Source organism: Miniopterus schreibersii (assembly GCF_964146895.1).
Source record: "Miniopterus schreibersii genome assembly, chromosome: 10".
NCBI lineage: Eukaryota > Metazoa > Chordata > Mammalia > Chiroptera > Miniopteridae > Miniopterus > Miniopterus schreibersii.
In genome coordinates, this window is record NC_138110.1 from 10,423,978 (window position 1) to 10,495,565 (window position 71,588).

The 71,588-nt window shown below is 48.0% G+C and overlaps 2 protein-coding genes across 2 annotated transcripts in view; both read right to left on the reverse strand.

Moving 5' to 3' along the window:
* Window positions 1-6,014: 6,014 nt before the first annotated feature.
* ACSS1 (acyl-CoA synthetase short chain family member 1) lies at window positions 6,015-55,916 on the reverse strand. The gene is made up of 14 exons (XM_081148619.1): window positions 55,491-55,916; window positions 43,305-43,401; window positions 29,185-29,384; window positions 23,909-24,084; window positions 23,377-23,529; window positions 19,616-19,763; window positions 18,201-18,338; window positions 15,133-15,225; window positions 13,846-13,958; window positions 13,312-13,438; window positions 12,453-12,580; window positions 12,287-12,350; window positions 8,851-8,969; window positions 6,015-7,732 (listed from the first exon to the last, which is right to left on the reverse strand). The coding sequence occupies exons 1-14, from the start codon at window positions 55,813-55,815 to the stop codon at window positions 7,553-7,555; spliced, it is 2,061 nt and encodes a 686-aa protein (XP_081004745.1). The 5' UTR covers window positions 55,816-55,916; the 3' UTR covers window positions 6,015-7,552.
* Window positions 55,917-66,350: 10,434 nt separating this feature from the next.
* Window positions 66,351-71,588, reverse strand: part of VSX1 (visual system homeobox 1) — a gene marked incomplete at both ends in the record, with an annotated part of 6,038 nt that continues 800 nt past the window's right edge. The window contains 4 exons of the mRNA XM_081149263.1: window positions 66,351-66,640; window positions 67,852-68,032; window positions 68,956-69,079; window positions 69,538-69,616. Coding sequence (XP_081005389.1) covers window positions 66,351-66,640; window positions 67,852-68,032; window positions 68,956-69,079; window positions 69,538-69,616 — 674 coding nt within the window. The remainder of the gene's footprint in view (window positions 66,641-67,851; window positions 68,033-68,955; window positions 69,080-69,537; window positions 69,617-71,588) is intronic.

The window sequence follows — 71,588 nt, forward strand, 5'->3', positions numbered from 1 at the left end:
AGGAAGCACCCGCCACCCCTTCTACAGGTTCAGGGCACTATGCCCAACTTGGGGCTGAGTAAACCACCTCTGCAGAGTGCAGCTCCATGGGGGAAGGGAGAGCAGCTCAGAGCAGGGACACCCAAAGGCAAGACCCAAGGCAGACTCAGCCCTGGGGCTCCAGAGGCCCTGCCCACCAGACTGCTTGGGGTTCCCCCTGTGAAGCTTCAGACAGGTGCCTGAGACTGACGATGGAGGCGCTTTTAAAATCATCATTTTCCCAATTGGGTCAGTGTCTCATTTCCTTCATTTTAAGTACTTTCCACCCATCTTGGAAAAGCATGTGTGTCATGGGTTTCAAGTAAGTCTCCATATCAGAGGAACTGGGGCCACTTTGACCAGTAAAAACACAGGTTGCCCTATAACCTTCCCTAGGCGGAAGGACACAGCTTCTCATTTAAAAACACTCAGTGTTGAGTAGCTCTCCCTTTCATTCTCACAGAAGCTTAACGCTGAGGGAGGAGGCAGGGAGTTGGGGATGGTGAAGGAGAGAGAAAGTAGCCCAGCAGCTACAAGGGCCTTAGTAATGTCCCCTTTGGGGTAATTTCAGTTTCTGCTTGAGGTTGGCTTTTCCATGAAAGGCGCTCATAGAATTCCTGGATTATCCTTGTCTGAATTTCTATTCTCATTTTTCCTTAGGCCAGTAGGCAGTGGCAGTAGAGAAGTTAGAGAGCAAGAAAGAAGGGAGGGGAGGGCAAGTCCAAACAAGAAAGCTCAGAAAGCAAAGGATAGAGGGCAGGAGCTGCAGAAAGGGGAAGAATGGGTTGTTGGCATTTATTAGCTTCAGAAGCCTTCCTGAGTTCAGACACAGTCTCTAAAATTTCTTATTAACTTCTTGTGAAGAAGAGATTTTATCTTTGCTCCTCCTAAATTCTTCTAATTTCCAATCAAGATATGCTTCCAATTCATTCAGTTTCACTTTTCTAATTTTGCATGCAAAAAAAATTAATTTAGTCATCCACAGAGTTCCGTTTTGGCCATCTTAAGTTGATATCACTTCTAGTTAAATCTTCCCATTTCTGTAAGTACTTGCAAGTAAAGCCTTTCTATTTATTGTATATGTGTAGAAGTACTAATAGGGGCTGGGGCTGGAACTTTTCAGCCTTGGAGGCACAATTTCCCATGTTAATTTTAGTTTCCTTTGGATATTTGCAGAGTCTGAGCAAATTTCTAGGGATATCGTGTGATGGGTTGAAGTGTGCTGCTTATGGGTTGAACTGCAAGAGGCCGTCACCTCCCAAGTAGCACCAATCCCTCTTATGTGTCTCAGTTTCTCCCCCAGCTGTCTAACACAGCCTTGAGGACTCAGAGCACTAGGTAACCAACATTTATGTGCACATCCCCGGACAACTCAATTATTTAATTACAGTTGAGTTTTCCTATGGGGCTCCTGCATGTCATGAGGATGCCCTCTGACACCTCCACAGAGATTCTTAGTCACCTAAGAATACCCAAGATTAGAGCTGGAGGCAGGAAGTGCCCCTTAACTTCAGAGCCAAAAGAGTTCAGACTCTCATCTACCCAGCAAAAGCTTTTCTTCAGACTCACAATGATTTCAATCGAAAAGCCAAAATTAAAAGGAGCCTCCCATCTCAACTCCTATCCTGAGGTTTCAAGTCATCTTTAGCTTGGTCCTCTCAACCCTTAACCTTTACCTCCACCTTGAGGATTTTTTTAATAAACAGCTCAAATAAAGTCAGACCTCTTACTCTAAAACGGGGGTTCCAGAATTTTGAGAAAAACTCATCCAAGCTCACTTGATGCAAAGCAAGAAACCGGTGGGGCCCAGTGGGCCCCTGTTGATAACTAGCATGAGCCCAGGTCTTCAAGCTGGTCCCGCGTGGGCTTCTCTGGAATTCTTTGCCCTATACCAAGGAAGTGTCCATGTAGGAAATGTTTAAACCTGTAGAGAAGTTTTATGAGTTTATTTGAGCCAAACCGATGACAATTGCCAGGAAGCAAAATCTCAATGGATTGAGAGAATGCTCCTGAGAGTTGCAGTTTGGCACCTTATTTTATACATTACATTCAAAGGAGGGGGCAGAAGGGGTCACATGAAATCCACTGGCGCCAGTTTAGGGAGGCAGAAGAAGGCAAAGTGGGGACCTCTCTGGAGTTGGATAAAAAGTAAAAGAAACAGACACATATTCTTTTACACAGGTGGGTAGAGGAGTTTGCAGGGGACAATGAACATGACAACCACAGCAACGCGGGCTCTGTGGGCTCCTGCTCTGCTGGGAGGTTGTACCCTGAGGGTCTGGGGAAAGGAAATTACCCTGATGTTCCAAAGCTATGTTATTGTACATGGAAAAAGGACAGGCTCAGTTGAGGTGAAGACTGACCTTTCTCAGGAAAGATACCAGTCTAGGCCGTGACCACCAGCCATGACTCGCTTTCAGTTAGAAAGTGTAATTTCAGACCGTCCTATGTGGTTACTTTAGGTCTCTGAGTTTTTGTGTTTTTTTATTTTTTAAAAAAATATTATTGATTTTAGAGAGAGAGGAAGGGATAGAGAGTGGGAGAGAGAGAAACACTGATTTGTCCCACTGATTTGTGCATTCACTAGTTGATTCTCCTATGTGCCCTGACTGGGGATGGAACCTGCCTCTTTGTCGCATCTCGATGATGCTCTAACCTGCTGAGCTACCAGCCAGGCTCTGACTCTGAGTTTGTGAGGCCCCCCGTGCTGGCCTCCATTGAGCTTGTCAGCTTTAGTGTGTTGCCCCTTTTTCGTCCACCCTGCCTGTGAAGGTGTCAGAGGAACTGGGTGATGGCTTTGAGAACCTGCTCAAAGCCTCCTTGCACATGACAGTAATGAAAGGAAGTCAGGGCTCACTCCCAGTGTTGGGTGTCTTGAGGGTAGTGGTGCAAGTCAGCCCTGCGAGTCTAGCACAGCTTAGGGTGACTCCGTTGCTGCTGGAAACGGGCTCCTTTCATGAAGTCATGAGGAAACATTCACGGGAGGTGAGGTGTGGTTAAGTCTATTGAAGCTGGAACAAGCACAAAGGACTGTCCTGGGTTCTGCTCTGTCCCACTGTGGAGAAAGTCCAGCCTTTCCTTCATCTGGCCCAGAAATGGGGCCAGTGTCTAGAAATTCTGAGTCATGCCAAGACTTAGTCCAGTGTGGTCTCTGTCCCCATCTGGCTGGCTTAGTCTGTCCCCACTGTGCTCTGGGTAGCACAGGGCCCAGGCTCGGGCTTGGAGCCCACACTCGGAGGCGGTGTGGCTGTTGGACCCCAGGTGCTGCTGGGCCTGCTGACTGCTGCTGAGAGAGACGGCGTGGCCAACCCGGTGAAGGAGCGTTACCCGGTGCGGGAGGACAAGCGGGAGCGAGCTCTGTTGAGCTTGGATTGTACTGTCTCCCCTTGGACAGGACCAGGCGCTTTTTCAAACTAACCACTCACTTTCCCAATCCTTTCGCAGGATTGCACTGGGCCCTTCCCCAACCAATCCATTCCCTGGATCTCCTGGGGCTGTGTCCCCACCCTATCTGATCCTTTCCCCGGCCTAGGCCCCCCCCTTTATGGTCAGCACCTTAGTTCCTAGCGTCATGCCCTATAGAAGAACCACGTCCCCACACCATCGAGGCTTAGGGCATGCACCCGACAGAGAAATGTCCCCCTTAGTGTATATTCTTCCCCCTATAGTTTGGACACACCGACCGGTTGTGCCCTGGGGAGACTGGAAGGCTGACCCTTTCTCCGTACACAGGGAGGGAGGGGTGTTAATTCCCCAGGCGACACTGTGATCCCCAGGGGTGCCTATGAATGCTGCGGCTTCCTTGCAATACAGGCCAATATTTGATTGAGCTCCTACTTTATTATGCTCACGTCTGAGTCCCTCTGCTCTCCTCATTAATGTCCAGCTACCGACGCCAACAGTCCCACAGCCCAATCTGCACCCCTCAGTCACGCTGAGGAAATGGGAGAACTCACTCTATTTTCTTCACCAGAAATGCAGCTGTGGTGTGTGAACCAGGGATGGTGTGAGCCTGAATTACCTCATGATGTATTTTCTATATTTATTATTTTTTATAGTATATCTTTATTGGTTTCAGAGAGAGGAAGGGAGAGGGGGAGAGAGAGAGAGAATCATCTATGATGGCAGAGTCGCTGACGGGCTGCCTCCTGCCCTGGGGATCGAGCCCACCACCCGGGCAGGTGCCCTGACCAGGAATCGAACCGCCATCTCCTGGGTCATAGGTCGATGCTCCCCTGTTGAGCCACGATGGCTCTGCTTGTGATTTACTTTTAGATTAATGTTCTACACATCACAAATGTTAGCCATGATTTCTCTTTTCAATTTTTCTATTTCATACGAACATATTTCCCTTTGGGAATTAATCATGTTGAAAGCTGAATTTTCCCTTTGAGCATAACAAGCTTTGTGGATTCTTTTAGCCACTTTAAAAGACAATTTTTCTTAAAAGGCACTGCCCATTGCTTCTCTGAGTATGGACTCAGTTTGCCTTGGGGACTTAGGGGTTATTCTGAATGTCATCTCATGGTGTCCTGAGATGTACTTAACGTTCACATTAGCTGTCTCTGAATTCGGTCAATACGTTCCCTGCTTTTCTGGAGCTGCCTGCTCTTCTCTCTGCTCCTCAGCAGCACTGACTTGGGTCTTGGTCAGGGTGTTTCAGTTAAGACAGAAAAGCCAAAGCAGGAAGTGGAGTCTGGGCTCGGGTGGGCCTGGTACAGCTTGGCCAGGCCTCCGTGCATCTCCCCTGGGCTTCATGTCTTCTCTCCTGCCCTGTTCCCAGGCATGCCCTTCTCTGTTGTGACTAAAGGCTACATTCGCTCCTCTCTGTGTCCAGTCTCGTCTTGTGGGTACATGGGGAACAGCCCCTTTGCCAATGGTGTCCCTGTGTCTGCTTCCTAATGGGACTGATTACGTTGCACGTCCAGGCATGAACTTGTCACTTAGGCCAGGGATTGTGGTTTTGGGGATATCCACCCCAAACCCCCCAGCAGCCAGGGTGGGTACCTAAAAAAGTAGGGGACAGGATGGTCCCCCAAATAAATCAGGACGGCTTTACCAGGGTGGGGTGGTAAGGACAACCTAACCTGTTAACAGTCTATCTGTAAGCCTCTTGCAATGCCCCATCTGGCAGGGTGTGGATACAGACTTTTTCGGTAAAAATCATTCCTGCTGTGACTTCCCACAGCACCCAGAGGTGCACGAGTGTGTCCTTCCCAGTAGTTGCCTTTCTGTGCATTCAGACTACCTCAGGTGGGCACCTGGAGACCCCCCAGCTTCCCTTCCCAATCTTGAGGCACAAGAACTAACACCGTCCCTGGGAACAGCCATTCCCAGCTCCTGCTTTGGAGGCAGCAGTGGCTTCAGGCTTCGTGGGAGCAAAACCAGCCTCTCACATCTCACGGCACCAGTTCAAGGTGTCCTTCTGTCCCTGTCTAGTGAAGGACACGGCCAACCTCATCCAGCCACAGCCAGTGTAAAGGCCACCTGGGCATATGGGCGGCTCCCGGGCAAGTTGGTGCCCCGTTTGAGTCTGTGATGCCCAGTCAGCTGCCTAGAGATCTCTCGGTGTCCTCATTGTCATCCGTGCTCCAGGTCAGCCCCCCCAGACCCTGTGTGATGACTGCGATGTTCCCATCCACGTGTCCAATATGGTAGCTGCTGACCACGGGTGGCTCCTGAGCACTGAGCTGTGGCCCCTGCCCTGGAGGAACTGATCCTGTTCCGTTCTGTTCACTCCATTCTAGTCTGTTGTCTTCATTTACATTTAAATAGTCACATGTGACCAGTGTATGTGACCGCACAATAATCTAGAGACAGGTAACCTTAGCGACTAAGTCTAAGACGGGTGAGCTCTTCCCTGCATTTCCTCCCTGTCAGGCGACAGCTTCTTTGTGTGTGTTCTTTCTGAGTGATGAGGCCCCTTCCAGTTTTGTTCCTAGGCTTATATTCAGCAACGTGATTTGATCAAAAACATCACCACAAAGAGAAGAGAATGAACCAAAGAAAGCTTTACTTGAGCCGCCCTGCAGATCATTCTGAGGCCCTGGTCACTGTCCAAGTTTACATCTAAGCCATTTCACAAATACTGCCGTAACCGCAGTCTTCCGAGCCCCCCACAGATGTGACAGGTCCAGGTGCATGGTTCCCTGTGGCTAAGCACTGGAGCAACGCACCATCCCTCAGAATATCTGTATGCGACAGCCAATGGCCACCCCGTTGGGTGGCACAGATGTACTCGCCTAATCACCTGATAGCGTTGAGTGGCCAGGGGACACGATGCCAGCACAGCTGCAGGCCCCAGTAAGTATTCAGTCCGCCAGACACCCCCTGAATACCTGCACAGGTGCAAGGCACCGTAGGCTGTGAGGTAAGGACAAGGATGACCTTTCCGTGTCCTCAAGGATCTGACTCAGCAGGCTCCCTTCCCCTGTGCTCCCCACCATCACCCCTGGCACGCTTGGTAATAAGTAAACACTGCGTGACTCGATGGTTTATATCACCTTGCTAACCTCAGGGGACTTAAGGCACTTTGGGAGAAAGAAACTTGATTCAGAGCTCCAGCTCTCATCCCTGGCCCTCTGTGGTTCTTATGCCCAACGACAGAATGAAGGACAGGCAGTTTGCATGGACCTGCTTCTACGTTAGTGCTCTACGTTACCTGAGTTTTCACTGGCTTCCCTGAACCACCCCACAAATTTGGAGCATGCTGACCTCCTACCAAGTGGTATCCAAGGTCGGGAGGGGGAAATCTTTCCAGATCACAGCTTGGAGAAAAAGAACATGTGACTGGACGAGCTTTAGATCTAAAAGGTGAGCACATTCATGCCACCACTTTACAAGTTGGGTTTCAATTATACACAAACCAAGAGAAATAGAAATTTATACCAAAAAGGAAAAAGGATGCAGCAGTCTCGAGCATTCTCGAGAGAGCTCTGTTTAGACTGAGGTGCAAACACTTCCAATTCAGATTTCCAAATATGCCAAACAATAATTACAAGTGCACCCTCGACCCTCTCCACGTTTCACCACGAGCAAAGGCAGACAAGGAGATTTTTGTAACTAAATGTCACAAAGAGTACGTACAAGGAAATCCACACCTTCCATGTGTGTTTGCACGTTATTCCAAAATATAAAAGTACAAAAATAAAATATCTGCCTTTTATATCTAGAAACATCAGGAAAAAACATAACTGCTTCTATTTCTCAGTTATCTGAGCAGTCACAATTTACCAGGTTTTTCACCCTCCTGTGTAGTCTGGAGAGGGCACAGAAACAGACAACAGGGACTATTCATTCAAGGAAACCAAATTCAGGACAAGTGGAACAAACACTAACCACGTCTGATAGTATCCGTGCGTGGGTTCTCCCACACAAAGCAGGAAGGGAGTTTAGCATGGACTTCACATTAGGGACAGTGTGGGTTATGTGCTGGGAGGGGATTACTCTGGGACATCTGAAAACAAGCCGACTGAGAACTGTGTTCTAGAAGGCCAAGTTAAGGGCGTGGGCACTGGGTCTTGGTCACAGCCCATCACTGACCAGCAGCCCTCTTTTCTTTGTGCTTCTGGTAGGCGCTCAGGATTTCTGTGATGATGCTGGGGTCTTCCAGGGTGGTGGTGTCCCCCAGATCCTGAGTTCTGTCTGTGATTACCTTCCTCAGGAGCCTTCGCATGACTTTTCCAGACCGAGTCTTTGGAAGACGTTTCACTATCTGGCAAGGAAGGGGAACAATATTAGAATCTCAGGTGCTGCCCACATTCCCAGCCAGTGTCTGACTGCACTGACATAAGAGGGGTTCTTCCCAGGGGATCCTGAAGCCTATGGTCTCTGGTTTCATCCACCTATAACCTGGACCTGAAGTTGGATGAACCCAAAGGGCAGACTCAACTGCAAGTCACGCTGAAGCCTCCACCAGGCGAGGGTTCACCTGTACCTGGGTTCACCTCACTGCTGACACCTGTTTCTCCCATAAGCTACATTAGTGACGGCGCCCAGGTAGCAACAGAACCAAACACGTGCCACAGCACCTCGTCTCCACTCCCGGGACTGGGTCTGGGTTGGTTTTATCTTATATATGAGGTGAGAGCTACTTAAGAGAAAAAAATGTTGTCTGGCTAGTGTGTGAAAATTTAGCATTTCACATTTTCAAAAAGCCACAACCCATTCCAGGTCAATGGCAGTACACATTAGGAGCTGCATTTGGGCACTTGAATAATGACCTTTCTTTTGAAAGAGTTCAGTTCATCGAGGGAGACTTTAGGTCTCCCTGAAACTCTGGTCCCCAGGCCAACACTATGACCTTGTGCCACACCAAGTGAGGCTTCAGAGGACCACTTCCAGAGGAAGGAACACCATGGGGGAAATGTGAACAAAGGAAGAAATGAAAAGCTAAGGGGCTGACAGGGTGGCCCAATTCTTCCACGAAACTACTCCAACCCAGGCTCCCGCAGATAAGGTCTGGTGACATCTCTCTGCTGGCACTGAAAAGGTATTCAGAAACCACACAGGGGCTGAAGAACTCTGGTACTTTCCACATGTTTCTCCATTTAAATTCCCTAATTTTCTTCGGTTCCTGTAACCAGCCAAAGTAAGAGAGCATCCGATCTTGCCCAGCACTACCCCTCCACAGGAGAGCCGCTATTCAAATTCACGCTGCTATATCTCCCTGCCCCCCTCCCTCTCTCTCTGACAATACAGCCACCTGCCACCCTCATCTACCCCAGGAAACGAAACAGCTAGTGTCAGTTTCGCTGCGATGTTAGTTCTGGGAAGTGGAGAAGGAGGCGGAGGTGAGCAGTGCAGTCGAACCAGAGGCATAAGTCCGCTCACCAGAATCTGATCGGGCACAGCGTACTTGGCGATCTTGGTGGCCACTGTGGACCTGAGCTCGCTCAGCACCACATCCGAGTCACCTGCACCATCTTTCAACACGATGAAGGCAAATGCAACTGAAAGGAGAGCAAGATTTTGGGATGTGTTAGCCAGAATGTTGTACACAAATCACCATAAATTCAAAGGATTTCAAATCATGTCGATGACCTTGCCGCAGTTGGTCTCTTTAGCTGCATCCATGAAGATGCATATTGTCCGCACTGCAAGGGAAAGCGATTCTGTCAGTTCCTCTGAATGTCCCAGGTGGGTGGGCAAGTGTGGGTGAGAGCTTGGCGCCGTGGCTCTGGTGTTGCCTGGCTGTGTGTGTGACCTTGAACACAGGACCTAGCCTCATTAACTGTGCTAGCACCTGTGAAATAGCCTGTAACATGGGTCATAGGAAATTTGCTATCAGCTCCCATGACATGGTACAAGGGAACACTGCACGTGGCACTAACTTTGTGCGTATGTGTCCAACATTGTAAGCACTAGCCACAGTGCACAACTAAATTTAAATTAAGTTAAAAATGCAGTTCCTTGGTTACACGAGCCACAGGACGGACAGCTCTGTCATAGCAGAAAGTCTGTTGGGTGACAATGGCCATCCCATACTTTAGCACAGACACTTTGTCAATATCCTACCATGTTCCAGAAAAGATTTACAGTGGCTCCCACATATCTCTAAATGCATTTCTTTTCAATTTATCTGGGATAATCTTATATATGGTATGACATCAGGATCTAATTCAATTTTTTGTGCACATGAGCAGTCACCTGTCCCAGCACCGTCTGGGACAGTCTGTCCTTTCCCTCACTGACCTGCAATGTCCCCCTCTCTCATACACAAAGTTTTTATATACGTGCAGCCCTTATTGTTCACCTCTATGTTTATTGCTATACCATTTCCATCTCATCTTAATGAATTCTCCTTCCGGCACATATCATCTAACATACTCTGTAGTTTCCTCATTAATCATGTTTATTGTTTATGTCTCCCTCTCCTCTAACCCCTAACCTCCACAGCATGTCAGCTCTAGGGAGCAGGAACTTCTGTCTCTTTCACTCTCTGCTGTGTCTCAGTATCTACAACTGTGCCTAGAATATAGTAGGTGCTCAACAAATGTTTGTTAACTGCATCAATGAATGACTTTCCTGTATAAGCGACAATCTATAGAAACTGACAGCCTTTGCCTGGAAGCCTCCCCCCATTTCCACCTGGCAAACTCCTATTCATCCCTCAAAACCCAGTTCAGCTACCTTGCACTCTGTGAAGCCTTTCTGATTCTGTCCACGAATGCAGCTGTGGCACTTGTCATGTGGCAACAATTGTTGGTCCCTCCTCAGTAGGTTGTGAGATCTTTGAGGGGAAGGGCTGCATTTTTCTCTCCTCTCGGTATTTGAGATTTCAAAAGTCCAGGCCCAAACCACAGGGGCTCAGAGGAAAGGGACAAAGCTTAACACCTGAGCTGGCTGGGTAGGCCCACTGAGATGTTTATTATGGATTTAATGAAAAACTTAAAACCACCAAAGCAACACACACTGATTACCAAAATTAAAACACCGCAGAAGTATATAAAATATAACTGCACCTCCCGCCCTGTCTCTCTCCTTTCATTCCTCCCCTTAAAGGCCGTGAAGAATGATGGGTAGAAGAGGCTGCTCCTGCTCCATATCCTGGCTTTGCCACTTGCTAGCTGTGTGGCCTTGCTACCTGGGAGGAAGCCACTTAACCACTCTGTGCCAGTTTTCTACTTGTAACCTGGGGAGCTAACAGTACCCGTGTCATGGCTATGTGCCAGGATTAAATGGTGACAGCCCCTGTACAAAACCCATAAGGCGCAGGTTCTCAGGGGCTTCTGGCAGCTGTTCCCAGACCCAAATTTTAAAGTTAACTTCTGGGTATATACTGCCGTCTGTTAAACCCTAGAGGGATCACACTGGACAAGCTGCCCTGTGTGCTTCCCCGTCTCTAAATGGCGCCCTTCCCTGCAAGTCGCTTGTACCTGTAATGAGATGGCAATAAAACGAGCCTGGATTGAATTCTGAGCAGAAATGGGCTGAACTCGGGGACTGGGGAGGCAGGCCCATGGCAGAGGCACAGCACTTAGGTCAGAGCAAGTACAGAGAGAATGGGGACTATAAAGGCACAAAGCTTTGGCAGATGGCCGTAGAGTTTGCCAAGAATAGTTAAAGGGTTATACATTACAAATGGACAGATGCTCAGTTTTGTAAGAAATCAGAAATATTCGTATCCTCATGCTCATTATGTGCAGTTCTCCCCCACCAGCCTGGCAGACATTAAAGGGCCTGGCAACATCAGAGTCCCGTAGGACGCCAGGAAGCGGTGCTGAGAGCTGCTTATGGGAGCATGAAGTGTCCCAGGCCTCTGAGAGTCACACATGAAGACCGGTTCCCATCTCCACCCCCTTCTGATCCCTAATAGCCCCCCATATATCCCAATCCCCTGTTAACAAAGAGAAGGCAGCCTCATGGGAAAATCCTTCTCGTAACAACTGAGCATGGTTTTTTTTTAGAGTACTGAAGTAAATATTAATTTTTACAATGGCCTAATTTAGAGAAAGGGTTGAGTAAATAATGGAACAGTGGCAGGTGACCATTGGGACACATATGGCACAGAATGTCTCTGACAGCAGGAGGAAGAGTGCCAGATCCCAGACCACTTTGCAGGGCAGCAGAGGCCAGTCCACCCAGCAGTGCAGCACAGGATCAGTGAGTCTCCAGGTCACGCCAGGCTGGTGTGGCCACTGTGTACCTGGCATTATAACACTCAGGTCACCCTGCCCCTTCCCACACCCACCTGCTCAGGAACTGGCAGACTTTGGAACAAAGTGTGTCCTCGTTAAAGAAGACAATGCTGATCGCTTGTTCTGCAATCCCCTCCGTGTGTCACTGTGCAGTGGGAACCACAGGTCAAATTCCTCTAAAAAGAGCTCAAGAGCCGCAAAAGAGTACACTGCAGAGCACACGCTGATCTGCCAGCATAGCAGTAGAGCTGGCACTGGAAGCCGTGCACGGGCATGTGCAAGGAGACACTGTGAGCAGGGCAGGGCATTTCATAACTCCTCTGTAATGGTGCTGCCAGAGTCACCATGGACAGAGAAGCAAAGTCCCCAAGCTCAGCTGGAGCCAAAGAGCTCAGGGCTGCTTGTGGATGAGTGTCCTTCATGGACAGGAGAGCTAGGGCATCTCAGAAATCTCACCTTAGTCTCACAGGCATGCCATTCTGCCTCCTCACCCAAAATCTACACTTCAAAGAGACGAAAACCAATAGCTTCACCCACAAACACCCTGCCACCCATCCTCCAGAGTCTGTTCTTTTTAGAGAGGTGTTGTGATGGGAGCGAGACCAGAGGAGTTCCTCTGTGGCACTCACCTTCCCCTTTGATGTCGTGGGGACAGCCAATGACAGCAGTCTCGGGCACTGCGGGGTGGCTGGCCTGCACAGAACAGAATATAAAGGCAAAATATGTGGGAGGTGGGATACCTGACACCACCGCAATTACAGCTCCCAATCTGAGGCTAACACGGCCTGTGCTCACCAGCGCGTCCTCGATCTCTGCCGTCCCCAGCCTGTGGCCGCTGATGTTGATGACGTCATCCATCCGGCCCGTGATTAGGTAATAGCCTCCCTTGGTTCGGTAAGCTCCATCTCCAGTGAAGTAGTAGCCTGTTCCACAATGAGGGAATTCAGAGCCAGCACCGCCGAGCCAGACCCAGCAGGACTCTTGTCCTTCCGTAAGAGACCCATGTCCCAACCTTGTTCTACAGAAGAAAGCTCTGAAGCCCTGCACTCTGCTGCCATCCTGCCTGCTGGCCCTCCTTCAACCCCTCATGGACACACTGTCTACATGTGCCATCTGGCTGTGTGCTAGTGAAGGGGTAGATGGCTCTGAAAACAGAATGCAATCAAGACTGCAGATGTCTTGGGAGCAGAAGACATAGAATGAGTGCACTCAAGCTTCCCCAAAAGTGTGTCTTATTTACAGGCTTGAGACTTAAGATAATGGGTTCCAATAGTTATGCTGTATATGTAAACTTCCAACCCAATGACACAAAAGCCAACTGGGGGGAAAAGGAAGCCAGAGGAAAACTTCCAGCCATCACAACAGTTTTCCTAAGAGCCTAAAGAGGATGCACCGTGGGCCATGCTCAGGGCCCTGCATGCCCTCCCACTTAACCCCACGATGTTCCTTCAGTGAGTCTTTTCCCATTTGAGACATAAAGTCAGGGAGCTAAAGAGGAAGGGAGGGAGCAGGACTCAAACTCATGCCTCCAAAGTGCCTGCTCTGAACATGCACTACGTACACTCATGGTCACCATTACCTTAGAAAGGTTTTCTGAGAACAAGGTTCCAGTAGTGTGTGGGAAGGTACCACACACTCACGTTGGCCACCTCACCTGGATAAGCCTTGAAGTAGGCATCCATGAATCTCTGGTGGTCTCCGTAGATGGTCCTGGCCATTCCTGGCCAGGCCTGTGAGAGGCACAGAGCCCCAGACACATCGTTGCCCTCCACAACGTTTCCCTGCAGACCGGGGGAGACATGATTTTGAAAATATGGACAGGCTCTGGTTGAGAAGAAAACAACTGACAATATCGCTCTCCTCACTGCTTTGCTTGAGACAGAAAAATGACAAGCGTGCCCCAAAGGATCTGTCCAGAGCTTTCTCCTCTGCAAGGAACCCTCCTCAAGAGGGCTTCTGAGGAGAACCTGGGGTCACCCCACATGGGGACTGTACCCGCTGTGTCTCTAAGAGGAGACTCTGCAGTGCACGCTGCATGAGGACACAAGCCCTCTCACCTCCTGCCAGACCCCGGGCATGTGTGACATGGGTGAGTGGGCAAAGGGGGCCAGGAAGGCAGAAAGAAACACCAGGTGCTCAGTGGGGTGCACGTGGAGGAGAGAGTCACCTCTGTGAGGCCCTTACACACCTTCTCATCCAGGAGAGTTGGGACAATGCCAAAGAAGGGCCTCATCGCCATGGCGGGGAGGATTTCTGCGCCTTCCTCCGAGGGCCGTGGTGCAATGCAGATGCCACCTGTTTCTATGGGGATGACAGGGAAGAAATGCTGATGGGCCACGGGGCCAGTGACATGTTTATCCAAGCCAGGCCATCAAGAATCTGGGACAGACACTCCAGCTGGTGCTCTCCAAGAGTGGGAGGTGGGCAGAACTGCCAATTTGGGGAAAGGAAACGGCACCCACTGTCACAAGGACTTTTCTCTGAGGCAAAGCTGGACTTGGATTCTGGTCTCCTCCACTGTGGAATGGGAGTGGGGCCCCGGCAGAGGGCTCAGTCCCAGGTGACGTGGCTTCACAGCCCAGTGGGTGCTGCCTCTCCTCCTCCAAGGCCCTGTTTGTCCAGCCCTCACTTCAGTGGAAAGGTGGAGCCCATGTAGGTGCACAGGAAGATGAAGAATTGCTTCTGGACCAGTGCCCCAAACAACAACAACAGATGGCCACAAATTCTGTTTCCACATGATCTCCCTGGCGCTTCCCTCTGTCAGCCTGCATGGAAAACACCTCATGGGACTCAGCTGTAATCTCAGTCCTGTGCCCTCCTGAATGGATGAGACCTGAGCCACTCAGAACGTCCCATTTTTTGGCTTCTGGAAAGACAGGACCTCAGCTACATCAGTGGTGGTCTCCTGCTCCAAGCATCCTAATAAGTCAGATACTAAGAGAAGAGGAGGCAAATCCAAACAGAACGCCACAGAAAACTCCTACTAAAATTTCCCACTAAAATTTAGATTTAGACCTACCAACCCCCTTAAACAGCAGGCTCATCCTCACACTTGCACTCAGAAAGTGGCCCTTCGGAGGACAGTGAATCTTCGCTGAGCACTTACTACGCCGGGTCTGGGGCACCCCAAGTGGACAGTATCATCTCATCCATCCTCATACTGAGCCTGGAGGGGGCACCCCGCTTTACAGAGGGGAAAACTGAGTCTCAGAGCCACCACACACCCTAAGTGCACAGCTGCAAAGCCAGGCTCCACCGCTGAGGTTGGCAACAACCAGCTGTGTCGGGGCCAAGGCGTTAGTGGGGTCGGATCTGCATCCACACAGCCTCACGCCTGGCCCTTCACACTGGGCGCTGGGCCGCGTGTGCTCAGGGCACTAACAGGAGAGGACAGCGACTGAGGGAAAGGCCCCCCTGCGAGCCCCGTGCCTGGTTCCCAAGTGCGCCCCGACCCTCTTCTGGGAGACGCTCTCACCTGTCTGCCACCAGGTGTCCACCAGCGTACATCTGCTGTCCCCCACCACATTGTGGAGCCACTCCCAGGCCTCACGGTTGATTGGTTCCCCCACTGAAATCACACACAAAAGAAAAAACGATATTAATAGACCTGAATAAACCTGAAACCAAAAGGAATAGATTGTTATGGCAAAACAGCTCTATAATTTTCCTGAGAGACATAAAAGGAGGTTTGAGAAAGCAGTGAGAGCAGTCACATTATGGCCATCAAAGAAATACAAACTAAATGAGATATTTTCACCACTGGACGGTCAAGTATAAAAAATTTTTTAAAAATGACAAGAATGTAGGGGAAAGAATAGCACATGTACTGTAGGAGTGTAATTTGGTACAGCAATTTGGGGGAGCAATTTGACTACTTCTCTTAATATTTAAAAGCGTGTACATCCTATAGAACCACTTTGGTCCACTGTTTGGGGAAGATTACCCTAAGGATAATGTAGGTTTATCTTTGTCCGCAAAACTGTCACTCCTGACACACACTCCAGAAAAACGAGTGCCTGTGTTCACCCAAAATGGATTCAAACGAGAATGTCCACAGTGGCCAAAAACTAAAATACTACCCACTGAGAGCGGAACGGAGAAATACACTGTGGTGTATTTATGCAGTGAAATACCATAAGCGTGGAGGTGACTGAGCCGCCACGACCCCAACACCGACGGGGGGAGCCTCAGAGTCACGGCCCCAGCACTCGCGGCAGGCACCAGAGCAGCGCACGTGGCACAGGCCCGTGGGCAGAACAAGCGAGTCCTCCCCACGGACAGCAGCCAAGCAGTGGGCAGGTGAGGGCTCCCGACTGGGAAGGGCTTAAGGGGGCCTCTGGGGACTGCAAATTTCTTCTTCTTTTTTTAACCCTCACCGGAGGATACTTTTTCCACTGCTTTTCAGAGAGAGTGGAAGGGAAAGAGAGAGAGAGAGAGAGAGAGAGAGAAAGAGAGAGAGACATCCCTGTGAGAGAGACACACTGATTGACTGCCTCCCGCACGCACCCCGGCTGGGGCTGGGGATCGAGCCTGCAACCGAGGTACCTGCCCTTGGCCGGAATCGAACCTGGGACCCTTCAGTCCGCAGGCCGGCGATCTAACGACTGAGCCAAACCGGCCAGGGCGGGACTGGAAATTTCTATGGCCTGATCTGCATGTGGCAATATATTTATACATGTAAATAGTTCTCAGGCTGAACACCTGACATTTGTGCATTTCACTACATTTTCTACCTCAGTAGAAAAGGGGAAAGTGTTTATGCCCTAGGACTATTGTTTAACTCCTGCGTTCCGAATGTGTATGCCTCCCAGATTTATGTCCAAATCCTAGCACTAAGACACTACACTAATGAAACACCCACACCAGACTAGCATTCAGCCAGAACTTGCAGGTTATTACACACTATTGCTAAAATACTGAAATACTCTCACGCTGATTGCCTTTTGCTTGGGACCACCCATGATGTAGGAGCTAACCAAGGCCTGTCCTGACTGGGGTCCCCCATGCTGGTCACCCAGGTGGCTGACCTTTGTGTGTATTGCCTCTACACTCACCTATGCCCACAACGAGGCAGGAAGATGCCACTGCAGCACTGGTTGATACTGGGAAACTGCCAATGGCCACAATAGCCAACCACAGGGATGTGACTACAAGGACCATGTCAATCCCCACAGGAGGGTCTGAGCAAGTTCTCAGAGCCATATGGGAAGCTCTGGCTATTGCTGAGTTAAAATAAACATAACATTATACTAGTGCAGTGTAATTACATTCATGATAAAGAAATCATCTCCAAGCTGAGCTGTGTGTTTGCACAGGAATATAACTTTGAAGAATGTGCTAGGGAGGACTTCAGCTTTCACTGCAAAGTACCGAGTTTTGCTTTTTATAATAAGATTATACCTGTGTTACTTATAAAATTGAAAGTTAAAAAATTTTCTTAAGAAATATGTATCTTGGGGTAGAAGTCTTGAGTGAGCTAGATTCTGCTGACTGGTAAGAGTAAAAGAAGCCAACATACCCAAAGGCTGAAGTGCTGTGAGGGCTAATCCAGCCGCCTAGAATGGTCCTGAGCTATGACCACAGCAGGAGACCAGCACCAAGCTGGCCCTGCCCAGGTATGAAACACAGTTGGTCTGAGAGTTGACAGCCCAAGTTCCACAGCAGCCAAGGAAATCCCCAGGAGAAACAGCACAGAAAAGGCCTTGAAGGAGGGTCGGGGACTTGAGGCTGGAGGGGGCATCAGGGCACTACAGGTAAGGGGGGCAGAGTGAACCAGGGCCCTAAGTCCTGTGCCAGCACTGCTCACCCTCATCAGTGACAAGTATCGTGTGCACACCATCACCAAGCTACCTCTTCCATGGACAAAACTGGTAGAAAGACACATCCCAGGAAAAACCACCAAGCAGATCTGTGTATCCACCAAGGAGCATGGAGGGCCTCCCGCCTTGTTTTCCCTCCTGACCACACCTGGCAACACGTGTAGGGGCAGAAATGAAACGCGTCAGGGAAAAGCAGAGAGAACAGGCAGTTCCTCCCAGTTAGCCTCTGAATGAACCCCATATCCTTTCCCCAAAGCTTCCGTGTCCTTGGCAACCTCTGTTAAAACTAAAAATGGAGATAACCGTTGATCTTGCAACTACCTGCATGGGAATATCTATGGTGAGAGCAGTGCACAGGACACTGACATTTATGACAGCGCTTGGAAATAATCGGGGCCCAGCACAGGAGAATGCTCAGTGAACAGCAGTTGACTTTCACAGGAAATCCGACGCAGCCACGGAAGAAAGTGCTCAGGCCATAATAAGGATGAACCCGTAAGGATGGGCACAGAAAGTGTCTGGAGTGCTGTGCCCCACACTGTTAACTGCTGTGGGCTCTGAGGCGGGGCTGCCAGGCCTCTGCTTCCTACTCGATGTGGCCTGGCATTGTCTGAATTCACCACAGACATGGCCACACAGCTTTGATGATTACAACCATTTAGAAGCCTGCAGTGGCTCTGACAGACAAAACACACACCCCCTCCAGCTACAGAGCAGTGCTCACCTGACCCCAGAGTCCGCAGGGACGAGCGGTCATACTTCTTCACCCAGGTGTCGCCGTATTTTAGCAAGAGCCGGACAGCCGTCGGGGCACCATAGAACTGATTGATCTTCAACCTCTGCACTGTCTCCCAATACCGACCTACAAAAAGACTCCAATTCAGTCAGTCTGAGACCCACCAGACGGTATCTATTTCAACCTAATTTAGGGGTCAGTCAACAATACTGGGTCCTGGATATATGCAAATACCTCCACTGTTTACAAAAACAGGATTCATCTCCCAACACCCAGATGAGAAGGGAGACCTCCGCGAAAGGGTTCCCTGAGGCAGTCGTCCCCTGGCACACCCCCATCTATAGGGTGGCCCGTTTGTGAAAAGCCTCCACCTGGCTCTGGACAGCTGCACCCACACAGTGTACCCCATATGATATAGTGAGGAATCAGTTAAAAATATGTTACTGTGTACTTAAAAATCACCCATGTAGCATTAATATAGAACTTGCGTTCAGTTGCATTTAAATGGTCTCTAAAGTGGTGACTGGTGCTTCCCCTGGATTACTGCAAACAGGCCACGAATGCATGTGTCCCAGGGGCCAGGGCAACTGCCCTGCATGTACTCACTTCACTTCCCATTAACCACCTCCCCCAACTCACCACCATTACTCTGCACACGGGAAGCCACGCTTCAAACAGTTGAAGTGACTGCACCTATGACATGGCTCTTAATCCCCAGCTATGTCCCTACATAGTCTTAAAGAGCATGCAGCCCCACTGGGAGGGTGGAGAGGAGCAAGGGGAGGTGACAAAGACATCCCACAAACATAATTGTCAGCTCTGTGGGATGCTTGGGAAGAGCCTTCTGGCAGGGCCACCGCCCCTGGATTACATTAAAACAAATACTTGGTGACACTGTGCTGAGTGGGAGGAAGATGCCAAGGTGAGACATGGCCACGTCCTCCAAGTGGAATCAGTTCATGGAGGTGGCTCAAGGCCACACATGACACACTCTGATGGAACAGCCTTAAAGGCACAAGGAGCAGGCAGTAGAAAGCCCTCTTCATCTGGGGGTCCTGAGGAGGCTGGCAGTTGGTCTGGGCTTCGAGCAAGGGCTGGATCTGGTCAGGAGGCCATAGAGGTAAGAAGAGCAGTGCTAAGGGGAAGGCCCGAGGCAGGCAGTTTAGGTTGAAGAACGCTGGAGTGGGTGGTCTTGAGACAGCTTCCAGTACCAAATTAGCTCCCTTCTATTGCTCATCTGATCTTATTATGGACAAGGCCCCAGCTCAGTTTGGCAGCTATGCCAGGGGACCATGAACCACACAGCCAGGCCAGAGTACAGGCCTCTTCTCCACCCTCCTGTGAACCTCTCCTCCTTCCTCAAGCTCCCTCCCAGGAAACCTATTTGGGTTCCCAGTCCTCACCAGGATCAGGGTAAACCGGAGTGCTCTCAAAAAGGACACTGGTCGCTCCATTGCAGAGGGGCCCATACACCACATAGCTGTGTCCAGTGATCCAGCCAATGTCAGCCACACAGCCGAAGACGTCTCCTGGCTGGTAGTCAAACACAAGCTGCAGAAACAGGAAAGGCTGTCAGAAGCCTATGACCCCACGTTCCCACATGTCAAGAGTGTTCTATAACTACAAAATGTAGCAGCTCCACTGGCCACCGAGAGGAGAGGAGAAGTTGAAAAGGCAGTTACTGGTACAAATAAGAGCACACTGACTCTCGCAGAGGACAGTGAAAGAAGCCAGATGTCAGAGTGTACACTGTATAAGCCCCAGCTTGACAGACTCAATCTGTATGCAGAGGTCACACTAGAGCTGGTCTTGCTGGGGGACTGCCTATGAGGGGCATGTCAGGGCCTTCCAGGGGCTGAAGATGCCACATGCTCGTGTGTACTCACTGGTAAAACTTTAGCTAGTGGTATGTATAAGGGCATCTTTCTGCATTGTTATAACATAATTTTAAAAATTTTTAATTGATGTAGTTTTTTTTAATTCATTGATTTTAGAGAGAGAGGGGAAGGAAAGGAGAGAAACAGTGATTTGTCATTCCACTTATTTATGCATTCATTGGTAGATTCTGGTATTTGCCCTGACTGGGGATCAAACCCTCAACCTTGGCATAACAGGATGAAGCTCTAACTGAGTTACCCGGCCAGGAAAAGTTATGCCACAATCTTTTGAATCCCTTAAAAACTGCAAAAATATTAAAGTAAAAAAGGCCAACAAATGTCTCAAGCATCATTAGCTTCTAAGAGCCTCAGACATGGATGTCTCCTGCATTCTTGCCAAAGGGTCCAACCTGAGCCTGATCCCGTCTCTGGATCTAAATGCTCTTTGCAGGAAACAGAGGACAGAGGGACAAATGGCCAGGTGCTGCAACTAAGTTTAAGGACATGGAAGGGATGGAGGGTCACCTATAAGCTTAAACATGCTTAAAAGACATATCAAAAAATGGCAGTAGCAAGAGTAAGCTGCAGGACCTAGGGATGCACATCCAGGTGACAACTAGAGAAAGGAAGACACAAGACAGTGATGCTGTAGACGTCAGGATGTGGGGAGGAGGCTGAGGGTGGACACCTATGAAAGGGCTTCATTTCCTGAATGAAGTGAGTCTGCCACACATTTGACTTGGATGGTTTTCTGTATATATTCTATTTTGCAACAACATTTTAAAAAAATTGGGTCCAGTCTTCTGCCAAAGACAAACACTGAGATTCTCCAGGAGTTCCCAGACAGCACAGTGGTGGTCTGGACATGTCTAGGTCCCCGTGGAGTCATGTCTGAGCGAGGGTGGATTCTTTCAAGGGAAAGACTGCTCTTTCACTGCTCTGGTACATCAGGACACTCACATCCCAAAACCCTACAGAATTTGGGAACTAAAAAGATTTTTAATTCAACTCGAATCCAAATTGTCAAGTCTTTCAAAGGGCTGGAGATTTCTTTCCCTGCAGTTCTTGGAAGGAGAGATGGTCCCTGGGGCAAGCCATTCTTCAGAGGGCCCAGCAGGCAGCTGGTGCCCTGACCCCACTGCACACGGCCAAAATCAGTTCACACCCCATCAACCCTTCAGAATTAACTATCCTTTTCCCTGACCAACCCAATTGCCCTAGCCTGGCTGGCATGGCTCAGCGGCTGAGCATTGATCTATGACCCAGGAGATCGCAGTTTGATTCCTGGTCAGGGCACATGCCTAGGTTGCGGGCTCGATCCCCAGTAGGGGGCGTGCAGGAGGCAGCTGATCAATGATTCTCCCCTCATTGATTTTCTATCTCTCTCTCCCTCTCCCTTCCTCTCTCTGAAATCAATAAAGACATTAAAAAAAAGAAAAGAAACCAACTGCCCTAATATCCTCTGCATGTGCACACAAACGAGTGCTCGTAGAGACACACAGGTGCACACACACACAGACACATGAGCACACACACAAACACACATCTACAGAAGGCTGAAAAGTCCTATTCCTAATACTTAAACAAAAAATCTCATTGTACTAAAACAAATTCAAAAGATGGTCCTCATCCCTATATCCTTTTGTTCACATAGACAGTTTCCTGGAAATGCAAAACACTTTGGAAATGCAAAAAAAAATAAGAATCTCTCACCTTTAACTTCCAGAATGTTAATTGTATAAAAACTGATGGAAACAATGTGATTCATTCTGTGACTTTCTTGGTATTCTGACTCAGTGTTTATATTTTCCAAAGTATTTTTACTTACAATATATATTGATCTTTGCACCATCCCCAGGAACTGAGGAAGGGTGGGGTTTTCCAGGTGAGAACATTAAGGTCTAGAAAGGTTCTGTGACATGTGCAAGGTCACCCAGCAGCCAGAGGCAACCATCTTAATATGGATTTGTATTAAGTGTAACACACTGTATGCTCAGCCTGGCTCTGTACCACATCTGTCTTTCTGCCTCACTTTCAAAATCCTTAAGGCTGGGTGTGAGTGGCCGCCACTGGGGCCTGGACATTGCCACTTAAAGGCTGTGTATGCGCGTTCAGCACCGAGGGCCTCGTCCACTTTCATTGCACGGAGTTCGCCTCCTAAGTGCCCCAGCCTGGCCACTCAGCATATTTCACCCCCACCCCCGCCCCCCCTTCCCACAGTGACTGGGATTGTGGGCCCCCTCTCTGGCCCCTGGGGAAGCCAAGTTGACAGCCTGGCTGGGAGCCTGGTGGGCAGAGAGGAGGGCTGAGGCAGGGAAGATACCACTACCCAGGGCTGTGTCCCAGCCTGATTCGATGGGCTGGGGCTTTCTAGTCACCTGGTCAGACACTTCCCTTTACTGCTGGCACCTGCTGGAGCTGAGTTTTGCCTCCTTCAACAGAAAGGGTCTGGCCCATAGATGGTATGTCCCACCTGGAAAGTGCCAGCCGCTTCCCCAGGCAACCGGGGATGCCATGGTAAACTGCAATCACCCACCAACATTTAAATGATACTCATTTCTAAACTGACTGGAATAAAAAAATGTGTCATAGTGGCCGCTTTCTAGTCCCGAAGATGGCCCACCGTAACATAATTTCCATGTACTAAATTTAAGTTTCATTATAAAAGTAAATTTTAAAATATGGTCCCAATGAGCAGGGTTTAGAGGTCATGATAGTTTTAGAGGCCATGAAAATGTTTTACTTTCTCTTAAGATCAGGAGGCAAAAGTGATCTTTTAAGTAAAAAAAAAAAAAATGTTTTAATATATAATAGTAATATATTCATCCTTATACCAACACTGTTGTATTTTTTGATATTTTTTTTATACAAGAAGGGGCCCAAGAAGGCCAAAGTGTCTTGGTCCTGAGCATCAGAATGAGACCCTGCCCGTGAGTGTGTCAGAGCTGGTAAGGGCCCAATTCCTGCAGGCTTTCAAACCAATATACAACACAGGCACATAGGCAAAGGGCTAAAAACCAGCAGTGAGACTCAGGCTTGGGACCTGGACTCTTACAGAAAAACAAGACTATGTGCCCCCTTCCAACCCACTCCATTGGGCTTGTGCCATGACTCACAGCTGCCCTGCTCACGAGCACACTGCGGGAAAACATGAGCCCCTCACACCCACGGGCACTGCTTTATAGCAAGAGAAGTCCTAGCCCTAAATCCAGCCCCACCTGGCCCCCCGCCCAATCCCACCAGGGAGGTGAGCACCTCCCATCTTCCACCCACCACCAAGGCCATACCTTGTGCGTCAGGGCAGCAAACAGCAGGTAGCCTGCCTGGGTGTGCACGAGCCCCTTGGGCATCCCAGTACTCCCGGAGGTGTACAGCAGGAAGAGCATGTCCTCGCTGCCCATGCTTTCTGGGGCACACACGGGGTCTTCCTTGGCCATTTCCTGTAAGGGGGAGACAAAACCAGCCCCATCCAGTTAGCCTCTCCCCTCCACTAGGCTTCCCTGAGAACACCTCTCCCCAGCTGCTGTGACCCGGCAGACTGCATCAGAGCTCATCTTCTCTGGCCTGCCCGAGTTCAACTCCAGATGCAGAGAAAACACAAAATAAAAGGCCGAATCCAATCATTGCTGCTACATTAACTGTTTCACTGTGCTTGTGGTCTTTGAGTTCCACCTTCCCAACTGGGATGTAAGCCCATCAAATACCACCCTGAACACCTCCGGGGACCCAGATTCAAAAGGACAATCTGACAGGACTCAGACCCAGTTAACCCAATAATAATCTCTCCCCATCAAACTGCACAAAGCGCGGTAAACCCACCTGCTCAAGGGGGACATCCCGAGGCCCCATTTGGACCTTGTTGTCCGTCCTGTGAGCCACTAGGACATGCTGGATGGTTGGGCAGTGCTTCACGGCTTCATCCACTATTTTCTTCAGCTCCACCACGCGCCCTCCCCGCAGTCCTTGGTTGAAGGTGATCACCACCTTGCACTTTGCTGACAGAGACGATGGGCATTTCTGATTAGTTTCCTCTCCACTTTGACCCTCACAGCCCAGACGGGCAACCACGCATTCCAGGCACAGGAGTGTGACAGAGAAAGTGCAATAGTGAGGAAAAGAGTCAACAAAACAGGAAAGGGCGTGCGTGCTTTGCAATCTTTGTGTAGCATACAGAAGCGCCAGGCCTCTTCCCAGCTCTGAGGGCAGCGGGAAATAACTGGAGACAAGTAACTTTGAAGCTGAACACTTCCTGCCTTCCACCAGTCCTTTCTACCTGCCCCAGAAGCTCTCCTAGGTAACAGGCCATCACATCACCCCAGCCACAGCCACAATGAGGCAGAGACCAAGAAAGCTGGGCAGCGAGAGACTGAGCCCCGCTATGTCCTATGTGGCCCATGCACTATCTAGGGCTGAAGTGCCAGAGAACAGAGACCACACCCCAGGTGGAAGCTAGGAGCTGCTGGCCTCTACCCTCACCTTCAGGGGACAGCCCTCCAGGCTCACAACTGGTTTTCAATGACCCAGCCAAGGCTTAGCTAGGCCCAGGGCAATGTAGGACTGACCGGAGCTTCCATGGTTAACCTAGGGGGAGGCCCAGAGCAAGGAATCCTGTACAAACACAATCAGGCCTCAGGACCACAAAGGAATGACCTCCACACTGTGCCCTTAACTTGGATGACCTGAAGGAATCAGGTTACAGTGCGTTTTTTACACGGCTCCCTAAGGGAGAACCTGGAACAAATATCCAGGATAGTGCTGGCCAGTGGGGCCCCATCCACATCGCTCTAACCTTTCAATCCCTCTCCACCAAGGCCTTCTTTTGGAACCACAGACAGAAGTGCTTGGGAGTTACCCCGACTCCGGCAGCCCTCAACAAGTGACTCTCAAGAGCTGGAATATAAATACCCCAACTCCTTAGTCCCTGGGTAGAAGGGTTCTCCTGACACGCGTGGCTTCATCATCCTACAGGGTTTCCCTGTGGGACTGAGTTCTGGTCGCCCACTGTGAAAGTTGGTCTTATTTCATTCCTCTTCCCAGCCTCAGCCCCACTGCCCTAGAGCACTATGCAGGACCACTTCCCAAATGAACTTGACCTCTCATCACAGGGTCTGCTTCTTGGGAGCCCTAACTAAGGCACCAATCTCCCTGAGCCTCTCAGTCTGAAAAGCAATTTCTAGCAACATACCCACATTCTTTCTTCATCCCAAGAGCCCTAGAATTCTCTAGTCGGGTCTTTGCAGCTGGATGACTCAGCAGAGTCATACAGGGGTCAGAGATATAATCTAGACTCCCTAGGGTGCCAAGGCCAGTGCCATCTGGCTCTGCCTACCAGGGGCCCCTGGCCACACACAGTCTTTGCTCCTTGGACCTTGATAATCAGTCATCTTGTGTAAACAAATTCTGTTGGATAGAATCTGTCAGAAACTCTCCAAGGCCTATGTCTCCCAGACCTAGGACTGCTCCAGGTGAGCTTCCTGCAGGGAAAGGTGACAGATGATCCAACAGGTTCAAATAGGCCTTTCTCAAGGAACCTCCGCAGGAGAAAACATTGGCCTGCCCCACCCAACATGCTAGAATTGTGTTACGTGCGTTTTAGCTCCTCTCCAGCTTCCCATGGCCCATGTCTCTCTCCTGGGGCTCATTTGTCCAAGGCCTCTACCTGGGTAGTTGTCAAGGACAGGAGCCTGTGTGCACAGGTTTGGTCCCTGAGAGATCTGTGGGGAGCACATATCGCCTCGTGGTTCCCCATAGCTGGGCAACAGGGACAGGGTGAGTGCACAGCACCAGGGCATAGGCAGGATCAGCCTGATGCTTTATCTGGGAGGATTCGATTTACCTTCCTGGTTTCTGAGCAGGTATCAGCATCTGTATTAGTCTTCTATGGTTCCCACAGCCAATTACCATAAACTTAGCGGCACAAACACTAATTTTTTAGTTCACAATTCTGTAGTCCAGGGGAGCTTCACAGGGTCCTGTCTTAAGAGTCTTAAGGCCAAAATCAAGGTGTCAGGGTGTTATTGTTGTAATTAGCTAGCTAATATTAAAATAGAAAGAAAGCAAAGAGGAGGCCAGACATTGTAAGCATGGTCCTTTGGGCAGCTTCACCAGTAAGGTGGAGCTTTACACTCCCCAGGGAACCACTGCAAATCACTGGGGGATGGGGTCCAACAAAGAGGAAGATGGGCACATGCACAGTGAAGTCGGGGTGACATGGGGAAGGGGCCTGCCTGCCGGCCCTACCTGGACAGAGATAATTGGCTAGAGGGACGGAGCCACTGAAAGCACATGAAATCCTAAAGGGTTCATCGGCTAAGCTCCCAGGTAAAATCCTGAGACAAAGAGTTCATGCTCTCTTCTTCCTATTCCTTCGCTCCTGCTCCCTTGCAGTCACTTGCGCCGTGGCCCACCCGAGCCCACATGTGGCCCTACAAGCCACATGGCCCATGGCCATGCAGACCCCACATGCAGTGGACTGCAGCTGGGAACACAAGCTAAGCTAGCCAGGTGCTGGACTGGACCAGCCTTTGCTATGGAGTGGAAGCTCTGGGCAGTGACTTTAATTCTAGCCCTGCTGAAGACAAAATGGGACTTTCCCATGGCGAGACTGAGGGAAACAGGACCCTGCAGGGAAACTCCCTTAATATTACATCATCAATAAAGCTTTCCACGATACTTCATCCTCCTGTGCGGGCCTCAGGGAATTCTTGTTCCTGTGGCACCCCAAAAGCTCCACTTCTAGCAGTAACAAGTGGGCATGCAGAGGGCATCCCACTGGAGGCTCTCGGGGAGAATCTGCTTGAAGGCTCATTCGGGCTGTTGGCAGAATCAGTGCCATGTCACTGTAAGACTGAGGGGTCCCCATGTCCTTGCTGTCAGCAGTGGTTGTTCTTAGCTTCTAGAGATACCTACATCCCCTGTATCTTCAAAGCCAGCAAAGTCCTTCTCACCCTTTGAACCGCTCTGACCTCCCCTCTGCCACACGTCTTCTGTCTCCAGCCAGAGGAAGTTCTCTGCTTTTAAGGACTTATGTGATTAGATTGGGCCCACCTGGATAATCTCTCCATTTTAAGGTACATTACAGCCCTTCTGCCATGTTATAGAAGATATTTACAGGTTCTGGAGGATTAGAGTGTGGATATCTATGCAGACCATTATTCTTTTCCCATAATATCTCTCAGAGCCATTCTCCTCCCCTCCCCACCACACCTCTCTCTCTCCACTCCTCATATGGCCTGAGAGAGAGTAGATAAAGGGATGTGGAGTGCTCACAGCCTGGAAGCCAGGCCAGGGAACTAGAACTCTAGAATAGTACATGCCACCTGAGGTGGCTGCCCAGCTCACGGTGAGACACCGGTGGCCATGCCCATACTACCACCCTCCCAGGGGAAGATTAAAGACAACTGCAAATTTCTGACCTGGTCTCATACTACTCCTCACAGCGAAGTAGAGTCTAGGTCCCATTCCCTTGAATTGGGAAGGCCACTGACTGCTTTGACCACTGGAGTATAATTATAATAATGCTCTATGTATTCTGGGCGGGCCTTTAGGATAACTGGCAATTTCCACTTCCATCCTCTTGGAGCCATGCAGCACTATGTAACAAGTCTGGCTACCTGAGGTTGCCACGCTGTGAGGAAACACAAGTTAGTCAAGTGGAAAGTGCCACACGAAGAGGAAGCAATGACTCATAGTCCCCCACCGTTCAAGACAACCCAGCTGATATCCCAGCCATCGTGGAACAGGGAAAAGCCATTCCCACTGTGCCCATCTGACTCCTGCCCCACAGGATCATGAAATACAATAATATTTATTGCTTTGAGCTACTGTTTTAAATACTAAGTTGTGGAGTAGTTTATGACATACCAATAAACTACTCAGCAATAATTACACAGCAATACAAAGCACTCCCTCATTGACCCAAGAGGATACAGATACCAGTCCCAACAGAGTCCTATCCCCAGGAATCTGACAACTGAATAGCTGGACACAGAGATTGAAGGATACTGGGGAAGAGACCTTATAATGACCAAGTTAGAGAGAATATTTACAGAAGTGTCTCTTACTGAGGCCCTCAGAGCCTCAGCCCCTGCCCTCCCATGGCCTGGTTGTTTAGGATTCCTGAGGTTCTGGGCAGTGCCCAGCATCCAGCTACTAACTCCCCATATGCTAAGTCCCCAGAATCAACCGCTGTTACTTGTTTCTAAGAATTTCAACAGAAACACTTGGGCATATCTGCAATAGAGAAAACAACGAGCCTAGTGTAATGATAAAAGTCTGAACTCTTGGGGTAGAATGCCTATCTTCAAACCGTGGCTCTGTCACTAACTAATGATATGACCTTGAGCAAGTCACTTAACCTCTCTGTGACTCAGTTAAAAAGTGAATAGTAAGATTCCAATAAAGCAAATTCCAGGGCCAGATAGCATCGCTGGTGAATTCTACCGAACATTTAAAGACAAATCAACATCAATCCTTCTGCAACTTCCAAAAAAATTGCAGAGGAGGAAACACTTCCTAATTCATTCTACATGGCCAGCATAGAACGGTATCAGTGATCCCAAAGCCAGACAAACACATCACAGGAAAACTACAGACCAATATCCCTTATGAACTCTGATGCAAAAATGTTCAACGCAAAATGCTAACAAATTGTACCCAGCAGCCTAGTATCTGGTTTTGGAATTTTCTTTATTGGAAGATTACTATTCAATTTTTAAAGTCAAGGATTATACATCAGGACAGTGGGATTTACTCCCAGAATGCAAGGATGGGCCAAGATGAAAATCAATCAATGTAATATACCACCTGGGTAGGCCCTCAGGCACACTGTGCTCCTCCCACCACTCAGCTGGTTCCTATGCTGTTCCCTCCACCTGGAATCTTCCCTCCTTTCCTCACCTGGTTACATCCATCACACTCGGATCTCAGCTCAGAACAAATGCTTGTTCAGCAATGTGCACTCAGCCTGTCCCTGGTAGTGTCTGTAATCTTTTTGTGTCACTTTTATTAATGTCTGTCTCTACTTTAAGTCCAAGGAGCAAGGACCGGGGGCTCTGTATTCCTCCCTCCCTCCCTCTCCTTGCCCACACGCTCACCGTCATTGATCCTGCCAGCCAAGGACTCTGCACTGAAGCCAGCAAAAATGACTGTGTGGACAGCTCCAATCCTTGCACAGGCAAGCATTGCAGCCACAGCCAGTGGGGACACAGGCATGTAGATGGCCACACGGTCCCCTCGACGCACTCCATGCCTCTTTAACGTGTTGGCCAGGCGGCATGTGGTCTCCAAGAGTTCCCTGTGGCACAGAGAAGAGAAGGCCATTAGAGATGGAGGAGGCCCGAAACTCAGAGCAATCTGGATAGGAATAATTCTGCAAGTACTGTATATACCCAGCCAGCGACTGGAAGCCAGCAGACAATCAAATCCTTATCACACGGTGGGGTCGTTTCCAGAAAATAACGTTTTTAACTTTGTAGACTGGTATTGACAGAGTCACTGTCACACTGCTGAGGTAAAATGACTGTCCTTGTGTCCATTTAGAGCATGGCTTCTCAAAAGCCACAAACGTCCAAAGCCTAGATCATCATAGCCCCGAGACTTCTTAAAACGTTCAACTCCAAAATAGAGATTTCATAAGTAAGACGGTGGAAATATGCAAGTCCCAGGTTTTTCAATCAACACAGTCCAGGGGCACCGAGGGAGGCTCTTGCCAGGCAGGGCCTCAAGCTCATGCAGCAGACGCCAACTGTGAGCCCGCAGTGAGGCGGGAGGGAAGGCAGGCCCGCAACACAGCCACCCTCCACGCAGCGCTGAAGCAGTGCTGGTGGGTAGTGAGAGCACCCACTTCTCTTCACGCTAAGTGCTAAGTGGGGACAGCGGATGGAACCTGTGCAGGGACACACCGTCCCTCACCTTTCCCCTCCCTCACATGACCCACCCTCCACTCTACTATTTTCCAAGGAAGGCCCAGGCTCACTTAGGATTCACAGGACACAAGAGCTGAACTGCCACCAGTAACACCAGGTCAAACAGTGAATTGGGACCACTAAAGCTATGTGTTTTCTAAATTTCTTTCAAAAATTAATGTATTTTCCCTGAGGCTTTGCTATACTCTGTAGAAAGTACTGGACCCAGAGTTTATCTCTCAGGCCAAACAACATCTGGTCAGAGACGGAGTTCCCACTCCACTCCCCATACACCTAGGGCCTTAGTTGTCTTTCTATAGACTGGCCTCATGATAGGGCCCGCTCCCAGAGTGGCTGTGAGGACTCTACGGTCTGAATAGTTCTGCCTCCCCCAAATTTACATGTGGAAATCTTAAACCCCCAAAGGTGATGGTATTACAGATGGGGCCTCTGGGAGGCGATTAGGCATGAAGGTGGAGCCCTCGGGAGTGGGATTAGTGCCCTTACACAAGAGGTCCCACAGAGCTCCCTTGCCCACCCACCATGCGAGGACAGGAGAGAAGGTGCTGGCTGTGATTCAGGAGGAGAGAACCCCTTCAGAATGACACCAGGCTAGCGCCTCGAACTTGGACTTCCAGACTCCACTACTGTGAAAAATGAGTTTCTATTATTTATAAGACCCCAGTCTGTGGTGTTTTGTTATAGCAGCTGGAACAGACTGAAGTCAAGGACCAAATATGAGGTCCCAGGCACAGTTATTGCAGAAAGTGGCAGAAAAAGAAATGTAGTGGAAATCGGTACCTCCATCATAGAAGATGGGCACCTCAAGCACTCTTCTCGGGAGGGAGAAAATGCCAGTCTGTTTTCCTATAAGTTGCAAGGGTTGGTATCTGTGTTACTCACCGACTCAGAGTGAATGAGCTTCACAAGTATTTGAATGCCATGCATGAAGCCCTCAGCTACACGGCCTACCTGCTGTGTCCCTGTGATGGGTGGGTGCTGTTGGGAAGTCCTCACCTTGGGGTGGGGGTTGGATCTGAGAAGGGTACGTCATCCACAGTCAGTTCTATTATTGGCCTGCACGTTCCAGGAACCCAGCCCGGGGCCTGTGATTTTGAGGCTGGAGGGAAGTCAGACAGACCCACCCCTCCACATTCTGTGCACCCCACCCATCCATCACCCACGGCATCACCCCAGTCTCCACCAGCAACCCCACCTCCTCCAGCCACACCTGCTACCCACTAGACCACAAGAAACCTTTGTAGGCCAGCCACACACTGTCAGGCCCATCATCTCCTACGTCCTCCTCAAGGGGGCTGGTTCCTTCCCAGGCCGCCACATGTTACTATCCAGAACACCCTCCTCCTACCTACCTGCCCCGCAGCATATTTCCTGCTCATGGAATGACAACAGTAACCACTGTTAAGGGAACGTACTGTGCCCAGAACTGCTCTGAATCCTCTGCACATCCATTTCGCCCTCACAACAGCCTGCGGGCTATGAGCTTCATCACCCCACCGTCATTTTCCAGATGAAGAAACTGAGGCACAGAGCAGTTAAGGGACTTTCTCACAGCACTTCAACTGAAAGAGTTAGGCCTGGCCCCAAGGGCCTTTGTCTTAACCAGTTCTTCTATAACCCTCAGCATCAGAACTGCTCGCTTTCTATTGCAAAGGTGCCTGGACTTCAGGATTTTTGCCATCTGCCACCTCTATTGTTACTGAGTTAACATTTTGGGTGGAGGGGGCGTACTTTTATGTAAATTTATTTTAAGAATAAGTTATAGGCTCTGAACCTAAGGCTGACCCTGTTCAAAAGAGAAATTAGGCCCGGTGGTGGGACTCAATGGTTGAGTGTCGACCCATGAACCAGGAGGCCACAGTTTGGTCCGATTCCAGGTCAGGGCACATGCCTGGGTTGCAGGCTCAATCCCCAGTAGTGAGCATGCAGGAAGCAGCCGATCAATGACTCTCTCTCATCTTTGAGGTTTCCATCTCTCTCTCCCTCTCCCTTCCTCTCTCTGAAATCAATAAAAACATGTTTAAAAAAGTAAAAAAATGGAAATTAATAAGTGTTAAAAGCCTTCTAACTGCAGTTACATCCAGCCTTTCTTGTAATCAGGATTAAGGGGAACTTGGGAGGGGATGGGACTGGAAGTAGGAGTAGCTTTTCCTTCATAGTTCAGTGTTTGGTCCCATACTCAGGACCATGTCCCCGAGGGTTAAATCTGCTGAGGCATGTCCAAGTCAAATGCCACATCTCAAGTCTTTCTCTCCTACTCTGACACAGCCTCGCTTGTCACTGGCCTCTAGACAACCCTGTAGAATGGAAGTAACCATAAGACATCAGCAAAGCTCTGCCCTCTCCCCTAATCAATGTCTAATTTCCTGCTGGGCCCATGTCCCCTCAGACCCCAGCAACTGGCCTTCAGCCAGAGTCTTGTCTCCAGACAAGTTCTTTCCTTTCCACACCAAAGCCGGGCTTGTATCACTTGAGGGAGCCAGGTACCCATGCACAAAGAGCTCCAGAGGCGCCTGCAGGCTGGAAGCCTGGACAAGAGACACTAGCAGACTCCAGGCTGGAACCCAGCCCAGAAAACAGCTGGTGTCCTGGCAGGACATTCACCCACTACCCGGCAGGCTTGTTTACTTCCCAGGAAAGCCACAGAGGTAATGCTCTTTCCCTGGCAGAATATGAGAGCACATGTAGGTTTTAACTTTATAAATACATGCACTTATCCCTGTGGTTAAGAAAAAAGTGCCACAGGATGTTGTTCAGATCCCTCTCCAGGTTTACATGCCCACACAAGATTTGGTGGGTCTCTACACTGATCCATGCAAGTCCCCTGGGCCACAGCAGCAGTGACAAAACACAGAGCAAGTGGGATCGATACCGTTGTAATTAACTAATTATTAATAACAGGGGGGAAAAAAAGAGAGGGCCAGACATAGGCAAGTTCCCTGCAAAGCACTGGGGGAAGGGTACTGGACAAAGGAAAAATAGAGGAATGGCCAGTAAAGTTGGGGGGACTAGGAAATGTGCTTGCTGTCAATCACACCTGGAGACAGAGATAGTTGGCCAAAATGGGCACGGCCACTGCAAGGGCGTGAAGATTTGGGATACATAACCCCCTAAACAAAAGAGTTTGCTCTCTTGTGCTCCTGGTTCTCTTGGGACCCGTGTGACTCTGGGATTATGGGGCTCCTTTGCTCCTGCTCCCCTGCATTCGCCCACACACAATGGAACGATGGACTGCAACTAGCCTGATGCTGTACTGGACCCGGCTCCAACATGGAAAGGAAACTCTAGACACTGGCTTTGCTTCTACCTTTACTGAAACCTCAGCTACACTTCTACGACTGGACGAAGGGAAATGGGACTTTGGAAATGCAGGGATTTAATTTCATGCAGATAAAAATCACTTATTCTCCTGTGAGAGTCCCAGAAATTTCTTTTTCTCAAATATCATAAGATGCCAACCCCCAGCAGCACACAGTGGGAAGAGGGACCCTCTACTTCATCTGGTATCAAGTTCACAAGGAAAGTTTCAGAGCAGACACAGATGGGGGTGGCTCTATTTCTCAGGCTTTAATGTGAATCCACAGAGTGCCTTCCAAGTTAACACCCGAAGGAAAGTAAGCACGGCCAATTTGCTCTGGCAGACACAGCCACATGGGTGGGAATCCAGAAAGCACAAAAACTCAGTGTGACTGCCTCTGGCCCAGTTTGTTTTCCTGGCCTTCTGGTCGTAGCTTGGAGAAACACAAACTGCTGAAAATGGCTCATGTACAGTCCACTGTTGAGCCAGCAAATGTTTAACAGCCAATTTTCTCAGGGAAGAAAGACTTGATTTTTAGCATTTGCCAATTATTGTAGTGTAAATAGTCCCACCATGGTCGATTTCCAGCTACCAACATGACTTACTGAATGACTGAGCCAAGAGTTGGAGAGAGGAGCCCCTCTAACACCAGACCAAATACCGTGCGCTTTCAGCACCCCCAATACAGCCTGTGACTCCCCACTGAGGCTATCCTTAAAGGTCATTTCAACCAATTTCTTCCTTCATAAAAACAATCTTTGTTAATTAATTCATTTTATTTAATAATGAACTCATTTAATAATAAAAACTTAATTGCCAATAAAAATGAAAGTTGTTGGGGCTACAGATCAAGATGATGAAGTAGGTAAATGCTGTACTTGCCTCCTACCATAACCACATCAAATTACAATGAAACTACAGAACAACCATCACTGAGAACTGCCTGAAGTATAGCTGAACAGAAGTCCTATAACTAAAAATATACAGAAGAAGCCACATAGAGACTGGTAGGAGGGGAGGAGATGTGGAATGGGCTGGTCCCACACCCATATGTGGTTGTTAAAAAATCAGGGATATCTCAGCTATGGAGGTCCCGCTAAAGACTCCCAGCATCACACCAGGCTCCCCAGCCCAGGGTTCCAGAGCTAGAAAGAGAAGTCCCCGTAGCTTCTGGCTCTAAAACCAGCAGAGATTGTGGTTGACTGAGACAGAGGACTTCTGGAGTCCCAGATGTTTCTCTTAAAGGGTCATGCAAGAACTTACTCACTGACAGATGCACTCACTCTGAGCTCCATCACTGGGGCAGCAGCTCAAAAAGCACCAGGGATATCTGGGGAGGACCTAAATTCTCTAGCTTCAGGGAGAGGGCTGAAGGAGCAACTTTCTCCCAGATAGAAGTGTAAGCAGAGGCCATTGTTCCTTTGCTGAGCCTTCCCCCTGCAGGAGCAGGAAGGTGCCATATCTGAGTCTGCCTAACACTGTTTGCCCAGCTCTGGTGATTCCCTGAGACCCTGCCATACCCAACTTGCAGGCAAACCCAAGCTGTTTCCAGTAGCTTTTCCATACAAATGGCCACTCTCGGCTCTCCTGTGGACTTTCATAACATTTTTCAAAGGTTCATAAACCCCAAACGAGCATCATCTGGCTTCGGCATGCCCCGTAGTACCTCTTGCTAAGCAACCCCAAGGGCAGCACTACCTGCAGCAGGCCTCAGTTTGCAACTAGCCTCTCCCAGGCACCTCAAGTCCAACACAAGTGGTGACCATCTGCAGATCACTTTGTAGCTCATACCAAGTGGCCCTGAACAAGGCACAGGCAGCAGCTGACCCTGGCATGCACCTCCCAAGAGGCCCCAGAAACAACATATCAGGTGGTCGGCTTCAGATCACACCAGAGCACCACCCAACCACCTCCACAAATGACACACTCAAAGGGGAGACTTGGCAGGCACAAGAGCCCCAATGAACAAAATCTTGCTCCACAGGGTCAGGCCCTGCACAACAGCTCCTCCACTGTAGTCACAGCCAGTTCTCATAACCAATCAGTCTGAGAGTCAATCCTTCCCACTGATGTACCAAAGCAATCAAGGCTCAACTACAACAGGAGGGCACATAAAACCCACATTCAGGAGAGACACACCTGAAGCTCCCAGCTCAGGTGACCAGGGAGACTGCACCCCTGGCCCCCACAGAATACCACTACATAAAGCCACTCTACCAAGAACAGGAGATGTAGTAGATCTACCTAATAATTAGAAACAGACACAGGGAGGCAGCGAAAATTAGGAGACAAAGAAACATGCCCCCAAATGAAAGAACAATAGAAGTTTCCAGAAAAAGAACTAAACAAAATGGAGACAAGTAATCTACCTGATTCAGAGTTCAAAACAACAGTTATAAAGATTCTCAAGAAACTTAGTGAGAACTTCAACAGTAGAAAAAAAGTAAATAGAAACCATAAAAAAGAATCAGTCAGAAATGAAGACTATAATAACCGAAATGAAGAATACATTAGAGGGAATCAACAGTAGATTAGATGAAGCAGAGGGTCAAAGCAGTGATTTGAAAGACAGGGTAGCAGAAAACACCCTATCAGAACAGGAAAGAAAAAAAAAATCCAAAAAATGAGGATATTTCAAGGGGGTCTGGGACAACATCAAGCATACCAACATTCATAGCATAGGAGTACCACAGGAGAACAGAGAAAGCAAGGAATTGAAAACCTATTTGAAGAAATAATGTTAGAAAACTTTTATCACTTGGCAAAGGAAATAGACATACAAGTCCAAGAAGGGCAGAGAGTCCCAAACAAGATGAACCTAAGGAGGCCCATGCCAAGACACATCATAATAAAAATGGCAAAGGTTAAAGACAAAGAGAATCTTAAAAGTAGCAAGAGAAAAGCAGTCAGTTGCCTATAAGGAAGCTCCCATAAGACTCTCAGCTGATTTCTCAACAGAACTTTGCAGGCCAGAGAGATTAGCACAAAATATTGAGAGATGAAAAGCAAGGACCTACAACCAAAATTACTCTACCCAGCAAAGCTATCAATTAGAATAAAAAAACAGATAAGGATCTTCCCAGTCAAGAAAAAGCTAAAGAAGTTTGTCACCTCCAAACCAGTATTATAAGAAATGTTAAAGGGACTTCTTTAAGAAGCAAAAAGAGCTCAAAAATATAAATAACAGAACAGCAATAACTACATAAGCATCAGCAATTACTTAAATGTAAACAGATTAAGTGCTCCAATCAAAATATATAGGGTAGTTGAATGGATTAAAAAAAAAGACTCTTACATATGCTGTCTATAGAGATTCTCTTCAGATTGAAAGACACACAAACTTAAAGGAATGGAAAAAGATATTTCATGATAATGGAAACAAAAAAATCCCCTGGGGTAGCAATATTTATATCAGACAAAATAGACTTTAAAACAAAGAAGGACCCAGCAATTCCACTTCTGGGTATTTATCTGAAGAAACCCAAAACACTATTTCGAAAAGACATGTACATTCATATGTTCATTGCAGCATTATTTACAATAGCCAAGATATGGAAGCAACCTAAGTGTCCATCATTAGACAAGTTGATAAAGCAGATGTGGTCCATACATACAATGGAATATGACTCAGTCATAAAAAGGAATGAAACCCTTCCATCTGCAACAACATGGATGGACCTAGAGGGTATTGTGCTGAGTGAAATAATTCAGAGAAAGACAAATGCCAGATGACTCACTTATATGTGGAATCTAAAAAACAAAATAAATAAAAACAAACAGATACAGAGAACATTTTGATGGCTGCCAGAGACGAAGGGGTTTGGAGGATGGGTAAAAAGGTGAAGGGATTGAGAAGTCCAAATTGGTAGTTATAAAATAGTCACAGGGATGGAAAGTACAGCATACGGAATACAGTCAATATAGGAATAACTATGTATGATGTCAGATGGACACCAGATTTATCAGGGTGATCACTGGTAAGTTACATAAATGTCTAATCAGTATGCTGCATACCTGAAACTAATATAATTTGTATGTCAACTGTAGTTCAGAGATAAAAAAATAGTTTTTAAAAAAAAAAGAAAGAAAATTGTTCACTTGGAAGGAATGAGAGGAACACAATGCATGCCTCTTTTATTCCACTCCAAGTCACCACCCTTTCTTTTTTTAATTTGTTTTTGAATTACAGTTGACATACAATATTATATTAGTTTTAGGTGTTCAAAACAGTGATTAGACATTTATAAGAAGTCACCTTCTTTTCCAGGCCACAATCCCCCTGACCCTGGGTTTAAGGCACTGAATTCTTTGTAAGCTCAGAAATTGGGCTTCCACAGGCTCCACTCCTGTCTTTTGGGTCAGAGGCAGAAAGCTCTCTCAGATACACTACATGACAGCGCTGTCACCTGGGCCACTGTAGATGGCTGTGCATCTCAGTACATCCAAGGCCCTAGCCCCAGTACTCTGGAGCCCACAGGAGGCCTTGCGCCACCCTTCTGCAGTTCTGCAAAAGTGCCCAGTTTGCACCAGCTGCTAACGTGACAAAGACCTCCTCATGAGAAACATTATACTGGAAAACGATCCATAACTTAGTTGTAAGGTTTAGAAAAATAATGGGTTTTGTAGTGTGAGGATAAAAGACTGTCCTTTTGGAAAATGGCCAATGAATCCGCAACAAGTGTACACCCCTACAGGCCCCCCAGGCGGAGGCACTTAGTTACAAGGTAAAGACTGGATCCTATTAGTTAGAACACAACTTGAACAGCTGTGGTGCACACAGGAGTGATTCAGAGGTTCTGGTCACTTGCATCGGGAGGAGGGATGACCAGGACCCACCCAAACAGCCTGGGATCCGAGCAGATACAGGCCCTGTCCACGCACTGTCACAATCAACCACCCACGCATCAATCAGCTGGAATTAGGTACACACACACACCTTGGACTGGTCCTGCCTGCAGTTGCCATGGTGTTCTCTCAACATCCAGGCCAGCCTCCCAGGGGTGCATCCACCACCTCAGATGCCTCACATCTGGGCTTCTGCATGTGACTTAGGTTGTACCAGGTAGCTGCATGCAGGAGCAGTTCCATGGTAGGCTACAATCGTAATGCCACCCAGTACTACCAGGAGATGCTGGGCTTTTCCTGGAAAGATTCCACTAGCTGAACCAGCAAAAATTGTGGTTTCCTGACCCCTAGACCAAAGCCATAGCAATGTGTTCGGAAGCTCGGCAGTATCTTTTGGTCTCCTGAGTACATTCTGATTGTGCCAGAGATGAGGGCTGGAGTCCTCCCAGAGGCTGCTCCTCCTTGGCTTTTAAGCACCTGGTATAAACGTCCTTTCTGCTTAAAAGAGTGGCAGTGACTTCCCTTTTCTGCAACTAAATCCTGACAAATACGTTCTCTCCATATGAGCAGAGATGCATTTTCAAACAGAAATTCCCCGTTAGGAGATGCTGACTGCAGGACCCAAGCAGGGGTGTGGGTGTTGTGTCATTAGAGACCTCCCCAGGAGACTCAGGCACACCTGGGCTGGAAATCACAGCTTTAGATCCTACCAGACTGACACATCACTTAAGCTCTGGCATGTCTGGAGACCACAGGGAACTTCTGAAGACGTTTGCATCTGCAAGACCCCATACACCCTCTTCTAAATTCCATGCCTACACTGCATAAACTCGGTCAAGGCTTTCCCCCCAAATCCCCTTCCGAGAACCAGCAGGGAGAAAGGGGCTGTGTCAGCCTAGACAGGGAGCATGCGAATCCTCTCATCCGCCAGTAGTCCAGAAACCTCGCTCCGAATTTCTAAGAGGAAGTTTAACTGCATTTGTTGACCGAAAGTTGTCAAGTCTCTCACCCACCCCAACTCCCTGCTGTTACCACAGCAAATAAAATCCAAGACAGCCATAGGGAGGGCCAGGAGAAAGAATGCTGAGGGAGACAGCACCTGTCCTGAGAAGTATGCAGCACCCACCCATTATCCCTTCCTTTGGCACCCACAGCGATGCCCCCTTGCCTCCAAAGCAACCCGAGGTCTGCAATGCCCCCCGAGCATGTGCACGTCCTACTCCTCACTGTCCCACTATAACACCAGGACTCCACAGCCCGACCTCCTCCTTGCACTATCCCTCCAGGCCACCTGCAGGCCCTGGTGCTGGTGAGTCCCCTCCTCCTGAGCTGGTATTAACACTTAATGTGTGTCTGCTTCTCCTGGGGTGGAGGGGGGACAACATCTGGAACACATGGCCCTGCTCAGTGAGAGGGCATATTATCTGTACACAGCAGAGTTCAGTCTCTACATACAGGCCTCTGGGCCTGTCCCCAAGTTAGTGCTGCGGAGCAGGAGCCCCATTCGTACCTTCACCTCCTCCTTCAGACGGGGATGGAAGACCCGGGTCCTCGGCACAGCCAAAGAGCTAGGCAAAGTTGCGTTTAAACCTGATTTCGGACCTTCCCAGCTGGGTGAGCTTGAGAGTCCTGCAGCTCGTTGGGTGTCAGGTCCCGGGCTTTACAGCCAAGGGCCACCATGAATGTGAACGAAGATCATGAGTGTGAACTCCTGCCCAGTCGGCCAGGGGCTGCCCCCAGCCAAAGGGGGGGGGGGGGGGAGGAGGAAAAGGGCTGGGATGCCCTTTTCCCAGCCCAGCTGCGAGGCTTTTCTGCAACCTTCCCCAGATTCATTCCAGTGGCCCTTGACCTGGGCAGTCCTGATGGGGACCAGGCACCAGGCAGGGTAGTGTGACCCCACAGTGAGGCCCACAGCAATCACCCCATTGTCTTGAGCCTCCAGAAGGAGAAGGGAAAACAAACACGAACAGCGAAACACTGTTCTAGAAGCCTTAGCTCCAAGTGCCAGCTGCAGCTGAGCCAGTGCCCTTCCCCCACTCCCATCCCAAAAGCTGGCACAGCCCCGACCAGCACCCCCAGAGCTTGCATTCTACCTTCACCAGACTGTGCACCTTCACCTCCCACAACCCAACCAACCCCCAACGCCTCCTGATGGAAGGGGGTTCACAAAGGCAAGGATCCGGTTCCAAGGGAGGTGTGCTTGCCTAGGTGTGCTCCCCCCAAGTAAGCCTCTACCACTGTGCTCAGAAAGCCCCCATCACAGAGGTTTCCCTGGACATACAGATAGACTCTCTCGGTGTGGGTCATTCTTGCTGCAGTCCCAAGTTGTGGCCACTCTAAAAGATGGAATTCCAGGAGCCTTAGCTCGCCCAAAACAGAGACAAAGAAAAATAAGTGGTCATGTTTAGAAAGGTTCAAAACACTTCCAACTTCAACATCAGGAGCCAAAGTCTTGAGGAAAGTCTTTAAAACCAGCACGATCCAAGTAACACAGGGTTTCTTCAGGATTCTGGGAGTCAGCGCGCAGACCCTTCTTAGGCTAGAAGCTAGGACACCACACAGAAGCCCAGGAGCCACCGGCCTCTCTGTCCTACACAGGGGACCCCAGTGAGCAAACCAACTTTGACCTGCGTGACAGTGGCCACCCACCACATCCATCAACCTCATTATGCCCGTTTATGATCCTCCCTCAACTGCCCAGGGTTTTAACAAAGGATCTGCTCACTAAAGTAATTACTTTGGGGTGAGAAGAGAGGCGCAAGGGTCAGGCACACGACAGGGGGGAAGCCTGCTTGCTGCCGAGACTGTTCTCCGGAATGAAGGCCTCACCCTGAAAGTGCAGCCCTACCCGCCCAGCGCCAGCAGCCACGGGCCACCCTGTTCCCTTCCCACTGTCAAATCTGAAATCCTCTGCTGACCTCCTTCAAGTGCTCCCAACCTACAGCTGAAATGGAGCCTCATCCTCCAGATACTGTTCTGGGCTTTGACCCCCACGTCCTGCTAACACTCAGCCACCTAGTGGAGGAGAAGTGTGTTTCCATTTTGCAGATGTGAAAACTGAGGGTCAGAAAGCTGGAGCGATCTGCTTAAGGTCACACACACACAGCCAGGGGACAGAGCGGGTGGAGCACAGGCCTCCCACCTCCACCCTTGCTGGCTGTGGCACCCTACAGCGTGCTCACCTGCCACTCCCACTCCGCCTCAGTCATCACGCCTCCCCCTCCTCTGCCTCCCCAAACCCAACCCTCCACAGGACTTCCCCAGAGCCCTCTCAACCAGGTGTCCCCGGTGACACTTCCTGCTTCCTACTAATGATGCCCACACGCACCTGCCACTTCTGTGACCTGAACAAGTGACCAAGTTTGAAGACACCCAGGGCCAAGGACTCAAACAGGCCTCTGGGTGTGTGCACAGGCGATGCCCAGCCGAAGAGCTGCCCCGCACTGCCCACCGCGCCTGAGGCCGTGACGCCAGGAATTCAGGCTGTGCCTGGACCCACTTTATCTCCAGCATCCAGGTGGTTCGCTCCTCCACCCCCACCACAGAGTCTTACTCTTTCGGCTAAAGAATCACACATAAATCAGGTTGGGCCAGTAATAGGAAAGAACAGTGGAGCCGGTTTGTCTGTTAGAGCCGCGCTCCCTAATCTCTAGTGCGCACAGGGGTCCCGGGGATCTGCCCCAGTTGTCTCAGTGGGGCCCGGGCTTTATCTGTATCGGCTCTCAGCTTGGCCAGTGAGAGAGAGGCCGATGCAGAGGCTGGAAAGGCCCTGATGGACTGTGACTGCGGAGGGTGTTGGCAAAAGCAGGTGAGGACCAGCAGGGTAGTGCCCACTAGAAGCTGCAGCACATTAACAAACATCACTTTGCTGTACCCAAAAGTCAACCCCAGTAGTTTTATCATGTTTGGTGAATTTTACCATCTTTGGTGAGAATCCCAAGTTGGAGAAACAAACAGGAAACTAGGGGTGCACAGTAGCCCCCCAGTCACCCCAGTGGCAGGGAGGAACTGCTGTTCTCCGGCCCCTGGGTCTGGAGCTGCTTCTCTGAACATTTCCCCTCCTACATTCCCTCACTCCCATGTCCCAGCCACAAGCCCCTCCTCTCTGTTCCCAGGGAGCCTGCTCTCAATAAGGCCCCTCAGGGTTCAGAACAGGCCTGGGAAGTTCTCTCCCCATCCTCTAACTGCTGCTGCTTCATATTAATAGGACCTCAGTTTAAATGTCACCTCCTCGGACACACCTAGCCACACAGCGATGTGTCTGGGGATTGTTTGATACAGGGGCACGCAATGAAACTTGTTGAATGATTGCACAAGAAAAGCTGTAAGGCACCCACCAGGAGCATAATCTTGCTCATGACTCCTCGATGGGGAGTGCGGATGGTGACCAAGGACCCACAACTTAGGCTTACAGTGGGTCTGAGGTTGTAGTGTAAAGGGAATTCAGGCTTTAGCAAAGGGAGGTTTACCCCTGGGAGAGAAGACCCAGTTCCCTGTAGAGATGGGCCAAAGAGAACCCAAGCAAAGCCATCCCCGCAGGAGGTGGCACTTTCAGGAGGCCAGTTACTGTACCTAGACAGTGGGTTTATCCAAACCCCTCAGCACACACACATTATTCAGAAGGGTGCTTGGAACTTAGAATATGTGAAGAATTTAAGGAATCAAAGAATATAAAAGCCAGGTCTTTAAAAGACTTGATTTTGGTTTTGGTCCCACTCTTGTGAGTGCACTAAGAGTAAGAGGCCAGGTGGGTTGATTTTAATTACGCCAGCGTGTAGTTTATTCAGGTTGCATTCATGCGTACTTTTCCTGGGATGAGAGAACATTCCCAATGCTCCTTGATACTTAGAAAACCAGGATACCCGCCCAGGACCAGACACACACTCACAGGACTGTGCCAACAGCCCCCCCATGCCTTGAACATTCCTCATAGTTGCTTCCAAAGAACCAGTTCCTTCTATGGAATCTGAAGACAATAAGGACTGCCAAGTGAACAAGAAAGCCAGGCCTCCTCCACACTGGGCAGTCCTGCTCCTGGAAAACAGTCCAGCAGAGGTGTCTGGTACCAGCATCTACAGCAGAGATCCAGTGGCCCAGGAGACCCAGTGGGGCACTGAGATGCCTGCCGTCAGGGGACACACGGTACCTGTAGGTGATCCTCACTTCAGTTCCGGGTTCGTCTCGCTCCCAAATCAAAGCAACACTCTCCGGGGACTTCTGAACATGCTGATCCAAGCAGTTGACTGCACAAAAAGAGGTTAACAAACATTAAACTTGTTTTTTTTAGAGTCCAACTCGGGGGAGGGACTGGTTTGCTGGGACTTGCACTACTCTCTGACGAGGTAGACCCTTCCCTCATCAAAGGTGAGGTTTCTACTTCCTTGCAAGTAGGGTGATTGTCAGAGATATGATCTCACAGGTATAGGGTGATCACCTGTGAACAATCTGAAGCAGGCACTTCACACCAGTAGTCCTAATCTCAGCCACACACTGGTGTTGTCTGGGCCATCCCCAGCGACCCTGACCCAATTGACCCTGTGGTTTTCAAGGCTCCCTGGCTGGTGCTAATGTGCAGCCGGGGCTGGGCACCACAGTTCATGCAAATAGGCTGTTCCTGATTCAATACAAGGTTCATGCAAGGAGCTCTCATGTGTGATAGAGACACAGTCCAGGTCAAAGAGCTACATTCCTTCTCAGGCGTCCAGTCAGCACCCTAAAACCAGCCTCTCCTCCAAGGAGTATTGCAATGATGGGGAAATACAATCCTGGTTTTCCGGAAGGCTCTGCTCCCCTCCCCCTCTATTGCCCAAACTCAGGTCACATGACTGCCCAGAAAAAAGGAAGGTCAGTTCTGCTGGTTGACAGTAAATGTGAAGATTAGTAGAATCATGCTCATTTGCCAACATCCTGTTCTAGGGGAGCTTAGCTGTGGCTGTTAACACCAGCCTTCAAAGCCAGGCTTTCATTGCTCACCTCTCCGACAGTAGGGGAAATGTCCCCTCACGGTTGCCTGGCCCTGATTGATGGAACGAGAAGCAGTAACCTGAAGCAGGTCACGACAAAGAGTGCCCAGCAACTTGAAGCTGAGGACAGATACTGAGAAGGGGTTGGAGGAGAAGCAGGGTGAGTTAAAGCTGTGCACTGAGCAGGAGTCCAGCAGCAGGGCGTTGCTTCCATAAGTACATGAGCGTTTTTTGGACCCTGGCTGCTCCAGGCATCACTGGGGCACAGGTGCAAACCCTTAACCCCACCCCAGATCAGCTCTGAGAAGACTCCAGGTGACAGGTGTGCACTCTTATCTGAGAAACTGCCCCAACACACCTTCTCCCACCCTGAGTTGGACCTTCTGAGTCACCCTGGAAAGTGGCCAGCTCAGGTACAGCTTAGGAAACAGTCTACACGCAGTCTAGTGACCTGCCCAAGGCATATCCAGGAAGCAATAGGAAGGGCGTCAAAGCACAACACCACACCTGGGGCTCATCTACCTACATGGCCTGCTCCCATAGCAGCCAAGGTGCCAACACATGACTGCCCAACTTCAAACTTAGACCCTCAGTGCCACAGAGCCAAGCAAGGCATCCTGTGCCTGGTTTACGCCAAGCAGGAGAGCAGAGGCGCAGAAGGTAGAGGGGAGACTTGCCCCATGATGGACTGCACCCAGGATACTGGATAGCCAGCAAGATCAACCCTGTGTCCATCTCTTCCCAGGGCTGACAAATAGCAGGAATTCAGGCAGGTCAGCACTGAGCCCCAGTACAGTGTCCCTAGGCACCTTCCTTGCATATGGGAGGTGCAAGTGGCCGCCAAGGCCCTGAGTGATTGACCTCTCCCTACTGGCAGTGCCGATTCTGGTGAGCACCTTCCTGCCTCAGAATTTTTACATGATTTCTTCCTGTCTGGGGCACACTGTCCCACTCTCCCCACTGCTGTCCTCACCTGTTGCCCACCCTCCTGCAGGTCTCGACCCACACATTCTCACTCTGTGAGCACTTCACATCCCTTGGACCTCTAACTCACCTGAGCCGTTTGCACTTGCTGTCCCTCTATGGGCAGGGGGCAGATGTCCTGTTCATATTTGTATACATGCAGCGTAACCCAGAGCAGAGAGCAGAGAAGCACCACAGCTCTGGATGGTGGACAGACCACTCAAGTCCTTAAGCTAAAGGACAGTAATGGAGTCTAAATGGCACCAGGATGGCCCCATGCCCAGGGAGAGGACAGACCTCTTCCTGTCTTCATGACTTTGTTCCTCAAGAAGTTCTCTTTGGGGACTAAATCAGCACTTCTGAATCCCCTGGAACCCCACAAAGGGCTTCTTACCACACACATTATGAGCCCCACAACTACCAGAAGTCTGAGTGAGTAGGTCTGGGTGGGCCTGGGCATTTCACCTCCAACAGATCCCAGGGATGCCGTTGCTGCTGGTTCAAGACCATGCTCCCATAGACAGACGTGGGTGTACATCTACACACATTCTACTCTGTATGTATATTCCAGATTCCAGGGGCTTTCTTTTCCCTTTGGGGAGAGGAGTGATCAAAAACACCACCAGGGAGGTGAAAGATGGCTGCAGAGTAGGTGAAGGATGCATGCACTTGCTGCCAGCCACAGACGAGATTTACAGCTAAACTGCAGAGCAATCAACTTGAAAAACCAATTGAAGTGTAGCCGATCTGAAATATTATGTCTAAGTAGCACTGAAGAAGCCATGTAGAAACTGGTAAGGGGAGTGAAGATGCAGAAAGGGAAAGTCCACCTTGGAGAGGCTGACAGGCTGGAGAAGTATTGCAGCTGCGAAGCTCCCTCCCCCTGGGAATGTGGGATCTCAATCCCACACAGGGATCTCCAACCCAGAGCAACAGAAACGGGAAGAAGAGCCTGTGTAGCACTAGGCAGAGGGATTCAGGGGGATTCTGTCTACCTGGGCGACTCGGACTGCACCTATTGTTAGCAGCCCAGGCAGAGAAGTCTGCTCCAGACTGACTGCTGGAGAGGCTGCGCAGCGGTGTTTGGGTCCAGCAGAGGGGTCTGTGGGCTGCACCCTGCAGAGACTTTGAGTGACACTTTACTTTCTGGAAAGGCATTGGGCACAGCCCCAGTCAGTGACTAATCTGTGTGGCTTGGGGAAAAAGGAACAGTGTCTCCCACAGTGAGCACACAGTCAGAGCCCCTCACCCACCTGAGGAGCCACCCGGTCAGCCCCAGCCTGCTGGGCTGGTGGAAGAGTGAAGCAACACAGGTTTGGGATTTTTGGCTCACACTGCAGGGTTCGGAGCCTGAGCAGAGCTGGAAATTTCTGCCCCACTTTTCTGAGAGCAGATGTGCAGAGAGATCGGAGTCCCGCACCAGGCTGATTTTCTGGCCCCTCCTGCTTGGTTTGGTGGCACAGAGGAGCTAGGATTTTTAGACTGTCTCCTGGGGAGGCTTCTGTCAGGGAGACAAACAGGCAAGTGGTGAGCTCTGTGACTGCATCATGGGGAGGCAGAGTTTAGCTGCACAGACCCAGGAAGAGGCAGTGCCCGTTCCCCCACCCCTCCTGCAGGCTGCAGACACCACCCCCAATAGGAGACTATTTGGTTCAGCCCTGTGAAGTCCTGGATGTCCATACTGGGTACAGTTCTGTGGGGGATGGGAGAGCAGCTCAGAACAGGTCATTCAAAGTGTGAGACCCTCAGGAACCGGAGGAAAAGCTTAGCCCCCGCCTGCAGGCTGGGCCCCTGACATTCTCATCAGGAGACTCTAGAGGCTAAACCTGGTACTGCAGAGGAGACTGCAGACTGTACCCAACCTGAACCTGTAGTGAGACTCCTTAGGGGGAACTAGAGTTGAGGACTCTGGCAGAGACTGAGGAGTTTAGCTTTGAAGCAGAGGCTAATTTCCCCTCATTGAGTGCCTCACTCCGTAAGCCCCAAGCAGAGGGCCCACTAGCCTGAGCTAGGCTACAGACTCTCTATGGAAGGCACTGGAGGAAGACCAGGCAACCTCAGAGGGAAGGAAGAATAACTGACAAGTGGAGGTGGACCTCAGAGAGCCTCAGTCTGACCAAGGATGGCTCCCAAGTCTAAGCTGGAAGAAGCCGAACTATTTACACAGGTTGGCCCCTCCCACTCTCACACAGGTCCGGTCAATGAATACACAGTGAACAGAGTGGTAGATACAGACAGGTAGCCCAAGGCCAGTTACACACAACATCTGACAGCACCTGCATCTGAAACCTACCCAGGAGTACCCAGAACCAACACAACCAGTGGTGGGCTTCAAACCACACCAGACCTCGACCCAATTAGACACCCAGAGGGGGATCCCAGCAGTCTCCAGATCTTGCTGGGAACAATCCCACCTTAAGGGGCAGCCCCTGAACAGCATCTCATACACAGTGATCAAGGTTTACCTCGACAGATACCCAGCCTGAGGGTTAATGATTGTGCCACTGAGCCCATCAAGACACCTCAAGACGACCTGCACAGCAGTTTGCATGAGCCTCATATTCAGCCAGCTTGAAGGTCAATCCCACCCATGAATGGGTCAACATCAATAAAGATCCAATTACAACAGGAGGGCCCAAATAGCCTACACCAGAGACATTCCTAGAGCACCCAGCTAAGGAGATCAAGGAGACTGCACCACTTACAAGTTCTTTTGTGAAGCCAACATTATCCTAATACCCAAACCAGACAAAGACACCACAAAGAAAGAAAATTATAGGCCAATATCCCTGATGAACATAGACGCTAAAATCCTCAACAAAATATTAGAAATAGGATTCGGCAATACATTAAAAAGATCATATACCTTAAGTGAGATTTATTCCAGGGATACAAGGCTAATACAATATTGGCAAATCAATAAATGTGATACATTGTATAAACAAAATGAAGGATAAAAGTCACATGATCATATCAATAGATGCAGAAAAAGCATTTGACAAAACCCAGCACCCATTCATGATAAAACTCTCACTAAAGTGGGAATAGAGGGATTATACCTTAATGTAATAAAGGCCATATATGACAGACCTACAGCCAACATCATACTTAATAGGCAAAAATTAAAGAGCTTTCCTCAAGATCAGAAACAAGACAGGGGTGTCCGCTTTCACCACTCTTATTCAACATAGTACTAGAAGTCCTAGCCACAGCAATCAGACAAGAAGAAAAAATAAAAGGCATCCAAATTTGAAAGGAGGAAGTAAAATTTTCATCTTTCACAGATAACATGATATTGTACAAAAAGAATTCTAAAAAACTCCATGAAGAAAACTACTACATTTAATAAATGAATTCAGCAAAGTAGCAGGATACAAAATTAGCATCCATAAATTGAGGTCATTTTTATACACCAATAATGAACTCTAAAAAAGAAAAACTAAAAGACGATCCCATATAACTAGTAATAAACTTAACCAAAGAGGTAAACAACCCACCTATACTCGGAAAACTATAGGACACTGAAAAAAGAAACAGCCCAGCCGGGCATGGCTCAGCGGTTGAGCGTCGACCTAGGATACAGGCGATCAGGGTTCGATTCCCGGTCAGGGCACATGCCTGGGTTGTGGGCTTGATCAATGACTCTCTCATCATTGATGTTTCTGTCTCTCTCTCTCCTTTCCTCTCTCTGAAATCAATAAAGATATATTAAAAAAAAAAGAAACAGAGGGAAATAGAAACAAGTGGATGCATATACCACGTTCATGGATTGGAAGAATTAACATCATTAAAATGTCCATTCTACCCAAAGCTATCTATAGATTCAATGCAATTCCTATTAATATACCAACAGCATATTTCACAGATCTAGAACACGTACTCCAAAAATTTATATGGAAGCAAACAAAAAAGACCCCAAATAGCCTTAGCAATCTTGCGAAAGAAGAACTAAGTTGGAGAGATCACAACACCAGATATCAAACTATACTACAAGGCCACTGTCATCAATACAGCCTGGTACTGGCACAAGAACAGGCATATAGATTAATGGAGTAGAACAGAGATCCCAGAAATTGAGCCATGCCATTTTGGTCAATTAACATTTGGCAAAGGCGGCAAGAGCATACAATAGAGTAACAACAGTCTATTCAATAAATGGTGTTGGGAAGACTGGACAGGTATATACAAAAAAATGAAACTAGACCACCAACTTACAACATACACAAGAATAATCTCAAAAGAGATAAAAGACTTAAATGTAAGCTATACTTCCTAGAAGAAAACATAGGCAGTAAAATCTCAGACAACTCAAGTAGCAAAATTTTTACCATTACATCTCCTAGGGCAAGAGAAACAAAGGAAAAAATAAACAACTGGGACTATATCAAACTAAAAAGCCTCTGCACAGCAAAAGAAACCATCCTCAAAATGAAAAGGGGAACCATTGCATGGAACATATTCACCAATAATACATCTGATAAGGGGTTAATTTCCAAAATGTATAAAGAACACATACAACTTAACAGAAGGAAGACAAGAAATCCAATTAAAAAATGGGCAAAGGACTTGAATAGACACTTCTCCAAAGAGGACACACAGATGGACAAGAGACATATGAAATAATGCTCAAGGTCACTAATCATCAGGGAGATGCAAATTAAAACTACAATGAGGTGCCACCTCACACCTGTCAGAATGGCTCCCATCAACAAATCAACAAACAAGTGCCAGCCGAGATGTGGGGAAATAGGAACCCGAGTACACTGCTGGTGGGAATGCAGACTGGTGCAGCTACTGTGGAAAACAGTATGGAGGTTCCTCAAAAATTAAAAGTGGAATTACTGCCATTTGACCCAGTAATCTCACACCAGGGAATATATCCTAAGAATCTTGAAATACCAATCAGAAAGAATATATGCACCTCTATGTTCATAGCAGCATTATTTACAATAGCTAAGATCTGGAAACAACCCACGTGCCCATCAGTAAATGAGTGGATAAAAAAGCTATGGTACATATACACAATGGAATACTATGCAGCTGTAAAAAAGAAGGATCTTTCTCTTACCCTTTGCAATAGCATAAATGGACCTGGAGATTACTATGCTAAGCAAAATAAGCCAGTCAGAGAATGACAAAGACGACATGACCTCGCTTATATGTGGAATCCAATGAACAAAATAAACCGATGAACAAAACAGATCCAGAGGCACGGATGCATGGATCAGACTGACAGATCTCAGAGGGGAGGGTGGTGGGGGATATGGGAAAAGATCAACCAAAGAACATGTACGCATATATGCATAGCCCCTGGACACAGACAGTAGTGTGATGAAGGCCTGGGGTGGGGCAGGGGTTGGGTGGATGGGGGCAAACTGGGGGGAAATGGTGGACATCTATAAAACTGTCAATTCAAAAAGTAATAAATTCAAAACACAAACAAGCAAACAAACAAAAACAACTTGCCAGCTCTGTAAGGCATCTGGCCATGCCCTCACTGAATGGCAGCCTACATCAGGAGTCAAACCCACCCTCCATAGTCCACCCCGTCCAAACACTCATTGAGCTGAGAGGACACACCTTTTATTTAATCTAAATCTCACTTTCCTAATCCAAAATGGGGATAACAATTCTTAACTCTGGGAGTGGCAGTAGGAATTAGATGCCATTGGAGAGTTTCCTGTCACAGGATCAGATTGTGTGGCAGTATTCCCAAGGGAAATGCAGTTTCACAGCTGCCATGGTTTCCTCTCATATGCCAATGGGCACCCAGAGAAAGCACAATGCGGGATCTGAGTGACGGTGGCCCTAAACCACAATGTATATGTTGGCATTTAACACATATGTATGGTTCTTGCTATTACTTCAAATGCAGAGAGAAAAGGAAAGAAGGAAGGGAGAGCAAGGATAAAGGGAAGAAATTCTCCACATTTAAAAAAAGTCTCCACCCACAGAACTGAGCAGTGGGCCAAGAAAACTCCATTTACAAGCATTTACAAGAAGAGTTGGGCAAGATCCTAACGCAATTTAAGGCTCAGCTCAAACCCCACCTCCTAGCTCAAGCCTTTTCAAAATTTCCCAGCACAGTGTTCTTTCTCTCTTCATCACTCAGTAGCCAACACCATTTAACACTTAGTTATTCTGCCCATTCTGGAACACAATTCTGGCTCTGCTAAACTCTCCTCAGTCTAGTTCACAAGGTCTCTAAGATTCACATATCATGGGGGTGGGTTGGGGGCTGACATCATAATTCTTCCCTTAGCAACTGTAAATGCCTTGAGAAAGTTACCCTAGAGTGGATTTGCTCATTTACTGGTTTGTGATGCATCTCTTCATTAGAATGCAGACTCTGTGGCATTGGGGCATTTTCTGCACTGTTCATCCCTATATGTGAGCTGGAGCCTTTATTTCCACATCTGTACAATGGGACCACCAACCACTTCACACTGGTGTCATAGCAATGAGATGCGAAGAGGCTCCATCATGTTCACCTCAAGGCAGGTCTAACACAGAGCCTGGCACAACTCTGCAAATAGTTAAGCAAATGCCTGATGATGGTTCATAGGTTTGGGTGGTGGTGGTGGTGTTTTTTTAAAAAAAAAAAAAAAGACTATGAGAGGTTATCATTTCCATTATAAAGATGGCACACTACTTATGTAGGAATTTTCAAGAACTCCTGTTACTTGTTTAAATACATCCTTCCCCTCCCCAACTTTAAGTAAACCCACACACAAATTCTATTTTAATCAAAAGAAACAAGGGAGTTAATATTCATAAAAGAATTCACAATGGGTTTTCCTTAAATAGAAAATCTCCCTGGCACAATTTAAGATATTACATCAGTCACAAAAATTCCATTAGCCAACTTTCCAGACGCATCTGCTCTTTAAAGTAAGTCAGGCCTCTGATAACTACAGAGAATTCAGTCTCTTCCTTCCTCCCAAGACCTGGAATTACATTTTCATTTAGAGTTCCTTGAAAGTTACTTCAACTGCTGAGAAATAAGTGAAGCACAGGACTGTACTGTCTTGCCATTGTCAGTATATCTGCTTTCAAAATTATTGGAGGCATGCAGAAAGAAGAGAAAGGTACAGCAAAATGGTTCCCATTGCTGCAACTAATGTCCCAAAAAGCATCCAAAAATCTGTGTTCAATGCTTGGTTAAAAATAGTTTCTCTATACCCTTGCTTGAAAGTATGAATACACACTTTTTTAAAAAATCAGACTCAGAATTTGGTATTTAGAAAATAGAGTATAGTTGTGTGTTTTGAAAGCAACACGTCATTACCACCTCCCCCCTCCAGTTCTGCATTGCAACTTCCTGCCATTTTGAGTTTATACACCACATCTGTTGAGCCATACCAAGGACAGAGCCAAATTTCAAAAACTGGAAAGAATCTTTTTTAGATCTTTCCTTCCCAAAGAACCTCTGTAAAGCAGTTTTATGTAAAAGAAGCAAGACACTGAAAGGGGTGGTGACTCTGCCTCCCCTGCCCAAGGGGCCTTCTGATACCAATGACTCACCTGGTGACCTGGCTACTAACCCAGAGTTCCAGGATGGACTTTGAGCCTTGTTGATCTCCTGCATACCTTCCTGACCCGTTTCCTGCCTATCTCAGACTGGTCAGACACAAGCCCATGTGGTCCTGTTCAGAGAAAACACTGTACTCAGCAGCACTGCTGATGGTCAGGCTCAAAGTCACAGCCTCCTACCCACCCTCACCTCCCTACTCCTACAGGATCCTTAATCAATAACAAAGGCCAGTTATTGGATGTAAGTAACATGCTAACGACTGTGCAGAGAGCTTTATAAGTGTTTTCTCATTTAATGCTAACAACAGCTCTAGGTATCCTCAGGCCATCCACTTCCAGTCAGAAGAAACCTAGCAGCTTCTGCTATAGTGTCTGTGACCTCTGGTCCACGTTCCCTGGACCCTGTGTAGGTGGTTTGGGACACAGTTCCAGCTGAGCCAGCCTGAGCTGTCCCAGTGAACACCCCAGACTTGTGACAACAACCCCAGACACAGATCAAGGGGGAGCAGAAGCAAGTCATGCCCATGGGGTCATGTCCAACATCTTGACCCACAGAATTGTGAGTACTACAACTCTTGGGAGTGGTTTGATATGCAACTATAGCAAGTAGAACAGAATTCATACTGTCCTTATTGTACAGACAAGGAAAGCCATGTAAAGAACAGTAAGGGAAAAGCAAGGATTTAGACCCAGGTGGAATTCTCAAAATATACCCAGAACCGCTAAGCTGTACTGCACCACCCATCTGCCATTTCTGTTTGTTTACAAGAGTCATCTCCAGGACACTGATCTCAGTTCTGCCCATTTAGAAGTTTCTTTGTCTGCCCTAGTTTGGGCCATATATGTCTGTGGTTCTCAGCCTTGTGATTCCTCAGGAGCACCTGGAGAGCTTGTAAACACAGAAGGCAGAGCCCCACCCACCCTCAGGGTTTCTGATCCTGGGGTCTAGGATGGGACTTGAAAACTTTCATTTCTAATAAAACTCCCAGGTGATTCTGATGCTGCTGGTCTGGGGACCACAGTTAGAAAACTACTGGTACAGATTTTCCTAAAGGAGTAATGGGAGTTTCCAAAGTGATACTCCTTTGGAAGAGGCCATCATCACACTATCACACAGACAGATCAGTCCAAAATTTGCCCACCATTCCACAACTTTCTAGGGTGTTCCCAGGGCAGCTATGGTCTTTTCTCACACCATCACCTCTGTGATTTACAGATACTAGCAAAGCGCAGGGATATTCCTGAGAGATGAGAGGGTAGACATACACATTCAAGGTGAGAATGCTGCTGAAAAACTGTTTTTCCACAAGGCAGTTTCTGAAGCTCAATTTCTGGCAAAATAAGTGAAGGGAAAAAAGGCAGTTCTGCTAGCAACCACATGTTGAACTTGACCGAGTGAGCCTCAAGAGGCCCTGCCTGCCCGCCCCATGAGGTTCATCCCCAGTGACTTGTCTGGGAGTGAGAGGACACAAGTGTGCACGAGCCAACTCTAACCATCCCCAGTGGCCTCAGGCCTCTACGGTCGCAGTCAGCTTGCACAGGAGCTGCACGTTACATTTTCTGCTCTCTCCTTCTGTAAGTTGCTCTCCTCCCTTCAAGGGCACATGCCACCAACTCTGCAAACCTAAGGGTTTGTTTTACCTTTTTATACCCACTAGTTCAAGGTCACTTGCTGCTGACTCAATTTTAAAGAAAACACTGACCTAGTAAGTGATTTATTTTGATTAAACCATCAAAGTAGTATACAATATGAAAAAAGAACAAACTGCTCCAAAGTTTTTCCCTAAGTTTCTTTGTTTGAAAAATGACTGCAAGACACTACCTATAATTGTACCGCTACTTCTAAATATAGTAAATTAAAATTGCTACTTAGAGTAAATGGTGGAGTTGTGCAAGACACCATATCCGTACCTCAAATTTCAGGTCTTGGCCAAGGCCTGACGCGGCCATTAAGATTTGCCGGACCTCCCCTGAAACATCCCCTAGACCCCACTTCCACCTAACTGGGCACCCCTTCCTCCCTAGCCATGCAGCCCCCACGGGCACCCCACCTGGCTGTGAGTCCCCTCCTCCCCAGGCTACCCACACCCCAGCCTACCCTGTCTGGATGGCCACTGCCTCCAGTTCCTGCTGCCTCAGGGCACAGCGTACTCATCCCACCAAACAAATCACAAATCTTAACCAAACTGAAACCGTAGGAGACTCAATCTCAGCATATACCAAAGGACTGAGTGGCTGGTGGTTCTGGTTTCTGGAACCTCATGCAGAACCAGGTCTAAAACAAGCCGTGGGTCTTTTTTGGGGGGGTGAAACTGAGGTGGGAGGCCCCGCCGTCTTCTCTCCCCTTCCACAAGCGCTGCCAGGGAACGAGGAGATCGGTGATTCCAGCAGCCAGCCTTGGGTTTTCTCCTCCGGGCTACACTCCACAGCTCGGTTTGTTTACAAGGGCAACATTTCTCTCCAGGCCAGTCGCTGGGCAGGCAGTTGGTAGTAACAGCAGCACGATGTTTTTTGGGACAGGAATGGGGGCTTCCCGACTCCTGGGCCCCGGGCACCCACCACCCCAGCGTGTCCCAGGTGTCGTCCGTCCGTCGCTCCCCGTGGTTAAACTTGAGAGCCAGCCATTGGAGGAGGCAGCTGGGGTAAGGCCAGCAGCTGGGCGACCCTGGCTGACACCCAACCGGATCTCCCCGGGTGCGGGCTGGAGCGGGGTAAGCGGGGTCAGGACGCGGGGGTGCAGCGGACCGGGAGGCTGGGGCCTCTGAGTCGGGAGGTGACAGCACACCCGCCAGCGACCTGTCCCTGACTGGGTTCTGAGAGTGGCCTCTGGACCGATGAGCTGGGAACGCCCAGGGCCCCCGCAGCCCACTCACCAGACACGTTTAGCTGGCCTCCCAGGAACCAGCAGATCTTGCCGCTGCGTAAGTCACAGTCCCAGACGGTATGGTAGGGGGTGTCCCACACCAGCGTGTCCTGCGCCAGCGGCCCCCAGAAGGCGGCGGGCTGCTGGGCCGCCAGCAGTCTCTGCGCGGGGTACGAGGCGGGCTGCGCGGCGGCGGCGAGCGCGCTGCCCCGGGGCAGAGAGGCCGCCCCGCGCCGCGCGCTCCCTCCGCCGAGCCGCCGCCCCGGCGCCCCCGCGCGCGCCTGCAGAAGGCTCCGGAGCCGCCCGACGCCGCTGCCCACGCTGCGTGCGGCCATCTCCCCGACGCCCCGAGGCCTCGGTACCTGCAGCAGGATCTGAAGCCCCGGGTTGGGGAAGCGGGGGGAGGAAGCTTCGCTCGCTCCGAGGGCCCCGCCCCGTCTCCGCCCCTCTGTCACCACCCACTCCTCAGGCGGGTCCCTGGCCTGAAGCTGCCTTCGGGAGCCCGCCGGGTCCCCACCTCCTCTCTCCCCGCCCTAGAGAAGGAGACCGCAAAGGAGGAGGAGACGCAGCCTGGGTGGGGGCGCTGGGAAACCGCGCCGAGCGGAGTCCTGGCCCCGGCGAGGCTGCGGGGCGCCCCCCTGGCCTGCGCTCATCTGCGCGCTCGCGCTGGCGCGGGGCTTCGGGCTGTTTTGGTTTCAGTTCATGTGTCTTCAAGTTCGGACGGCAGCGCTGCGCAATAAACAGCAGAGACACGTGCGTCCATGACGCGGGCTGGGCCCAGCCTGGGCCTCCCGGATCCAGGGCAGCAGCCCTCATAGAACAGACGCGACAAATGCAAGGAAGTGCACAGGTGGGTGTGAGAACCAAAGTCGGGTCGCTTAGCATCTCAGGCTGAAGTCAAAGTAGTAATTTCTTTGTGTGCCATTGAGAGAGAACGGCCCCCCCCACACCCCCACACACACCCCAGACCAGTCTGTACCTCCTAACACACAAACACAAAGTGAAACTAGACAAGGAATTCGTCCAGGCTGCCTGTCACTACTTGAGCCAATTAAGCAGAGACAGGGTTGAATCCTATATGAGCGTTTAGTCCAGTATTGCTGGCAATACGGGAGAATGGGGGAGGGATCATCCAGGAAAATCTGTTCTACCGCCCCCCTCCCCCATAAGCTAGCTGCTTATATTGGGTAGAAAGACAAAGATTACATGGGAAAGTAGGAAATACAGGCATGGGGAAGTAGGCAAGATATAATGCTAACAGGTTACAGGCAATGTGGGCTGAGGGGGTCACGAAAAGGGGGTACCTCCAGGACCCCATTGTTTTGGGAACAAGACTGTTAATCTTCCCAAGATGATAAAAAGAGAATGCACCAAATTCCAAAATTAATTCCCATGTCCCAGGGGCATACAGCTCACAGCCAGGTTAGAATGTGCTTTCTCTAATCAGAACAATCACGGTTAACGGAGCATGATTAATATTTCTGCCCCTAACACAAGTAGCCCCTGTGGGCTAAATGGGCTGATCAGGGGCCCACTGGCCAGGAAGCTGTGGGGACCTGGGATCCAATGTTTTTATCACCCAACTGCCTGATTTGGAACTGTGTAACTTTGGGGCCTCAGCCTCTGTGGCCTGGGTTCAAACCCTGGATTTCCTAGCTCTGTGATCTTGGGCAAGTTCCTAAACTTCTCTGTGCCTCATTTTACGTTTGTAGAAAATGGGAGTAATAGCTCCCTTCCCCGCTGCAGTAAAAAATAAATGAGATTGTGTCGGCAGCATCAAGGCCAATAGGAATCCCCAATTTGAGGTTGAAGGAAAGTATTCAATGCAAACAGTTCAATTGTGATGCAGCACAGCTATGGAACAGCAGCTAGACAGCTCTGTTCCCTCTCCAGAAAGACATCTTTGCTGTTTCAGCTCTGGGGAAACGAAGTCTTAAGGTGGAAAGTGAAAATGCCAAATGGAAAGTGCACCCCCAGGGCCAAAGGAGAGCTGACTTCTGTGGACATTAATCCCTGCCTCTGCTCCTTGATTGATCCATCCTCAGGCCAATGAGAGCTCTAAATCCTTTCAGTTTGATTGGTCAGAATGGTGCCTCTGTAAAGATCAGTTGAGGTAGATATACTCCTGCAGCTCCAAGTGGAAAGGGAAAGGCTCAGTCCTATTGGGTGAAATAGGATTCCAGGAACTACTTTATAAAGGGCTGGATCAGATGGCAGAGGGCAGTTCAGTTTAGTGCAGGAGGCAGGTAGCTTGGTTCAGGCTTCTCCCTGAAGTGCCATTTGCATGAGAGATCCCTGTGTAGAAATGGCTGCTAGGCTCTGTTTGTGTGTGTGTTTGTTTGAATCCAGTTAGCCACCAGGAGCCCTTTTATTAGGTATCTTCTTCCCCAGGGTTCAGTTATGGAATCAGCACATGGGGAGCCTAACAGTAGAGGCGGTGTTTTTGTTGTCAACCTAGGAAGGTTAAAAGGGAACCCACAGAAATGTGTCTCAACCAGATTCTTAAATGTTTTAACACCCAAGAGGTAAACCCATAATAGAAATGTAAGCACGTGGGAAAGGGGATTTTTGAAAACTGGTTGGTTGAGTTCTTTGGGTTTGGGAAAGATTCCTCCCTCTTAGCTGTGAGATTTGCAAAGGGACAGTCCCTGCCATTCCTGGGAGATGCTGCTGTCACTTAGCCCCTGGCCGTGTTGAATACCTGCTTCTCACACTAGAAGCGAGGACTTTAAGGCTGGGGAACTGGTGATAATAGCTAGCACCAGAAATGTGCCCTGACCTGTGCCAAGTGCTTGACCTGCATTTTTTACTTAGTTTAAAAATTATTTGGTGCTGTCAGCTCCCGCCCAGTATAAACCCCTACTGGAACAAATGAGGAGACGGAGACCAAATGAATAGACTTGCCACGAAGGGCTGCGCACAGGGGCCACCGCTTCCTCACCTTTTCTCTCCAGACCCACATGCCCGCACTAGCAGCATCACCTCCTACTCCAGTTAGGCGGCATAGTAAGATGTTAGGAGAATTTTTGACAAGTGGGAAAAGGGAAACTGAGGCAGGCGGACAAATGGGACCAAACAATTAAAGCAATTGTGGCAGACGGCAGCCAAATGAATACAGACTTCCTGAAGAGCAGCACATGGAATGCTGGCGTAGCAGCACCACACCCAGCACCCTCTACTCCCCCCGCTCAATATCGTATCACCACTTGGTCTGAATCCTCATTTTTAACGACAGATACAAAACTGTAAATAGAGAAAGGCCATTAACTGTGATGGGGGGTCCCAAAGATGCCACCAATACTGCATCCCCTTGTGTAAGTGTGTGAGAGGTGCACTCCATCAAGAGGAGGAGCCTGTTCCCCCCTTGAACCAGGCCTGTTGGATTTTTCCGACAGACCGAGGGGGGAATGCTGCTCTGACAGCCCTAGATTTGGGCCCCATGAGGTCGCACTTGCGGCCCCTGCTATCTTAGAACCCAGCTGCCGTGCTATAAGGGAGTGGTGTATAGCTTTCCAGAGGAGGAGATCCTACAGAGAGAACAATGAAAAATGTACATAGAATTGACTCTTCTTTAAAATAAAAAAGTACATGGTTCCCATTTCCTTCAGGGTGGACAGAGAGAAGTGATTGTGTGTACATAAAACATTTCGGAGCCCACCAGGTGGTACAGAATTGCACTTGCTACAGCCCAAGCTACCAGACTTCCTTCTTTTTGTTACTTATTCCCTTCATCAGTCCTTGGATTTGGCTGGCACAAATGGTACTAATCAGGTTCTGCTACCTATCTCCCGGAACAGGGTGATTTAAGCTATTTACTCTCTCAGTTGTCCTTGGTTAGGGAAGATAAGAGCTTGCGATTTACTTGCTAGCTGTAAATTGCTTTAGTTGTTTGGTCCCATTTGTCCGTCTGTCTTCCTTTTCCCACTTGTCAGAAATTCTCCTGACATCTTATTATCCTGCCTCAACTGGAGTAGGAGGTGACACTGCTAGTGTGGGCATCTGGGTCTGGAGAGAAAAGGTGAGGAAGCATTGCCTCCTGTGAGCAGCCGTTTGTGGCATCGCTGATTCTCCTTACTTTTCCCTCCTGTTTAATTATAGTCTACGTAAGGGCCATAAATAGTACAGAATGTACACCCTACTGTTTCTAACCCCTATACCCTGTTGACCAATATCCCAGAATCTAACATATATAACACAGAAAGGATGCTTTCTTTTGCATTCCCTTGGACCACGACTCCCAGAAAAAAAAAATTGCCTTTGAATAGGAAGATCCTGACACATCACAAGCCCCAGTATTGCTGGGCTGTATTGCCACAAGGTTTCAAAATCTCCCCAACCTTTTTTGGGGAGGTCCTTGCAGAAGATTTGAGAGACCTCCAACTTGAAAATGGGACTGTACTACAATATGTAGATAATGTTCTAATTTCCAACCCTGATAAAAGAAATTTCAGACAGAAATGCTATTCTGACCTTAAACCATCTAGCATAAAAGGGCTACAAAGCATCCCAGATAAAGACCCAGATATCCAAACCAGAAGTTAAGTACCTGGGTTTTCTCTGTTTCCCAAGGACAAAGACGCCTACCAGCAAAAGGTAGTAATGGCCAATCTAGCTTCGCCGTGGAACCAGAGGCAATTAAAAGGTTTTCTCAGAATTCAGGATTCTGTAGGATCTAGGTCTTTAATTTTGGTCTTATAGCCAAGCCTCTATATGATAAATTGAAAGGAGAAGAGAGTACTCCCTTAGAGTGGGGCAAAGAGGACCAGAACACTTTTGAAAAACTAAAGATGAAGCTAGAGCAACCTCCTGCCCTGGGCTTACCTGATTTGGGAAAGCCTTTTGATTTATATGTGCGTAAGACTCCCTAGAGGTTTTAATTCAAATGCTGGGGCCTCTAAAATGGGTGATTGCGTATTTTTCTAAGCAACTTAACACAGCAGCACACATTGGCTTCAACTTGCATGTTAATACTAGAAACAGAAAAGTTAACAATGGAACAAACGCTGACTATACAAACCTCACATCAGGTAGGCATGGTCCTTGAAACCAAGGGAAATAATTGGCTAACAGGAGGGCGAATGATTCAGTATCAGGCCATGTTGTTGGATAATTCTAGCAACACTACAAAAAGTTGTTACACCGTCCTGGCCAGTGTGGCTCAGTGGTTAATTGTCAGGCCGCGCACCAAAGGGTCACGGATTCAATTCCTGGTCAAGGGCACATACCTGGGTTACAGGTTTGAACCCAGCCCTGGTCAGGGCACATGCAGGAGGCAACCATTCTCTCTCTCTCTCTCATTCTTTCTCTTGCTCTGGCGCGCTCTACCCCCTTCCTTCCTCTCCCACCCTCCCACCCTATCTAAAATCAATAGAGAAATATCCTTGGGTGAGTACTAACAAAAAAATAAAAAGTTGTCACACCTTCTATCCAGCTACTTTATTGCCAACCTCCTTTGAAGCCTCATGTTTTAACTTAACTGTATTGATGGGGCTTTAAGGAGACCAACTCTATATCTAAGGGTTGGATGATCAATGAACACAGTAAGATTTTGAAGCCCATGATTTCACATATTATGGAAAGGAAGCGCTGTATAAATGGTTTGGGCAAACCTCTGTTACCACCTTTAAGTCAGGCAGTCCAGTTCCAGGGGTTGCTGCCCAGAGAAGATGGACAGGTCGACTCTGCAGTAATGTCCAGGAGGAGCATCCGAATACTTATTAGTGTTAGTAGAAACCTTTCCTGGATTGGTTCAGGCATTTGCATGCTGACCTGAAAGGGGCAAAAAGTTATAAAGGCACTGCTTAAGGAAATAATACCTAGGTTTGGACTCCCCCGGGGCTTTTTAAAGGGACATTGAGCCAGCTTTCACGGTGGCCATAATAAAGGGAATAGCGAGAGCTCTCCAAATTGGGTGACCACAATCCTCGGGAAAAATGGTAATAAAATACTCAAAAAGACCCTGGCCAAACCGTGCCAGGAAATCCATGAGACCTGGCTTAATTTACCACCAATTGCCCTAACCTGCATCAGGGCAATACCTAAAGGAATGCTTAAATTAGGTCATTTTGAAATTATGTATAGTAGGCCCTTTGGGGGCTCCTCTAAAATTTTAGGATATCTGGACCCATTTCTAGAACAGGCTGTTAAACATATTATTCAACTAGGAAAGGTAACTGAACACAAATAAATATGCTATTCTGATTTTAACCACACTGATTAATACTAAGCTACACCCATATAATTCAGGGACCTGGGTATATTTTAAAACCTGGAAGTCAGGATCCCTGCAAGACCAACCAAACCCAATATGGGCAGGTTCTCATTTAGTGTTATTAACAATTCATTCTTCTCTTAAACTATAAGATATAGCTTCCTGGCCCAGGCAGTGTTGCTCGGTGGTTGAGCATCAACCTATGAACCAGGAGGTCATGATTCCATTCCCGGTCAGAGCACATGCCTGGGTTGCAGGCTTGATCCTGGGAGAGGTGTGGGAGGGGTGGAGGAGGCAGCCAATCAGTGACTCATCGTTGATGTTTCTATATCTCTCTGCCTTCCTCTCTCTGAAATCAATAAAAACATATTAAGAAAACACACACAAAGATTTTTCAAAAACCCAAAGCTATAGCTTCCTGGATTCATCACTCTCCAGTTAAACCAGCTTTATACTACCCAGCGAGATAAAGAAGCAGATCCATAGTACTCCTGCTAACTTCTGTGTGACCGAAAGCTGCTCTTCAAAAGACCAGATAAGTGATGACTATTTTGCACGCCTATTCTCAGAAATCCCAGGACCTAGGGGACCCCCAAGACTTTCATAAATCAGGCAGCCAGAGAATTTCCCTCCTCTAACTCAAAGACATACTCCATCCATGTTCAGCTGGAAATAGTTACAGAAGTATGACCCTTGGCCCCATTACTTCAGGGTAAGGAGTAAAAAAATCTCGGGGGAATTGCTAGGTAGGACAAGGGTCTCAAGGTCTGGGAGGTTCTTACTAAATGCTCTTCTTGCTAAATGTGAACATAGGATTTTGCAGACCAGATGTAAACAGAATGAGCTGACAGGAACTCAGCTGCTAAGTGTAGCCAACTGCAAAGAAAAACACATGTAACTGACCAGATAGAGTGTGTAGGCATGGCCAAGCCTCCCTTCAGGGAGCCAGACCTTTAGCTGTGAAGCTCCTGTCTCCTTTACTTGCTGCAAGTAAATAAAAGTATCTTGCAACACCACAGCTGGTTCTTGAATAGAACACTTCAAGCAGCAAGCCCCTTGAGTTCAGTAATAATAACAGGAGAAACTGCCCTCCTATCTCCCACCCCTTGCCTTTCTGTTCTGAGTCAGCTTTGCTGTTGTCGTTAATCCTCACTTGAGGATATATTTTTTCCAATTGATTTTTAGAGAGAGTGGAAGGGATGGAGGGATCAGGGGTGGGGACGGAGAGAGAGAGATGTGGACGTGAGAGAGACACATTGATCAGTTGCCTCCCCCACACACCCTGACCAGGGCCGGGAATTGAACCAGCAACCCAAGTATGTGCCTTTGACCAGGAATGGAACCTGTGGCCCTTCGGTGCTCGAGCCGGCACTCTAAGCACTGAGCCACACCGGCCAGGGCCTGAGCCAACCTTTTAATCCTTTCAGCTGATTACTTGAGGAGTATTCCCACCAAAATGTATAATTTGAAATCTAATCATAAAGGAACATTAGACAGACCCAAACTGAGGGGACACTGTAAAATATGTGATCTGTGTTCTTGAAAAATGTCAATGTTATGAAAGACAAAGGCTGAGAATTGTTCCAAATTTAAAGGGACATGACAACTAAATGCAGTGTGTGATTCCAGACTGGAACCTATATGGAAAAAAAATTTCTGTAAAGAACATTATTTATTGAGTCAATTGGCAAAATTGGATCAGATTTAGAATACTGTACTGTTTTCAGATTTATGATATTGTAATTAATACTGAATTGTATTAAATAAAAGCTTTATATTCAAATTAGAATACTGTATTTATTATTAGATGTTGTATCTAATTAATACTGTACAGGCTCCTCTCACAGACACCAAGGAGGTGTTATCGGACAGCCCCGAGTCAGAGGTAGAGGGCTGTCTCCACCTCGATTCTTGTCATGCTCTTACTAATTCAAACAAGTGACTTCAGATGATTGCGTTGTGATAAAGCCAATTTATTAAAAATTAAAGCATACACAGTTATTATAGAAGCAAGGCAAGCAAATCTATACATCTGGCTTATGAAGCACAGATGGGCTCTCAGCTGATCTGAAGAGCGAGTGGGGTGGGGGGGATTTCTGCCTTATACAACCTCTTGTCTATAGGTGTTTTGTTTTTTAATTTCTTTACTAGATATCCTGGTATAGATTTACTCTGAAGGTCTCACCTTTTCTTTGATATGGCTTTTCCTAGAATTTATGAGGAGCACCTGGCAATTAAATCCTAAGACTGCTGGCTTCTCTGTTAAACCAGGGGTGGGGAATGTCCAGCCCGAAAAATCATTTGGTCTGGCCCTGCCAAGGCAACCACAGGTGGGACTCATAATTCAATAATTTCAATTAAATATTTGACCAAATAGAGCAGCCTAATTTTTAAGTTGATAATTTTGTATGCCCGAGAATGATATTATAAATGTCCAAATGGTTCTTGGCAGAAAAAAGGTTCCTCATCCCCGGTAAACAGTGGGATAAGATAAGACCACTTTTCCTTTCCCTCCTCCCTGCTGTCTTAACAGCTCCAGGATGACTTGCACTAAGTAGTCTCTGGTTTTGTGAGGAGAGGTTTTAACCCTTTTTTTGCTAGATAAAGTCCTGCTCTCAGCGGCCTGCAAAGTTTTTTGGCTTTAATTTTCCTGTCTCAGTTTCCCTATTCCACTTGTCCCGGAATTTTCCTAGCTTTTCATTGTCCCACAACAATACTATGCTGTATTCAGTTTTAGAACACTGTATTTTATTCAGGTTTAGAATGTTGTCTTTAGGTTTAAATTAAAGCATTATATTCAGATTTTTCTGAAGTTGAAAGCTATTCATATTATGTAAGAGAATGTCGTTCTTCTTAGGAAGTACACACACTATTAAGAGATATTGGGGCAGGTACAGCCACTATGGAAAACAGTATGGAAGTTCCTCAAAAAATTAAAAATGGTACTATCATGTGATCCAGTAATCCCTCTTCCAGGTGTATATCCACTATCTTTAACGGTCATCTGCACTCCTACATTCATTGCAGCATTACTCACAAAGCTAAAACATGAAAACAACCTAAGCATCTATTGACAGAAAATGTCACACACACATGCACACACTGGAATGTTATTCAGCTACAAGAAAAAAAGGAAATCTTGCCATTTGCGACAATATGGATGGACTTTGAGGGCATTATGCTAATGAAATAAATCAGAAAGACAAATACTATATGATCTTGTTTTGTTTTTACAGTTAGGATAGGTGACATTTACTTTTCACAAAGAAGGGAGTCCTTACTTTCTCATCTGGAGAGATGGGAGAGCCAGGCCCCACCTGACAGGTGACTGCACTGATTTCCAGAGGAAACCCTTGCAAGTAGTGTTTCCTCTCTCCTTTCGGGCTCTGCCTTCTTCATGAAGCTCCACATTTCACCCTCAGCTCTCTCTGGACTCTGAACTCTAAAGGGTGAATCAGACACGGCTACTGACAGGCGTTTCCAAAGCAACACATGATAAGTGCTGCAGCCTGAAGAAGGAAATGCTTTACACATTCCCAGACTGAAAGGGGATGCTGGGGTAGGGCTTGTCAGGGAATCGACAATGATATGGAGACTTGCAAGTGTGTAATAGAAGGAGCACCTGGACAGGCAAACAAACCACACAGTTTATTTTTACATAATAAATAAGTGGCAAAGAAAATACACGAAAGGAAATATTCACGAAATCCAAGTCACTGAAGTGCTTTCAAACAAATTTTAAAAGACCAAGAAACCTGGGATGACCTTAAAACACTGTTTATAGATAATCAACAATTGTTTAAATATGATCTCATGTAATTTCTGAAAGGGGAAAGCATGGCTTTTTTTTAATAGGATCTTTTTTAAAAAAACATGCTTTTATTGATTTCAGAGAGAGTAAGGGAGAGGGAGAGATAGAAACAATGATGAGACTCATTGATCAGCTGCCTCCTACACACCTCCTACTGGGGATGGAGCCCACAATCTGGGCATGTGCCCTGACCATGTATCGAACCATGATCTCCTGGTTCATAGGTCGACACTCAACCAGTGAGCCACACCAGCCGGGCATGGCTTTGTTTTTTATGAACTCCAACACACATAGCAGAACAAATGAAACTCAGGAGAATGCAAAATTATTGCCTGGCAAGAAAATTGAAATGTCTGAAGTCAAGTTCAAGATAAAGATAATATAAGTCATTCATATGTCTGCATGGGGTCTTCACGATTTATAAACATATCTGATTCTCTGAAGGTTAAGTACTTTTATATTTTTGAGTTTGGAGTGAGGATATCAGACCTAACCTATTAATTGGCACAGTATATTGAACCAAATCTCAAATGATGCCCAGCAGCGAAAATGCTGTTTGAACTAAAGCCTTCCCTCCTCAAGTTCTACAGAAGAAAATAAAATTTTTACACCAAATTAACTGGTTCAAGTGCCTTTAAGGAGGAGTGGTTTCCATTCTAGAACAAGATGGAGTTTTTCCTAAGTCACCGGTGCATTTGTCTTCTTAAAACAAGTGGCACTGAATTTTATCCTGATACTAGGAAGACAATCTAACTGAGATGATTTGTCCTGGACAACTTTTGTTTTTTGAAAAAGCCAAAATGAAGAATTTGCGTATTTCCAATCTTTGAGGGTGAGACCTGTGGGCCTCAGAACTCTCCCACCTTCCCAGGCTGGAGCCCCGTCAGCCCCTCAGGACCTGAGTATCCTTGAGCATTGCCCCCCTGGTACACCTTCTTGGTTTCCTGACATGCGGAGCTGGAGAGATCAATGGCAACATCTTCCAAGTCATTCTCAGGGCTGCCTTCATTGGAGAATCTCTGAGATCTTGCCTGACTTGGACTAGAACCTTCCTTGAGGTGGTCAGGGCCCCAGAGTCCAGCCAGCTTTTCTTCATTTCCTGTTTTACTTAACATTCCTGTGGATTTTTTATGCATCCCTTGCAAAAAAGAAAAAAAAAAAATAGATATCTCTAAATTCAGCAATTAAGTAAATTTCTTCTGTTATTTTTCTCTAAGTCCCATTAGAATTGCCCTTGTCAGTACCTCTCTCTGGGTCCTCAGGAGAGTCACGTAGGTAACTCCCACTGTTAGGGGTTGCAAACTGGTGTGTGCCAGCCAGGTGCAGCCAGCAAAGTCACCTTGTTTAGATGACACAGTGATTTAAATTTTATTTTAAAAATCCTTGCCAACATTTTAAAATCAGGAGATTGTACATCAAAAGCCAGACTTCCAGCTTCTCTCAAAAAGTCAGAATGTCTGGCAACACTGAGCCCAATTTCTTGTATGGCCATGAACCGGCAGATATCAGTAGGCACCACCCACACCACCCTCATCCTGTAAGTTCGGAAGGGTAGGCTTGATTTCCTGCTGAATTTTCTCTCTCTCAGCCTCTTCAGTCCTTGAGGGAAAAGTCAAGACTGTATTTCCAGTTAGTATCTCTAATCCTAGTATAGTGTCTGGTCAGTAGAGGCTGAACAAAAACCCTCTTCTTCTCCAACCTAATATGCCAACCCCAGGTCTCTAACTCTAATCTCCCACCCTGTGCAGGGTGCTATTGTGACTCATTTCCTTAAACTGTGATCCTTGCCCCTTGGTCTCTGGTAACAGCAATTAGACCACTATGGGTGGTGTTTCCTCAGAACACCCAACCCCAAAGCTTAGGCCTCACCAGTGTAGACTGTTCTAGCATCAAAAATCTAAGGGAAAGAAAAGCTATGAGGCAGGTTGTTAATGGCAGAACCACTACCGGGAACCAGACCTCCTGACTTGGGTATGTAGGGCGTCCATCATCTCCGGGTTTCACTGCTTACTGTGCACTGCCCTGTTTCCCATTACCACGAGCTCTAAATTTGATAGTTTCCCCAAATTCAAATAGCACTCAACATTTTGGAAACGTATTTCACATAATAGAAGTATATCATTCCACTCTTAAAAACAAAGCCTGAAGTGAACTTGCTAGGCAGTTCTAATGAAAAAATAAGGCAACTGACCAAACCCTGTAATTAATTACAAATCCGATGTGATATTCTGGGTCTGAGTCCGAGTAAACTCACATTGTTTTGCTTTGCAAACGGCTGTCCCACATGGGAATGCCACCCCCAACATCTCTAGCCCTGTGCTCACTGCAGGACCGTCTTCTCTTCCTTACCAAGGAGCCAGGGCGCACAGAAACGGGCCAGGCTGCCCTCCGTGGAGCTGAGGACAGAGTCCGGCAGAGGGATGCAGTGTCGCACCATGGCCCCGTACAGCCCATACTCGGCCATCACGCTGCTGTGGCCCCAGCGCTTCTCCTGCTTCCGCCACTTGGCTCTCCGATTTTGAAACCAGACCTGGTATGAGGCAGGAGACACTGTGACCAGGGCGCTTGGAGGTGTCCCTGAGCGGGGAGCTCTAAAATGGGCCAATTTGGGAAGCTCGTAAGACCCGAGACCTTTCAGGAACTGTGCCCACTGGTCACTCAAAACTCACAGGGACTCGTCGTGGGGTAATATGTGACCAGTTTCCACTGAAGTTTTCCATAGAGTTGACAAAAATAAAACTAAAGTATTCTTTCCTACATTGTGCAAAGGAGTCAACTCTAATGTCTTCTGGTTTTTCTCATGGTTTGGAAAGAGGTCACTCAGTCTATGGCCCATTCTAATCTTAGGTTGTTGGGTTGCTGGTGATATTTCTCATGGAAAACTGTTAGCTTAATAAAGGAATAGTATGGAATATTGTTTAGCCGTTTAAAAAAAGTGAGTTTGTGGCATATCTTCTGACCTTGATAAATGCCCTACGTGTGTTGTCAAGCAGAGGCAAAATTGCATAACATGATGCCCTTTTGTAAAAACAAAACAACATTCTAAATGTATGTGAGTGTATTTGTTCAGGGCCAGATATATATGACATGGCGACAGTGAGCAGAAAGGCCACATGAGGCTACTTACATTGGTTTCTTTGAGGGTTTATAGGGATGGGTGGTCACTTTCTTTCATTGATGTATCTTTACATGGTTTCTAGTTGCAGCACACGATACTGTGCTTTTAAAGAATGACTTAATAAAAGGAAAAAAGGCATGAAGGTTACAGGGGAGATCCTCTTACATAAACATAAAGGAAGGCTCTGCTCTAGCACTATGTGCCTGCAGCTGAGTGGCCCTCAGTTTGCCTGTGCAAGGGAATGTGTTTGGCTGTAGAGGTGGCTGTGGGTCACACTGAGTGTGAGATTAACATGTTCTCTACAGTGTCTGTGGAAAGAAGGGAACCCCAGACACCTGTATCCGGTCTTCAGGGAGCTCAGTTTTCATGGCCAGCATTTCCCGGACATACACATCTGGGTAGTGTGCCTCATTGAACGCCTTCTCCATCTCTTCCAGCTGCTGGGCAGTGAAGACAGTCCTGCAGGGAGGCCCGAAAGATGCGTGGAAACATGGCCAAAGGAGGATGCCAGGCTTCCCAGCTTAGGGACCCCGTGCCTACCTCCCCTACTGTCCACACCCCAAAAGGCCACCTCACAATAACTGAATACCCCACCTCTGAATGATTAACCCCTGGAAAGTGCAGAAGATTGGTTCAAATAAGACAGGGTTCTTCAGCACTTTTTCCCGTCCTCAGCGTATTCCATCAACTCATTCTAAGAAGACCCATTTTAAAGGCCCACAAAATTCTGTCTTTTAAATGCTGCAAAAACTGTCCTGCAGCCTCCTGGGATTTGCAGAATTATGTTCCTAAATGATTACTGTACCCTTCCTACTGCCAACCTGAAGGCCAGTGGGCGTCCCCTAATGCAAGACCACACACTCTCAGATGCTGCGTGTCCTGAGGAAAGGGTCAGGGAGGCTGGCCTGGCCCTGTACCTGTGCCGCCTCTTCTTCCTCTTGCCAGGCATGGGGGTCACCTTCGGGTCACTCCTGTTTTCAGACAGGCTTTCCTCATCTGTTAGCAGAAGGAGAAAAAGAGGACTTTAAAAGTGAGCATGTTTTTTCACTTTATTTTCTGGATTTTAATATGAGGATTAAAGCTATGAACCTGCTGAAGAACGTGAATGATACTTAGCAATACAAGCTGGCCTTTTTAGCACTTGCTGTAACCCAGGTGCTGTGCTCAGCACCGCTCATGCATTACTGCGATTATTCTTCAGAAAATTAGAGAACTCCAAGGTAGCTGCTGTTAGTAGCCTATTCTTACAGATGAGGAGACTGAGGCACAGAGAGATTAAGTAATTTGTCCATGATCACACAAGTAGTTAATGGTGAAGCTGGGATTCAAACCCCAGACTGTGTGAAGCCAAAGCTACGTGGCCATTCATTGAATTTCTATCCCCACTCAGCTCCCAACTTTATCCGCTTTCTACTGCTTCCAACTTCTTTAACTTAATCAGCACACCAACACTTCTCAAAGGCCGGCCGAACTCTGTGACATCAGAACTCTTGTCAAAACTGTGCTCCTTGCACTGCTGTACCAGTTCTGAATCTTTGGAGGTAGGGTCCAGAAAAACTCATTCTTGACACATATACCCAGATGATTCTTAGGTGCACTTGAAAAAAATATTGAGAACCTTACTATGTTTTATCTTTTGATATCCTTTATATTAAAAGATCCAGATAAAAAGGAAGGTTAGAATATCAAACTATTGTCAGATTCATTGTTAGAAAGCATTTGTGCCTCAAGGTATTAAAAGGTAAAGTAAAGGGAAAAATAAAATAATATTAGTTTTACTCGAACACCAATTAGCTCACCAGAAAACTGTATGCTTGGATTATAATATAATATCCATGCTGTCCACTCTGGTACCATTAGACACGACATCACTGAATGCATGAAATGTGGCTGGTCCAAATTGAGACTTGCTGTAAATGTAATGTATTCAGTTGATTTAGAAGACTTAGTACCTCAAAAGTAAAATAATAATTTTTATATTCATTACATGTACATGATCTTTTGTGTGTATTGGATTAAATGTAATATAGTATTTAAATTAATTTCACTTGTTTATTTTTCCTTTCCAGTGTGTGGCTCAGTTGGCTGGGCATTGTCCCTTGCAAGGAAAGGTTGCTGGTATGATTCTGTCAGGGCACATACTCAGGTCGGGGGGCTCTGGCTGGATCCCCCACCCCCTGTAGGGGGCGTGCAGGAGGCAGCTGATTGATGTTTTGCTCTAGATCAGTGTCTCTCCCTCTCCCTTCCTGTGTCTCTAAAAAATCAATTAAAAAAATCGTAAAGAGAATCTCTTACACTCCCAGCCACGTATTTCTATTGGGTAGCATTGCTCTTGATCTTCCAGAAATTCCCTCATAGACTAAGATTTAGGTGCATTTTGCTTTTCATTTTATCAGCGCTCAGAGGAAAGATCCCATCCTATGTTGGTGGTTTCTACAGTTTTAGTGAAAAAAAAACTAATGGCAGGTTCGTTTTATTTTATAGACTCATAAAATTAAGTGCTTTTGGAGTTGAGCCAAAGCTCACTTGCCTACTGCCTTCCTTTTTTTTTAATCAGTAGAGACCCAATGTACTCTTTTTGCCTTGGCTGCCTGGATGCTCAGCTCTAGATTCTACTACATAGTTTATCTCAGTCCATGTTTTCTTATGTAATTTTCCCCAACACCGTAAACGTCTCAGTTTCTAAGCCCTTGTCCTTTAAAGAACTGTATTGCTTCCTTCTCCTTCCCTATAATCAGCCTCGAAGTCTTTGAGGAAATAGGTGGGCTGGGAACAAAACTCTAAGCCCGACTACAATGAAATTGGCGAGTTTGCTTCCTTTCTCAAGACTAAGGAGGGCGGCGCCAGGAGAGAAGCGAGGCCCTCAGACACCCTGTCAGCACCCGGGGAGGTAGGCCCAGTGCTCCTCAAGGACCCCTGGATCATTCAACCAATTCTGCAAACGTTTGAGCGCCCGCGGGTTGCCGGG

Coding starts and splice junctions, on each gene's coding strand:
- ACSS1 (XM_081148619.1), bottom strand. CDS start 55,815: ATGGCCGCACGCAGCGTGGGCAGCGGCGTCGGGCGGCTCCGGAGCCTT. Junction 12,581..13,311: donor CTACTTCAAGGCTTATCCAG/GTGAGGTGGCCA, acceptor ATTGTGGAACAG/GCTACTACTTCACTGGAGAT. Junction 7,733..8,850: donor CTGTGCCCGATCAGATTCTG/GTGAGCGGACTT, acceptor CTTCCTTGCCAG/ATAGTGAAACGTCTTCCAAA.